This window comes from Leucopleurus acutus, assembly GCF_964270905.1.
Source record: "Leucopleurus acutus genome assembly, chromosome: 8".
Taxonomy (NCBI): domain Eukaryota; kingdom Metazoa; phylum Chordata; class Mammalia; order Artiodactyla; family Delphinidae; genus Leucopleurus; species Leucopleurus acutus.
The window spans coordinates 14,692,078-14,764,166 of NC_139151.1; the positions used below are offsets into that span (position 1 = coordinate 14,692,078).

Sequence of the window (72,089 nt, forward strand, 5' to 3'; positions counted from 1 at the left end):
TTCTTTGTGGCCTATTTTTGATTAGTTTTGCTCCTAAATCTTTCTATGTGGCCTACTTTTGATGAGTTTTGTTTCCTTTCTGGGACCTGTTCTTCTCTTTATCCCTGATTTTCTGATGTGCCTTGATGATGTAATGTGCCTTGTTGTGGGTCTGTTTTCATTCACTGTGCTGGCACTAGGTGGGACATTTCAATGTGGTAAGTCCTTCAATTCTGGGGAATGTTTTCTTTTCATAAATTTTATTTATTTATTTTTGGCTGCGTTGGGTCTTTGTTGCTGCGCGCAGGCTTTCTCTAGTTGCGGCGAGCGGGGGCTACTCTTGGTTGTGGTGCATGGGCTTCTCATTGATGTGGCTTCTGTTGTTGCAGAGCACGGGCTCTAGGCACACAGGCTTCAGCAGTTGTGGTGTGCAGGCTCAGTAGTTGTGGCTCGTGGGCTCTAGAGCGCAGGCTCAGTAGTTGTGGTGCACAGGCTTAGTTGCTGCTCAGCATGTGGGATCTTCCTGGGCCAGGGCTTGAACCCATGTCCCCTGCATTAGCAGGCGAATTCTTAACCACTGTGCCACCAGGGAAGCCCCTGGGGAATGTTCTTTAATTGTTCATTTGATAACTTTCTCCTCTCTGATTTCTCTGTTCTCTTTCTTGAGTACCTGTTTAGATGCTGGATCTCCTGGTCTAATCCAATTATTTTGGGGCTTATTTTGTTTTTGATTTTTACCCCTTTATAATCTATCTTTGTCTTTTTTTTTTTTTTCTGTAAGATTTCCCCAACTTTGTCTTGTAAACTTTCTGTTGCGTTTTTTTTTTTTTTAATTTCTGCTATCAGACAAAGACAAATACTGTATGGTTTCACTTATATGTAAAATCTAAAAAACAAACCAAATGAATAAAACATAACAAAATAGAAACAGAGTCACGGATAGAACACGCAGGTGGTTGCCAGAGGTGAAGGGGGTGGGGGGGGGAAGAAATAGCTGAGGGAGATTAAAACGTACAAACTTCCAGTTGTAAAATAAATGAGTCACGGGTGTGAAATGTGCAGTGTGGGGAATGTAGTCAATAACTACGTAATATCTTAGTATGGTGACAGATCGTAAGTAGACAAAAAAATTCTGCTGTCATATTTTTAATTTACAGCAGTTATTTCTTGTTTATGAGTTTCTTTTTATAGCATACTGTTCATTAATTTGATCCCCTTATTTCTCTGAGGATATTAGTGATAGATTTTTAATTTAATTTCTGTTTTTATCATGAAAGAAGTTTAAATTTTCAAAAAACTGTGAGAATAGTTTAAAGAAATTTTTTCTTGGATCATTTGCGAGTAAATTGCCAACATGATACCCATCATCACCAATACTAGTATGTGTGTATTTCCTCAAACAAGGCCATGCTTCTACCTAAGAAAATCATTAGAATCAGCAAATTAATACTGATACATGATTGCCATCTAATCCACAGACCACCCCAGTTAAATTTCTCCAGTTGTCCCAATGCCGCCTTTTATAACAAAGGAGCCAATCTAAGACCATTACATCGCACTTATTGTCCTGTCTCTTTAGTTTCTTTTAGTCTAGAACAATTATTCCACTGTTTCTTTGGCTTTCATGACCTTGACAGTTCTTTTACAGGCCAGTTATTTTGTAGAATGTCCCTCACCTTGAGTTTCCTCATGATTGAATTCAGGTTATGCTTTTGGGGGACAAGAATAGCATAAAAGTGATGTGGTGTTCTTTTTATTACCTCCTGTCAGATAATAACTGGTTTCAATTTGTCCCATTATTGAGACTATTTTTGATCACTTGATTAAGTGGTGTCTGCTAGGTTTCTCCATTGTGAAGTTACTCTTTTGCTCCGTGTAATTAGTAAGAATTTTGTGAGGAGGTACTTTGAGACTGTGTATATATTCTGCTCCTCATCAAACTTTTACTCACTAGTTTTTTTGACTGAATGAATTTTTACTATGATGGTTGCCAAACGGCGATTTTCCAATTTATTATTCCTTAATTTTTTAATTACAGTAAGGAAAAATTTTCTCTTCTGCCCATTCACTTATTTATTCATTTTTTATATCAGTACGGACATATATCTTCCTATTTTATTCAATGGATTATATGACCTTTGACTATCATTTTATATATTTTTTTTTTTAATTTTTTTTTTTTTTGTGGTACGCGGGCCTCTCACTGTTGTGGCCTCCAGTTGCGGAGCACAGGCTCTGGACGCGCAGGCTCAGTGGCCATGGCTCACGGGCCCAGCCGCTCCGCGGCATGTGGGATCTTCCCGGACCGGGGCACGAACCCGTGTCCCCTGCATCGGCAGGCGGACTTTCAACCACTGCGCCACCGATGCTCAAATTTTGTTAATGAAAGTCCCCATCAAGCTCCTTCTATGTTCTTTTGATATGTCTCCGTCACTCTTTAAGCACCTCTTTATTTCTGACACAGAAACGTGGTCCAGGTTTATCTTGTACTTTCCCTATCTCAACCCTGGAATCAATCATTTCTCCAAGGGTCCCTGGTTTCTTTTAGTAGAGGATGGTATTTAGAGACTAAGATTTGGGCAGTAGAGGTGTTCATTGCCATTGGAGTAATGCTGTTTCCAAGCTCTCTCTCAGTGGATGAAGCTAGAGAATATGTGTATCAAAAACCCCACTTGCAAACACTCACCTCCCCTGGACCCCAGTTGTTCTCCTTATTCTGCTTAGGTACCCATAACCTGTTTTGGGCCACTGTCACATACAGCCTCCCACCCCACACAGATGCTATCTTCCCTCCACTTGGGCTCCAACATATCACACGGGTTGTGGACATGACTCCTTACTCTGCTCAGATTCTGACCTCCCAAGCTGTATAGCTGCCTCTGCTTCCCCTGGTCAGACACCCTCCTTGCCCTGCCCAGGCGCTGACACCAAGCTTGGGGCTATTGCCACCCACCCGTCAATGCCTGATGGCCTCTTTGACTCATCTGGGCTCTAATACACTGGTAGGTTACTGCTGCTGCCACTCCCACTCCCTCTGCAAATATTTTCTTTATCCCACTTGGGCTCAATACCTGTGTGGATTCCTTGTCACTCTACTTAGACTCCAACTCCCCATACTTGGCTGCCAATGCCACCACCCCTGACCCCCACCCCACAGAAGTCCTGCTCACCTGCTCTAATACTCTCCCAGCCCCTCATAGATAACCTACTTGCTCATGCCGGTCTAATGGCTTTGGGACTAAATTAGTCAAGAGGAATGGAAGACAGGAAGACAGGAAGTAGGTTTCTACCTAGTCTATTTTCTTTAAGTAGCTTTTTTCTGTTTGTTTTGGTCTCTCTTTCATATAAGAGGACATTCTCAGATACCTAGTGATTCTTGGTCGTCTTGGGGGGGAGGTGGAGGGGGTGTTTGCTTATCATTTGGACACTTTACTGATCTTGCAGGGCTATTTCACTGAGGAATGTCCAAAGGCTACATCTTTAGATCTTGTCTCTTTTATCTGCTCCAGAAACTAAACCTCCAGCTTTCTGTTGGAATGAGGGAAGAGGGAGGAGCTGTTGCCCAGCAGCTTGGAGTCAGCGAGGGGGTCTGGATGTCTAACAGCATTTTAACCGGACTTTCAACCAACCTCCTGTTTATAGTCCCTTCTCACCGCAACTTCCAGAGGTACCCGTGTCAGCAGCTCCTGAGCCTTTGAAAGTTCTGGGTGAAAATATAGTTGCTTCTTGGACTTCTCTGTCAGTTAGGACACCAGTTTCCTGGCTCTGCTAACCCGGTTACCATTCATCTCCTCTCCTGTCCTTTTTGTTCTTAAGAAGTGTTTTTTAAAAGTCTCTTTTCTGTCATTTGAGTAGAGTTTTGAAAGGAAGTGGAATTAAGTGTGTGTTTAATCTGGCACCTCTTACTGGAACTCCAATTTGAACTTTCAGGCTTTTAATTTGCCTTCATGACTCAGTATCGAGGGTCAAAAGCCCAAATACAATTCTTTTGGATTGCGTGTTCTTTTAATCCTTCATCCTTTTACTTCTTTGTGTTTCTTTCCGTTTGGTTCTTCTTACCATTGACCTCTTTGCCATCTCTTTCACTGTGTCCTATACAATCCTCATTGCAATAACAGCAATAACAGTAATAAAGAAATCTTGACTTCTCCCTGTTGACAAAAAATTAATCAGTCAATCTAAGAAATGGAAAATTTTTTTCGAGCCAAATTGAGGATTACAACTTGGGAACAGCCTCTCTGAAAGCTCTGAGAATGGTTCAGCCTGTTAAAGGTCAAAGTACAGTTATATAAGTTTTTGAGACAGAGGGCTCTACATTAAATGAGGTATTATTGACAGTACACAATCCAGATTGTGGGTCATCGTGGCCCCTTACAAGATTTAAGAAGCAAGGCTATCTCCCAAGTTGCAACCCTTGATGAGATCAAGAAAGAATGTTATCTCCTAAGGATGTCTGGTTAATGCAGATGTACGATACATACTAAAGGGGAAGGAGGAGGCTCAAATGGATAAAGAAAAGTTTTATGTTTAAATTTTCCTTGTCATGCCATAAAATATGAATTTTATTTCATCATCCCTTAGCCACACATCAAATTTATCCCCAAGGCTAAATTCTTGATTCTTCCTCCTAAATATCTCTAGAGCCTGCTACTTCTCTCCCTCAACACTTGATTCTCACTCAAACCTTCATTTCTCACCTGTACCTTCTGATCTTCCTGCCTCTAGTCCAGCTCCATTTTATGCATCTAATTTCTTTTTCTAAAATACAGATGTGATCGTGGCACTTTCCCAGGGTCATGGTCATGGTTTTAAAATTCAAATTCGAATGCTTTCAGGTGAGTGTGTACTCTGGAAGTCTTTGCAGGCCCCATCACTTCCTCTAGGACATTTTTTTAGGCCACCTGCCTTCCCCTAAAGGCATTTGAGCTTCTGATCCCCTGCTTTAACCATTTTCCATTGCCATAGGGTAAACTACAAACTCTTTATCTGACCTACAAGACCTTCATGATCTGGCCCTGCTCACCTCTCTCCAGCCTCATCTTTCCCCATAACTCTGTTCTCCAACCTGAACTACTGAATACTTTTACTTGAAATTTGCCAAACTGCATCTTGCCTCAGGGCTTTTTGTGTGCTATTCTCATTCTCCCCTTCCCATTCATCTGGCTGATTCTGACTCACACCTCAGTTTCAATTTAGACATAATTTCCTTTGGGGAGCCCTACCAGTTATTTGCCCTTCCTGCTGGCTCTCACAGGGAACTCTGTCTACTTCTTCTATAATAGCACTTATCACACAATATTCTAATTACCTGTTTATTGTTCTATCTCCAAAATGTATCTCAGTATTTGACACATAGGAGACCCTCAATAAATATTTCTGAATTAATAAATACATTTATTTAGTAGCTAATGATAGGTCAGGCCCTGGGATAAGCTATATATAAATATATAGATATTTATATACCCCCCCCCCCCACACACACACAATCTCCTTTTGTCCTCACAATAACTCTGGATGTGGATATTATTATCATGATAATACACATTTTCTAGGTGAGGAAATTAAGTCTCAGAAAAATAAAGAAACGTGGCCTAAATCATATAGCTATTAAGCAACAGATCCAGGATTCAAATACAAGTCTGCCTGATCCTGAAACCTTGCTCCCAACCATTTAGGTTGCTACATCTTTAGTCTAGTTCAGGAAACAGCCATCCATGCCTTCCTGGACCAAGTCCTAGCCTGCCCCAGGCACTTGCTCTCTCCCAGTCCCCTTGTAAGCAGTCCACTCACTCTTTCATGATCTGTTGTGCACACAGCCAGGAGACAGAGCGGCATTCTCATGGCATCCCATAGCTTCTCCCAGGTAGGGTTGTCAGATTTAGCAAATAAAAATTCAGGAAGCCAAGTTAAATTTGAATTTCAGGTAAATAAGAAATTATTTTCTTGTCTATGTCCCAATGCAATATTTGAGACATATTTATATTAAAAACTTATTCTCTGCTTATCTGAGATTCTAATTTTTAACTGTGTGTCTTATATTTTATCTGGCATCTCTGCACCATTGTCCTTCCACCTTCTCTGAAAGCCCCTCTACTTTCAAACCATCCTGCTCACTGTCATCATTTGTTCAACACATACTGAAAAATCAGATACTGACTTGCTGTGATACCACACATCCCCTACAGGGAATATAGAGAAGTCACTACCTTATCAGTATTTAGCGCTCTATTTTTTTTTTAATACATATCACTGAGCACATAAACATGCCTTCACAATAATTGTCAGCCCTATTTTCCCTTCTCAGAATCACCCTATTTTTCTCCTCTACTCAGCTCAGATTCTTAAAAGACTGGTCTCCACTTCCTCACCTTCCATTCATTTGAAAGATAGGGTAAAGAAGAGTGATTAAGAATATGGATTTTACTGTCAGAATACTTGGGTTAATATCCAAACTGACTCTTGCTATTAGTAACCCAAAGAGCTTGATCTCTCTAAGCATCAATTTCCTTGCCCATAAAAAGAGATAATAGTGCCTGCCTCACTTCAGAGGGTTTCTGTGAGCATTAAATTAGATCATTCATATAAAACACTTAGCACATGCCTGCAGATAATAAACATTCAATAAACATTAGTATTATCCAACTGAAATCTATATTCTGCCTAGTACTCTACTGAAAATGCTCTGGCCTACGTTATCAATGACCTTGTAATTGTCAGATCCAAGGGTAGTTTTTGGTCCTCATCTTGCTGAACTCTTGTGACACTTGGCACTACTTCTTTCTTTTCTTTTTTTCTTTTTTAATATTTATTTATTTATTTGGTTGCGCCGGGTCTTAATTGCAGCAGGCAGTTCCTTATTTGCAGCTCACAGGCTCCTTAGTTGCAGCAGGCGGGCTCCTTAGTTGTGGCATGCGAACTCTTAGTTGTGGCATGCATATGGGATCTAGTTCCCTGACCAGGGATTGAACCCAGGCCCGCTGCGTTGGGAGCTCGGAGTCTTAACCACTGTACCACCAGGGAAGTCCCACTACTTCTTTCTTGAAGTTCCCTCTCCCTTTCTTCCCACTTTCTCCTTGTTTTCCTTGGCCTGTCTCTTCTTCTCAGACTTCTTTGCCACATCCTCTTCTTCTGCCTGACTCCCCTGATGTGCTCTTCCTTGAGTTTATCCTTCGTCCTTCTGCCTCAGTCCCACCTACCTTTCCTGGGACATCATTCCCACTCCTGTTGTTTTAACTCTCCCTCTACGAAGAAGACATGTTTCCTTTTTCCAGTTCTGACCTCTCCTCTGACTTTCAGTTCCATATCTCCAGATAGATGCCTACAATAGACTGAATGGTTGCTTCCCTCCAAAATTCATATATTGAAATTCTACTCTCAATGTGGTGGTATTTGGAGGTAGGACCTTTGGGAGGTAATTAAGTTATGAAGGTGGAGTCCTCATGAATGGGATTAGTGCCCTTATAAGAAGATGCCAGGGAGCTAGCTAGCTCTTTTTTCTACCATGTGAGGATACAATGAGAAGTCAACTGTCTGCAACCTGGAAGAGGGTCTCACCAGAACCTGACCATGTTGACACTGATCTCAGACTTCTAGTCTCCAGACAGTGAGAAATAAATTTCTGTTGTTTATGAGCCACTCAGACTATGGTATTTTGTTATAGCAGCCTGAACTGATTAAGACAATGCCCAAGAGGCATGTCAAACTCAGTACTCAACTTAGCCATCTCTGAACGTATCACTTACCATCCCCACCATGAACCTAATCTTCCTCTTAGGTTCTCTCTGACAGTGGCTGTTGCTTCCAACCTCCCAAGTCTGCAGGCCTAGAAATGTAGACATCATTCTTTCCACCTCCTTTACCTTTCTTTCTTTTTCTTTTAAATTTATTTTTATTAACTATCTATCTATTTATTTATTTATTATTTTTGGCTGTGTTGGTTCTTCGTTGCTGCACGTGGGCTTTCTCTAGTTGCAGTGAGCGGGGGCTACTCTTCGTTGTGGTGTGTGGGCTTCTCATTGCGGTGGCTTCTCTTGCTGTGGAGCACGGGCTCTAGGCATGCGGGCTTCAGTAGTTGTGGCACACAGGCTCAGTAGTTGTGGCTTGTGGGCTCTAGAGCGTAGACTCAGTAGTTGTTGCGCACAGGCTTTGTTGTTCTGCAGCATGTGGGACCTTCCTGGTCCAGGGCTCAAACCCGTGTCCCCTGCATTGGCAGGCGAATTCTTAACCACTGGACCACGAGGGAAGTCCTCCTTTACCTTTCTTCCCCACATCCAATCTATTCCCATGTTCTGTCATTTAACTTACTATTGATCTCCCAAATCTGTCTCTCTTTGTCAACCCTCATGCTGGGTAGAGAATGGATTATAAGGACCAAGGAGATCAGTTAGGAGGTGTTTTCAGTAGTCTAAATGAGAGATGATGAGGAACCTCTTAACTGATCTCCTTGGCCCCTCAAAAATCCGTCTCTATTCAGCTGTCAGAGTAATAGTCCTTTTATTTTATTTTGCCACACCACACGGCTTATGGGATCTTAGTTCCCCAATCAGGGATTGAACCTGGGCCCTTGGCAGTGAGAACATGGTGTCCTAACCACTGGATTGCCAGGGAATTTCCAGAGAGTAATGTTCCTATAGTCCCATAAAGTCACCCTCATCTTCAAACTCTGTAGGTTAATGTATAACCTTCAATGCTTGACACAGGCTGTTTATAGAGTGACTCCTGACAGGCTCTCCAGCCTCAGCTATAGTCACTTATTTTCCCAACACACACCTACACACCTAAGCTACTTGTGGGACCCCACTCCCCATTCTAGTCAACCTGCTGTTGACTCTGTCAGTAATGCTCTTTAATCCATAGTCCACCTGATCAATTCCTACTCAACTTTCAGCATCTTGCTCAGAATTTCATCTTGAAAGCTTCCCTGAAGCACTGCATCCCTACCCCCTTGCAGAATTAATTACTCCCCGTACTCTTCTTAGGCTTGGTACATATTTTCTTATTTTAAAGCTTGGTACATGTTTTTATTATAGAATGCATTATTATATTATTTTGTTAATGTGTTTATCTTTGCTACTATTAGAGTGTAAATTCCTTTTCATTCATATTTGCTCCCCCAGAGTCAAATGTCAGGCCTGGCACATAGTGGATGTACAGTTAATGTTTTTTAAGCTCAGCTGAGGCCTCAGATGAGGCCTTGAGGAGGAAGGAAAAGGGAATATTAAGATAGAGGGGAGGTGGGAGCTAAGTTTGGAGAGGTTGGGAGAAGGCACCTTGTTTGCCAATCTACGACGCTTGGATTTTACCCTATGGAAATTTGGAACCAGCAGAACCTTCAAGCTGGGGAGTGATGTAGAAAAAAATTGTTTCAAGAAGCCAGTTCTAAAAGCAGACTTGAAGACTGTTGCAATAATGTAGGCAATGGATAATAAATGTGTACATCAAGGTAATGGCAGTGGGTGTAGACAAAGGAGCTAAGCTGTAAACAGTATTTCTGAAATAAATTTGATCAATTTAATTCAGAGGGTAAGGAATGAAGGTTAAGACTTCTAGGTTTCTGGCTTAGATGGCTGGTGATACCATTAACCAAGATACACAATACAAGAAGGGCAGGGATGTTGGGGGGTTGGGACACAGTCAGAATGAAAGGCTAGTGAGGCAGCCAGAATAGATGTACCTAGTCACTAGATGGGGACACAAGCCTGGGGGTTATGCATTTGGTGGTTATTAACACACTAAATGCCTGGTGACCTCATGATGGGTGAGATCACCTTCAAAGGAAGAAAGAGAACCAGGAAAAGTGGAATGCTAGGAGCCAAGGAAGGAAGATATGGAGAAATAGTGCGTACTCAACAATATCTAACACTGGAGAGTAACGTGTTCCCATGTGTGTGTTTTATGAACTCCCCTGGGATGTTTGACAGTATTCTACTACTGGGAACGTGAGAGAACAAAGAGAGCAACTGGTGATCGAGTTTGGAAAATCCTGTGCTAAACAAATTTGAACAATTTTTTTCTGTTGCAGGATTTTACATTTACATATTCACACTGTGAATTTCCCAGAGGGAAATGTATTCATTCATTCATTCATTCTTTCAGTTCGACAAATATTAAACATCTTTTACGTGCTGGAATTATGGGGCTATTCAGTAACAAAACAGATAAGGGTTCCTGCCCTGAAGAACGTGCATTTCTCAGAAAAGTCAGATATTAACTAATTAAACAAATTAACTGCAATTGAGCTGCATGCTACAGAGTTGACGCACAAGGTACTACAGCAGCGTCTAATAGGAGGAACATGAACTCACTTTTTTACCAGAGCAACTCTAGGGACTAGTGTTCTGCAGAACCAAATTGAGGAAGTGTGGCTGTGGAAAGGTCAAGTAGACTGAGAACTGGAGCATATGTCTGTGGATTTCAAAACAAAGAGGTCATTCATGGTACTAGTGAGGGCTGTTTCACAGAGTGGGAGTGGATGAGGTCTAGACAGACAATCTACTCTTTGGTAAAGTAAGGGAAGAAGAAACAGGGCTGCAGCTGCAAGGGGAAGAGAAAGTCTAGGGTAAGTCTTTAGTCTTTAGTCTGTCTTTTGTCTGGGGAGTCATACCCATTTGCAAGTTAAAAGGAAGGAATCAGAAGAGCTAGACAGTTTGCGCTCAAAAATAGTGAGGGCACTCAGTCGTGTACAGTATTCACTTGTAAATGTTTGTTTGGTATATTCTTTGCTCTAGGGATTGTACTAGGCACTTGGGATACAAGGGGGAAGACAATATACATTGTCCCTGCTCTCCTATATTCTAACAGGGAAGACAAACAATAAACAAATCATCATGAAGAAATAAAATAATTAGAGCTATGATAAGAAGTATGAAGAAAATAAGCAAGATCCTGTGATAAGGGACACGGTGTATGTGTGTGCGGGAGGGTCTTTGAGGAATGATATTTACTTGAAGAATAACAAGAAGCCAGCTGTGTAAGGAGAGGAGAGGAGTGCTTCAGTTAGAGGAAACAGTAGGTCTTGAGGTGGGAAAGAGTTTAGCTGATCTAAGAACTTCCAAGGGCCACTGTGGCTCAAGTAGAATGAGCAACTAGGAGAGTGGCAGGAACTGAAGTAGGAGGGGTAGGGTAGGTAGTACTCGGATCATGTAGGTCCTTGCAGACCAGGGCAGGGAATTGGGAGCATATTCTCAGCATATTGGGAAGCTATTAACAATGCAGGGTACTGATGCTCTCATTTACATGAAAAAATATCACTAAGGCTGTGTGGAAAATAGATTGGGGTGAGACAAGGAGTAAGTAGGGAGTCCAAGTTAGGACACAACAGCAGTAAACAGGCCAGTGAAAGACAATTCTATCTGGTTGAGATTGGAGGCAATGGGGTAAAGGAGTGGACAGATTCAGGAAATATTTTAGAGGTTGGTGATGGATTGGATATAAGAGATGAGGGAAAGATCTAGGCTGAGGAAGTAGAAATTGAGATACTGTGTAATTCTTTTGGAAGGATTTTTTTTTTTTTTCAGTAAAACTTTCTGTGATCATCGAAATGTTTTACATTTGCCCTGTCCATTATGAGCCATACTGTGTGACTATTTATTTATTTATTTATTTATTTATTTTTGGCTGCGTTGGGTCTTTGTTGCTGCGCGCAGGCTTTCTCTAGTTGCGGCAAGCAGGGGCTACTCTTCGTTGTGGTGCGTGGGCTTCTCATTGCAGTGGCTTCTCTTGTTGTGGAGCGCAGACTTCAGTAGTTGTGGCACACATGGGCTCAGTAGTTGTGGCTCACAGGCTCTAGAGCACAGGCTCAGTAGTTGTGGTGCATGGGCTTAGCTGCTCTGCAGCATGTGGGATCTTTCCAGGCCAGGGCTCGAACCTGTGTCGCCTGCATTGGCAGGCAGATTCTTTTCTTTTTTTGTATTTTTTTGTGGTACGGGCCTCTCACTGTTGTGGCCTCTCCCGTTGCGGAGCACAGGCTCCGGACGCGCAGGCTCAGCGGCCATGGCTCACGGGCCCAGCCGCTCTGCAGCATGCGGGATCCTCCTGGACCGGGGCACGAACCCGTGTCCCCTGCATCGGCAGGCGGACTCTCAACCACTGCGCCACCAGGGAAGTCCAAGAGCCCTTTCAATAAACACTTACCGAGCACCTACCAAATGCTAGGCCTTATGTTAGGTGTTGGACATACAAAGAATAAGGCATAGATAGATCCAGTCATTGTGAAAGGCAAACCTACAACCAAATTAACTCTGATAGCAAGGGATCTGCACAGTCATAGAAATTTGCACTATGGTGGCACTGAGGTGGGAGTGCTTCACTCTGCCTGGGGTACTGACATTAACTAAGGGATGTCAGGGAAGGAGGTAAGGACAGGTTCTCTGGAAGATGAGTCTAGAGGTGGAGAAGGGAAACTGAAAAAGACTGAGCTCTGTGACCTTGATTTTTTCCACAAAGCAGGAGGCAGTCATCTGCTGTGAGTCAGTAATAGGTTAGAAGACTTGAAGGAATATTATATATTCTTGGTTGTGTTCTCTGTAGGTGAAGTACCTGGACTTGCACCTTCAGCAACCAGCATAATGTCCTGACCTTAGTCACAGGGCATTTTATACTCATCCAGAGATATCACTGAGAGCATATCTCCAAAAATGTCTGCATCCCCACACATTACTTATTACTCTATTATTCATTCAACACTTTTAATTGTACGCTTTATTTTTCCTTCCAGTTTTATTCGTACCTGACACACAGCACTGTATAAGTTTAAGGTATATAGAATAATGATTTGATTTCCATACATCACGAAATGATTATCACAATAAGTTTAGTGAACATCCATCATCTCATATAGATACAAAACTAAAGAAATAGAAAAAAGTTTTCCTTGTGATGAGAACTCTTAGGATTTACTCTCTTAACAGCTTTCATATCTACCATACAGCTGTGTTCATTATATTGATCATGTTGTACACAACATCCCTAGTACTTATTTATCTTATGAGTGGGAGTTTGTACCTTTTGACTGTCTTCATCCAATTCCTCCTCCCTCAACCTGCCCCTCTGGTAACCACAAATCTGATCTCTTTTTCTATGGGTTTGGTTGGTTGGTTGTTTTTGAAGTATAATTGATCTACAACACTATGTTAGTTCCTGTTACACAACATAGTTCTTTGGTATTTCTATACATTTCAAAAAGATCACAGTTAAGTCTAGTTACAATATGTCACCATACAAAGAACATCGTTATCGACTATATTCCCCACATTGTACATTTCACACCTATGGCTCATTTATTTTGCAACTGGAAGTTCGTACCTCTTAATCTCTCCGCCTATTTCTTTCTTCCCCTCACCCTTATTCAACAGCATTTAATAAGCATTTATTGTATATCTGGTATAGAATAAATGAATGAATGGTGAATAAATGAACAAAAGAATAAATGGTTGAATGAATGAACAAGTAAAGAATTACAGCTTGTCATTCACACTAGAAACAAGATTTAACTAAAAATTTGATAGCAGTTATATTTTTAGCTACCCAACCTTTAGCATCGAAACCTTTAGCTGCCTAGATCACTCACTATAAAAATAGCTATTGTTTATTGAGGCTTGCAATGAGTTAGGCCCTATGCTAAGCATTTTACATGTATTTCTCATAAACTCTTCTCATAATCACCCCAGAGGCAGAGGTATCATCCTGATTTTACAGATAAGAAAACAGGTTTAGGGAGGTTAAATAGCTTAGGAATTCAAGGTCTTTTTATTCCAAAGTTAGATCTCAACACTATGCCTAGTTTTCACTCTTCCCCTACTTCCAAAACACACTATGCTTTTGCATAACCATTATTTGATCTTTTGAACCTGTACCCTGAAAACCTTACTGAAATTGTTAGGATGGAGATATCCGAAGCTCCTCCTTTTGCTGGCTGGAAGAACACAGAGGCATGCATCTACAAATAGGGAAGGTGATCTTTGACCCTGGTGCCACTGACTGTGGACACCTAACCTGATATTTCCTACCATTGTCATCACTTCACTCTTTCCTACAAATTACCAGCCAATAAGTATTGAGCATCTCAGTTATCAACCAATTTATAAATATGAACTAGTTTTGTTATGTGGAATGGAGAATTATAAGACATGATACTTACCTTCAAAGAGCTTCCAGTCTAGTAGAAGAAATAAGATCACAAAAAGCTCAATAAAAGCAAACTAGCTAGTATGTACCAGGGTACTAAATGGTGTGGCACAGTCTATAATCAAAGAGCTTGGGAGACATGACATTTGGAGTCAACTGGGGGCAAAGGAAAGTAACATTTATTGGACTTTTCTTTAGCCTAACACACTTACAGTGTGTTAGACATTGTGCTAGACTCTTCACATACATGATCTCATTCTAATACATCATCCAGTCTTATTCAACAAACACTTCCTGGGCTTTTACTATATTTATACAAAATACTAGGTGTTATTGATGAAAGAAATAGGAACATTACTTTGTTCCTCTCCTCACTGAGCTTAGAAATAAGACACGTGTACAAATGGCTATGATACAGGGCTTTAAACAACAGTGACTGTATAATTTATTGTCCACATTGGGATGCTTTTGAGAATAAACAGGAGCACTATTAATAATTACCGGGGAACAACCCAGGCATTAAACCCAGACTGCTCTGGACAATCCAGGCTGTTATCACCTCCGCAAGGAGAGAGCTCGAAGTGGTGGCCAAGCACAAAGGAGCCAGGGGGCTGAATCAGCGAAACCCAGTGCTAGAAATGGATAATTTGGGCTTGCTGCTTGGGAGGGCACAGGCAATAAGCATGTAACCAACATAATTTCAGGTAGCTTAAGGGGGTAAAGAGACGGGGGAAGGGGACTACTTTAAAAGGCATGGCCAGGGGAATTCCCCGGTGGTCAAGTGGTTAGGACTCCACGCTTTCACTGCTGAGGGCCAGGTTCAGTCCCTGCTTGGGGAACTAAGATTCCACAAGCCGCATGGCACGGCCAAAAAAGAAAAAAAAAAAGAAGCATGTTTAGTGGGAAGACATTTCAGAGGCAGTAACATTTAAGCTGAAACTTGAACGATGAGAAGAATCAAGAAATTGAAAGACAAAAAGAAAAAAAAAATCACCAAAATGGTCTTATCTCAGCAGTGATCTGAAGGTCAGCAGGCCCAACCTCCCACTCATGGGGTTTGGGGTGAGGAGGTTTAGGGACCTCCTACTTAGTGTGAAGAGAGATGAGGGGATTTCAGTTTTATTGTGTAGGTAATAGAGAATCATTAAAGAGTCTTGAACAGAACAGTGATATGACTGCAAAAATTACTCTGGCGCTAGTGTATAGGGTGGGTTAGAGAGGGGAAGAGGTTGAAGCAGGAAATCCAGGCAGCTACTGAAATAGTCCAAGCAAGAGAAAAAACTCCTGGATTGGGACCGTGGTAGTAATATTGGAGAAATAGAGATGGAAGTGATACTCCAGAGCAAGAATGTGTAGGATTTATGCTAGGATGTCACCTAGCATAGTGCCAATCCCTAGGAGGCCCTCAGTAAATGCTAGCTCCTCCCCACCTCTCACTCAGCAGGTAATGGGAGTGAGGGAAGATTGTTTCTGTTTGTTGTTTAGAATCGAGAAAACCCTGGGCAGGAATCCAGTTTCAGGTTAAGGGGAAGAACCAGTAGAGAGGGAGATATCAAAAATGTAAGGGAAAGGGGGTTACCGATAGAATGTTTTATTGAAAAAGGGATAGATGTAAAGGTGAATATAGTCTTAGACAGGAGGTGTGATACTTCATCCTCCAAGACAGGATCAACAGAAGTCTGTCGAGGGAGGTGGAAAGTCAGTGAAGCTTCTGTGGAACATCTTTGATTTGAAGGTGGGCTTATGGATAGAAGAAAATATTTGGAACGCTTCCGTGGGAAACAATTTGTCCAACAGCTGTTCTCACCCTTGGTTGAATATTAGGCTCTTCCTGGGAGCCTTAAAACAAAAAAATGATGCTGGAGCCCCAGCCCCAAAGATTCTGATTTAACTGCTCTGGGATGGGGCCCAGGCACTGGTGTTTTCAAAAGTGCCTGTGTTGCTGTTAATGAACAGCCCTGATTGAGAACCACCAGAAAGAGGTTCGAGGGCCTCAGAAAGGGCTCAGCTGAGGTATGGGAGCAGGAATTTGTTGTTGAGCCAATCAGCCTGGTTACAGGGCTCTCTCCAGCACCAACTTTTCTGGAGCAGAAGCTGTGAAATTAGAGCATGGCTCTTGTTTACTGAGGTTGGTAAAGCGCTAGGCTGAAGAAGTAAGAGGAGATAGAGGTTGGGGGAAAAGAATTGGCCAACCACAGATTGTCTAATCTGACAGGAAAAGCAGAGGTTCAGATGAAAGTCGATAAAATAATAATAGCAACACCACATAATTTTTTTTGAGTGCTATCTACCAACTGCAAAAATAAAGTGATTCGGCTTCCCTGGTGGCGCAGTGGTTGAGAGTCCACCTGCCGATGCAGGGGACATGGGTTCGTGCCCCGGTCCGGGAAGATCCCACATGCCGCGGAGCGGCTGGGCCCGTGAGCCATGGCCGCTGAGCCTGCGTGTCCGGAGCCTGTGCTCCGCAACGGGAGAGGCCACAACAGTGGGAGGCCCGCGTACCACAAAAAAAAAAAAAAAAAAAAGTGATTTATACAAATTCTCATTTACTCTCACAGAGCTCTAGGTCCTCATTTATTATCCTCATTTTATAAATGGGGAAACCGAAGCTCAGAAGTTAAGAAAGGTTCCCAAGTTTATGGAGTTAACAAGTGGCAGAACTGGGATTTGAACCCAGATCTGACTGACTCTAGAACCTGAGCTCTGGTTGGGCAGGAACAAGGGAGTGGGAAGGAGGGAAGATAAGAGCCTGTAGGAATCTGCTGGGTTTGAATGGGCTTGAGATGGGCCTCGAGGAAAGGAGATGAGAGGGTTTCTGAGGGAAATGATGGAAGGTGAGGGAATAGGTCCTGGGCATTGGAGGGAGAGTGGGAAATCAGATTGGATAGGCACACTGACAGGCCCAATCTGTCAATGGAATGTAGACTCCATGTGGTAAAAAGGAACTGGGAGATACTAAGGGGTTATTTAGGAGGTGGTTGATGTGATAAAGAGTAACCTTAAAATTTATCAAGCAGATAAAGATCTAGGAAGGTCACTGAGGAGACCTCTGCACTGAAATACTTTTTTCTTCCTTTGTTCCCTGTCTTGTCCTGGTAGCCACAGATGTGACTTAACCCACCCATGGCACTCAGGACTGCAGACTGCCCACTCCTCAGCTCTAAGCTGTCTTTCCAGGGATCGTACCTAAGATCACAGTTCTATGTTCAAGGATCAATAGAAGGCTCTGCAGATTGACTACTGGCTGGAAAGCGGGGCCGGGCACTTTGTCATGATTGTTGCTACCCCTGCAGATAAGGTTATTCAGAAATATAACGTTATTACAAGGTGTTGGGTACAAAGGAGGCACCGTACACATACCAACACCACGACAATTCCACAGGATTGTCAGGGACCCCCATCAACATCACTCATTAGCAACTGTCCCTGACCTAACTCAGAAAGTACTCAAGAGCACCAAGCCATCTTCAATGGGGACGGTGTCCGTTCTTTCCTGATTTGAGTAGACCAAATTAAATTTATACCTAAAGAACTAGTTTCCAGATTTCAGTGTCTTCCCAGCCCACGTTGTTTTCAAATTAATGAAAATTAAAATTGCTGGTGCACAGTAAGGAAAACTGAAGAGGCAAAATGAATAGCTAGAATTCTCTGAATGATGACCAGAGCACAAATAATGCTGGGACCTGATGAGGCCAAAAGACACCTAGTGAGCTCAGCTAGCTGGTTGTGGTACCCTGGGAAGGGGGAGATGTTATCTGTCAAAGGGAAGATAAATTCTGCGAACCAAACCTGGTAGTTTGGGGAAAATGTGTATAACCCACTGACTTCCCTCCTTATTTGTAATATTGCTTTCCTACTTTTCAACTTGAGTTTACTCTGGAAGTGGAACATTTATTCCAACAAAATGTGGCCGGTGTGGTCTCTCAGCGATTAAAGACACGGGCTTAGTCGGCATTAACTTCAGTGTAGTACCTGCACCTCTCTGAGGATGTCTTACTAAGCCCTCAGTAGGCTGGCGCTGCTTCATGTTCTTCAGGTATATAAACTGAAGAGGCAAATTTTACCTGCTCTGAAATCCAAAGAAAATGGTACTTGGCTCCTTGGGCTCATTAGCCTTTAGTCTTGGTTAGTAATTACCAGATGTTGCTCAGGCATATTTGGAAAAGAACTTTATCTGTTGAACTTTCTTTTGGAAAATCAGAACATTATGCGCCAATTGTGAAGGAGGGGAAATGCTGTACTAGAAAGCTTAGCCAGGTGTGACATAATCATTTTCTTGAGGATGTGATGTGGCGAACTTTTTTTCTTCTAGGTAATGAACACATTTGCTTGTAGTTTGAGTTTAAAAAAAAAAAAAAGCTATTATGTTTCCTTTAAAAAAACGTGTAGAACGTCAAAAGTGTGAAATCCATTTTAGGCTGTTGAAAATATTTGGGTTTTTAAGATAGCATCACAGATGTATATATTCCAGGTTCAAATTACTCAGAATTCTAGATTTTAAATATTATAAACTGAAGTTGAAATCAAATGTAAATTAACCTGTGATTTTTTTTTTCCTTCTAGTTATTTTTAGCTAAATAACCGGGGATAGGATGTGAGGCTGGCAAACAACATTCGCTGGGAGGACCCTTATTGTGATCGAATTCCAAGTAGTATTTTTTAGTCACATCTCATTCTTACACACACACACGAATCCTGTTGTGTTTTAAACAGATACTGAAAACCTCAACTCTATTTGTGAATCTTTTTCTTTTTTAAGATATCTTTCCTACAGACAGAATCTCTAGGAGCCAGCCAACAATCTAGGCCTAACACTTTAGCTAACAGCTTCATAGTTCAAAAAAAGTAGGGTGGGGGAAGTGAGAGTGAGTAAAAACAAAATGAAAATGACCAAGATGTTTTGGGAAACACTTTACTACGGTTATTAGGTGACCTCACTGGGGATAGCATGCTCTCCAAAAACCATATTTACCACGAATCACCCAAACTATTATATTCAGTAAGGTCAAAGGGCTGGATTTATGTAATATTTTTAAATTTACATTTTATAAATATAAGGATACTGTGTGTATTATCAAATAATTCATCTGTATTTCTAAAGTGTCATATTTTCTATCGTTCTTGTTAATCTGTTTGAACTAGGGAGAAAAAAAGGTATTGACATAGTTGAATACTGGATCCATCAATCACTAAAATTGAACCAAGATCCAAGTTTTCATAGTTTAATTCTATACCATCCATACTTCTCACCAGAAAACTGATAAGGGCTGACATAAATAACTCAGTTGGAAGGATATCTGACTATCTTATAAAAACATTATGCAGAATCTTTAAAGGTGTTAGCCCTGGCAGGATTCCTAGGTGAGAATAGGCAGCTATACCATATTCTACTTTTGGTGGCCTCCTCACTTTTGGATTTTGTCATGACTTCAACCAGGCCCCCTTTGAAGGTTTATTTCTGAACACAAACCTTTCTCCTTCGGCTGGTCTCATTTTTTTAGTGGTCTAGGGAAAGAGACCGAGGCAGGCTGTGGCCTATTTTAAATCCTTAGGTTCCTCTCCCTCCCACTCCTTGCCCTTCTCCCCTCCACATTCCTGCTACATGGAAAGGCAGTGGGGCCTCATACCTCAACATTTTATTAAAGAACCACTTAGCCATTCTCTCACCAGGATGGGCACAAGATGCCGGTTATTCCCTTAGATGAGTGGGTTTTTAAAAAGCTGGGTGGGAGACCCCATGCTACAAATTTAATTAAAAAACTGTTAAAGGAACCTTTTTTTAAATCTCAAGAACAGCCTTTTCACACTTCTCTACCACCTTTCCATTGGCTGTGTGTAAATAAACAAAGACCGCCAAGTGAGAACAGGCTATTTATTCAAAGCTTGCTACAGCAAGGGAGGCAGCCACCTTCACTCAGCTTGGGACTTACAGGCCGGCAGCGGAAAGAAAAAAAAGAAAAAGAAAAAAAAAAGGGGGTGGGTGGAGTAGGCTTCAGGGTATGCTCTGATTGGAGGTTAACTCGGGGAAGCTGGAGGCGGGCTAACTAGAAGCCGGGCGTCTTACGTGATTGGTTGGGGTGGGGGGAAACATATTTGGCTTTCTCTGATTGGTCCCGAGTTGGTAACAGGGGCAAAAATTTGGGAAGCTGTTAGTCAATGACCGACTCCTGCCAGTTCTAAGCTGATCACTGCAGAGGCTGTGGTTTGGCTTCCCGTGTTGGTTGCAGCAGAGGTTGTGGGTCGGAGTTCTGTTGTCAACATATGGTCCCGTCATTGCCCTGTATATTGTCTGTCAACTGGGTGAGACCCAGGTTTTTATTTTCCCTTGACCTGGATAACTTTCAAGCTTCCGATTTTTGTTTTACCTGGAACAAGATTGCATTCCTGTTATTTCTGTTAAGGATAAACGGAGACATTAGGATATGGAAAGTATTTATGGGAACAAATACATAAGTGTCTTTCTGATGAGGGTCAAGCTGGAGAAAGAATCACCCTCGGTCCTCTGATTGCCCATTTCCGTACACAACTCCTATTACCATTATAACTGACTCCTTAGCAGCGTTTCCTTCCCTCGGGGTGGGTGGAGGCTCGGCCTCCTCGGTTCCCTCTCTTTGAGGACTGCCCTTTGGGGCCGAGAGAGGAGGATCGCTGCCCTAGTCTCCCACTTCCCTTCCCGAAGCTCGCTTTCCGGGTTCCGGCCCGGGTCGCACCCCCGCTACCCAGCACCCCACCCCCGCGCAATCCTCCTACAGCGTCCTCCACCCCCGCCCCTGCCCGCCCGCGCACAGCGCCCCCTGTCCGCCCCGCGTCCTCCCCGGTTCTCCTCGCCGCACCGGTCCCGGCCGGCCCCCCTTCCGGTTCCCACACCCGGGCGCGTGCCGGCGCCTCCGGACCAGTGGTTCCGCGCGTTCCTGCACGGAGGCGCGGGGCTCGAACGGACGCGACCCCCTTGGTCCTGCAGCAGCTTCCCTGGCCCGCGGGAGATGTCAGGTCAGCTCTCCCGTCCCCGAGTCGCTACCCGGTCCTTGGTCAGGAATAAGCAGATCTTCCTCGGGTCCCAAGCCCCCGACATCCATTCTGGGGGTACTCTTCCCAGCCACCATTCCCCGATCATTTCTCCTCAGCTGTGGAAAAAGCAGCCCTCCTTTCTCTTCAGAAAGGGACCCGTATTTTCCCTTCAACTTCCCTCAACTTGGGCCCCCGCGGGCCCCCAGTCGGTGGGAAAGCACTACCCTCCATTTTCGCCCCAGGGAGGTTCCTCGGCCCGGACTTCTCCTGCCACGAAGCAGGAGAGGCAGAGGCGCCGCGGCGGGCTCAGCGGCTGCAGCTGGGCCCTCGCCATCTTGCGCGGAGGAGGAGTCGCGGCGGCAGCCATGCGGAGAGCTAAGGGGCGGGGGTGCTGCGGCCGAGGGAGGGGGCGGGGAGCCGAGTTAGCTCGGCCCGGGCGGCGGCTTCGGCGGCGCCTTGAGAGCGGGCAGCGGCGGAGGTAGGGCTGCGCGGCTCGGGGAGCGGGGGAGCGCCGGCAGGCTGGCCCCCAGGCCCCCGGAGTGGAGCGGGGCGGGGGGCGGGGCGGGGCGGGGCGGGGGGCGGCCGAAGTGAGGGGCCGGGTGGGGGCGGGCGGAGGTTTCCGAGGAGGAAGGAGCCGCCGCCATTTTGGGAGCTTCGAGTCAACAATAAAGGACCGAGGGTACTGAGCGGGAGTGGTCTCAGTGGTAGGACTCGGGCCCGAGCCGCGAGGAGTGGGGTGAGGTGAGGGGTTGGAGGTCGGCGGTGCAGCGGGGGCTGCGGGGAGTTACCCCCTCCCCCGGCCGGCGTGGGGGGCGCTCTGAGGCGGAGGCCTGAGGCCTGGTCGGGCCCGGGGGAGGAAGGCGGGCGGCAGCTGTGGGGCGGGGGCGCCCGGGAGGAGTGGGATAGAGCACTGTTGTGCCCGGCGGGGTCCGGAGGAGGAGCGGGAGAATTCCTCGGAGGAGCTTTGTGGGAGACGAGGGAAGGTGGGATCGTAGGGGGCGGCAAGGACTTAGGGAGATCGTGGAGGTTATAGGGTACGAGGCGGCCCTATAGGGGGCGGCAGGGATATGCAGTAGCGGAAGGCTGGGTTTCGAAGAGGACCGGCTGCTTGAGGGAGTAAGGCCTTGCAGGTCGATAACAAGGGGGTGATTATGGAGCCCCAGAGTCATGGAGAAAGGAGGGGCCGTCTGACTTAAGGGTTTCTCTTTGGGGCCTTTTGCGGGAGCCCCTATTGTTTCCTACCCGCGGAGCTGCTTCCCTGCTCTTGTTGCGCAGATACGATTTCAGGGCCCCAACCCATTTGTGTTTATGGGCCCAGGGAGCTGACTCGAAGTGTGTGGGTTTGGTGGGGGGGTGTTGAAGGGTAGGGAAACCAGAAATTATTTGCCTACGGTTATAGGGCTCAAATCACTGGCTTGATTCTTTCCCTTATCGCTCACTCCCCTTTCTCTTCAACAGTCCCCTCGCCCCTTCAAAATAGAAGGGTCACTCCAACTTGCAGACCGAGCTTAGAGAAACTGCGCTGCATTCGCACACAAAAGGTCTTTTTGGAGATGACGATACTGTTTTGGGTGTGAAATTGTCTATTGCTAACTACAATCTGGGAAGTGCTGTAATTAACTCCGCTAGGGGTTCCTCCCAACTCGTCTTTGTTTCGTTCGTATTTTTGAAAATGTAGAAATATAACTTGCAAATCTAAATTGGGAAGGGGTAGGAGGAATATTTCTTTTCCTGAGACGTAGAGCTGCAGTGCTGGTTTTAGCTTAATTGAGAGGGGAGCAGTTATCACAGAGTCACATTTTGGATGCAGGGAGGTATGAGGTCTTACGTGCATGATGGACAGTAATGATACCATTTAATTTTTAGAAGTTGCCACCTTCATCTTCTTAGTGTTTGCAAATAAGTAAGTTTTCTGGTATGAAGTAGGTGATACCGCTGATCATAATATAAACCTGTCAATACAGGAAACCAATTACTACCTTGCACTGAAATTGGATGGCTCTTAACCACCCTCTGCTTAAGAGGTCACTCAGCTTCTGGGAGACTTGGAAATATACAGCTTTGTGTACGTGATAATCAGGATTTGCTTGTGAGCAACTTTATTTTCAATTAAAAAAAAGACATCAAAGAGGTTTTTAAAAAAAATTTTATTGTTTGAGAAACCTTGGTGTATGGCAGAAACGCTAATTAATAAGCTAGTGTATGTTTGGTAAGAAATGTAAAGGAGTTAAAGAACAAAGCAAACAGAGCAGCCCTTTATTTTCTGGCCTTTTTCCCCCTGGCTTTTCAATTACATTTTCATGTACTTCCTTTAAAAATAATTTTATTTGGGGAATAATTTAAAAAATTTTTTAATTAACTTAATTAGTACTCTGGGTTTCCTGGAAAGTTTGATTAAAGTTACTAGTATCTTTACCCTTTAACAGATTTTTTTAACACAGCTCATTTCCTTTTTGTGTTTTTGTAATTTAAAAAAATGCTACTTCAAGTTGGGATATACTTTTTGAAAAGTGTTATGTTTAAAAACGTAGCAGTTTTTTTAGTATTCAGATTTAATTAAGGTAGCTAAAGGTTTTCTTGGCTGTTTTTCAAGCAGAAGATTTTGACATGTAGACATATTTATATCCCTTGACATGCTTCAGTTACTGTTTTAAAGGGCAAAAACTTAAGGGAAAAAAGAAAATGTATTTTTCTTTATAAAGTTTAACTTCTGTCGTTGAAATTCACAAGGGCATAAATGTGTTCTTCTTAAAGCATAAGGTGAAGCCAAAAGCTTAACTCTTCAAGGATTCTCAGTTGTCAGAAATAGAAAAAAAATTAATGAATTGTCTTGCCTTGTTCATTTGTAGATTTACATTAAGTTGTGTGATACTTCACTGAGTTGTAATGCAATTGAATGTAATGACTCATTGACTTTAAGAGGTGGCAGGGACTTCAGAGAATTCATCAGGGTGGAAACAAGGGAAGAGATTGTCATTTGACAACTAATGCTAACTTAATCACAGTATCTTTCTACTTTGTATTCTCTGGGTTGATTTGAACTGACAGTTTAAAATGTTTGAGATGGGTCTCGGTGCAGGTTTGGTTTTTGAGGCAGTTCATCTTTTTGTGTTTTTCCTAGCTTGGCTAGTGATTTGGTCTCAGTGCAGCTGTATTCTTAATTCTTTAATTTAAAAGAAGAGAGTTCTTCTAAGGGAGTTCTTTAAAAGGGAAACAAAAAAGTTTTTTTCTAATTTTACTCTGTTTGCTAATTTAACTTTTTTCTTTGTTTCAGACTGAAGTGAGCGAATTCAGATATATAACTCAACCTTGTTAGAGGGCTTTATTAAAAAATAAAGAGTTGATTCCGTGCATGAGAGCAAGTTACTGCTGCTTACCGTTCAGAGACTTACAGGTGCTTGCCTGCATTGCAATAAAGGACTCATATATTGAGCAAGACTTATATTTATCTCTTCGTTTTGGAGAGCCTAATAAACTGTTATTACAGTTTCTCTACTGACTTTCAAAAGTTTTGAAGTTTGAAAGAGACATCTTTACAATTAATACAGCATGAGCACGGCCAGAACAGAGAACCCTGTTATAATGGGTCTGTCCAGTCAAAATGGTCAGCTGAGGGGCCCTGTGAAGCCCAGTGGTGGCCCCGGAGGAGGGGGCACACAGACACAGCAACAGATGAACCAGCTGAAAAACACCAACACAATCAATAATGGCACTCAGCAGCAAGCACAGAGTATGACCACCACTATTAAGTAAGTGTTAGAATAAATAATAAACACACTTGGGGGACCAAGGAGATTTATTTTGTTAGTTGTTGACTACTTTGTGTATACCTTAGTTTAACCATTTTGATTGCAAATAGAGGACAGATGACTTCGTTTTATGGCCAGCAGGTATTTGCAATAGAAGAATGTATTTCTTTCATAACTAATTCAGGTTTATTAAGTAACAGATTGGCACAGATTAATATATATTAATTTTGTATAGACTATTTTTTGAAACATTTCTGGCTTTCATAATGAGCTCAGATTCATCTTGTTTTTGCCAGTATGGCTTTTTCCCTAGTGTTAGAACTTGACCTTATCCTAGTTTGAATGGCTGTTATAGCCAATTTCACATTTTAAATTTAACGACTTGCCCAGCCTTCTGAACTTCAAACATACGCATAGAAAATTTATCCATAACTTTTTTTTAGTTTATGACACTTTGCTTTTCTGCCCTATTTATTTACTTTTCAAATATACTTTCTCCTCCTTTTACACACACGCACACAAAATAACAAGCAGTTTATGTCATAGGGAACTCAGGATTTTGAGCTCTTATAAACACATCTCTGAAGAGTCCCATACCCCTTTGACGACTTTTAAAAACGTAAGAGCCTCATCTTACTACAGAATATTTTTTCTTTTAAATTTAAAAGTGTGTAGGCTATCATCTTTAAGTGTACACTTTAAAGTATTTGAGTGGTAACTATGACTCCAAAGAATCAGTTAATAGAAAATTAACATTCAGGAATCTTGACCCATTTGAGATTTGTCTTTGTTAAAAATCTAGCCATGTAAGTTGATTTAACCTCTAGAAATCTTCATAAGATGATAAAACTCTTTCAAGGAACCAAAGCTTGTGTTTTATTATAACCTAGATCTTTTCCATGCTTAAAAAGTACTTACTAAAGAAAAATAGCCCTAACTTCCAACAGAATTGGTTTGGTCACTGGGAGATTTGGCATTAATACATATTCTATTATTATTTTATTATTATTATTTTTTAAGTGTTTTTTTTAATTTTTATGTTTTTGCGGTACGCGGGCCTCTCACCGCTGCGGCCCCTCCCGCTGCGGAGCACAGGCCCCGGACGCGCAGGCCCAGCGGCCATGGCTCACGGGCCCAGCCCCTCCGCGGCATGTGGGATCCTCCCGGACCAGGGCACGATCCCGTGTCCCCCGCATCGGCAGGCGGACTCCCAACCCCTGCGCCACCAGGGAAGCCCTCTATTATTTTTGAGATGAATATTTTAATTAGTTTAGAAATCAAGAATATTTTCTAAATTGCAGCTTTTCTTGAAAAAATATGAATAGGCTAGCAGTATTTAGGCTATTTTAATTCTTAATGATAGAAACATAAAGCTACATTATTTCTTTTTTTTTTTTTTTTTTTTTGGTACACGGGCCTCTCACTGTTGTGGCCTCTCCCGTTGCGGAGCACAGGCTCTGGACGCGCAGGCTCAGCAGCCATGGCTCACGGGCCCAGCCGCTCCGCGGCATGTGGGATCTTCCCGGACCGGGGCACGAACCCGTGTCCCCTGCATCGGCAGGTGGACTCTCAACCACTGTGCCACCAGGGAAGCCCTCATTTCATTTTGAGAGTATTTTCTACTTGAACTCAGATTTGAGACAACAGTGGATTTTACCTTATTTTTGCTTTTCCTAGGATTAATGGTTTTTTTTCAATTCTGTGGATCTTTAAATCTCAGTTTAAATGTCATCTCTTTTATGAAGACTTCTAGATCCCATGGCTCAGAGCTCTTCTAATACCTATTTCTATCACTTGTTTTCTCATTAAAAATTTTTTTTAACCTCCTAAGATTATAAATTTTTTTTGTAGGCAGATTTTGCCTTGTATCTTCCTGCATTTTTATCCACGATTTAGTGAATTTGGCAATGTGGCAAGCTGGCTTACTAGGATGTTCAGTTGACATTTTTGTTTATACCAAACTTTGCTATGGTATAGACTGGGGTGAAAGGCTTTAGTACCCTTGGATTGGTAGCAAATAGTTGCCTGTGTTACAGTATCTTGGATTATGTGGGACCTAGCTTTAAGTAAAATAATGTGCTTATCTTTCTAAATCAAGACTCTTGAGATGTTTGAGGTGCTCTAATTATATGAGTTGTTACAGTTAAATCAGTGAAAGCTTATTTATTTTAAAGACACAGTTGAAAGCATTGTCTGCTTTATTGACAGTCTTTTTTCTCTTAGCTGCTTTGGATATTATATTATTTGAAGTTTTTACCTGACCAAAAAGAATTTTTTATTACATTTTCTTTGTTATTTTCTTTCGTGGTTTCAGGCATCCCCAGTAAAAAAGATTAAGAGAGATGTTTACTAACAGCTAATATCGAGTTCTTCTTTTGCCAGGCACTGTGCTGAGTGCTTTATAGAAATTATTTTATGTAATTTTTATCCCATTTTATATATGAGAGAATGGAGGTTTAGAAAAGTAACTGTTGCAAGGTCATAGAACTAATATGTAGAAGAGTCAGGGCTTGAACTCAAGTCTGAAACTATAGATTCCTTGGCTTTAACTAGTCACCAAGAGTTACAAACTCAGATGCCTATAGGGGACTGCCAGATTAGAGGGTACTTGCCCTATTAAAAGGCATCAACCACTTGATTTTAAACTCCATTTACTAAGTTCTATCAAACTGTTGCCATGCAGAAATTTGGAACCAGTGTTACTAAAGCTTCCAGATTTTTTCAAGAAAATCCAGAATCTGGACTTTTACACAAAAATCTCCTAATTTTTTAATGTTGGCCACTAATTTAAAACACACACTATGGGCTTCCCTGGTGGCGCAGTGGTTGAGAGTCCGCCTGCCGATGCAGGGGACGTGGGTTCGTGCCCTGGTCTGGGAAGATCCCACATGCTGTGGAGCAGCTGGGCCCGTGAGCCATGGCCGCTGAGCCTGCGCGTCCGGAGCCTGTGCTCCGCAGCGGGAGAGGCCACAAAAAACACACACACACTATATAGGTCAAACAAAACATATGGGTTACTAGTTTTGAAAATGGTTGGACTGTATACAACTCTGCTTTTCTTAAGAGGATGGATACCTTACTCCCTTCTATTCTTGATTTTTTAAAATTCTCCCTAGATTGTTGTGCTTTGTAAGAAAACAGTTTTTCTAAAGTTGTTTATCTCTTTTGTTACCTGTATTCTTAAGTAAACGGCAATATGTTCAACTTAGTGTGCTTTTTAGAATTATAATCGAGATGAATTATCTTTGTATTTTACAATACTAATGCTGTGAATTCTGATACTTCAATTTTACTGTATTCTCTCTAGACCTGGTGATGACTGGAAAAAGACTTTAAAACTCCCTCCAAAGGATCTAAGAATCAAAACTTCGGTAAGTTGGTTGTAACATTGAAGTGGAAAAATGATCCTGAAACTCTAAAAGTGAAGTAGTTATTTAATGATAACAGGCACTGTGTTTACTGTTAAGTAAGTTGAAGTGGTTGAAATTGTATAACTCATGTATGATGAGTTGCCCAAAATTTCCACTATTTGGAGGAATTAGTCATAATGTGTATGTATACACATTATTGCAATATATAATGTAATATTTAATATACAGTATACAATACAATAATTATTATTATATATACAGTATTTCATATATAATTTATATATTAAATACCGTGTTTATACGTATATATATTTTATCTCTTTTGTGGAATGCTTTTATGGTTTTCAAGGCGTTTTCTCAAAATTCTCTTGTTTCCAGCAGCACAGTAAGTTTCAGGGTAGGTATTGTCCACATTTTGTGGATGAGAAAACTGAAGTTGAGAGGTTAGTTCGCTTAGCCCAGTGTTCTCAACCAAGGGCAATTTTTGTCCCCTAGGAAGCATTTAGCAATAGCTGGAGCAATAGCTGGTTATCACAGCTGAAGGGATGCTACAGAACAGCCCCTTACAGCAAAGAATTTTCTGGCCCAAATGTCAATAGTGCTGGACTTGAGAAACCCTGGTTTAGACTAGGATATTTGTAGTCAGTGAATGGTAGAGCTAGGGTTTGATTTCATATCTTGTGGTTTGATACTTATATAGAAATAACAGTATTCCATCAGTCCTTAGAGAAAAATGACCACAGGGTGGCTGATCTTTCCCCAAAACATAGTTTTTAAATGGCTTGTGTGTGTTAAAGAGAGTGGTTATTTTTCAGTTGAACTATAGATCAAGACAGAACTAATCTGCGCATATTTATATTTTAAATGGGGTAAAGAATTAGTCTCTCCAACACTTTATTAAGCATGCTAATTACCAAAGGAACCCAATTGTACTTCATTCTTCTGATGTTGTTTGTTTTTGTTTGACCAGGATGTGACCTCCACAAAAGGAAATGAGTTTGAAGATTACTGTTTGAAACGGGAGTTGCTGATGGGAATTTTTGAAATGGGCTGGGAAAAGCCATCTCCTATTCAGGTATGTTTCCCCTTTTTTATCATATGTATAATGTTATGAGTTAAGCGTTACACACTTTCTGATCTGCGGGAATGATACAGTGAAACAACAGTTCTCTCTAGTTTGTATACACACACATATATATATGTACACACAGGCATACACACTTTCTGAACCTTTAAATGGTAAGTTACAAAATCATGGCGCTTTATTTCTAAATATTTCAGTGTGTATTTCCTAAGAATAGGGATAGTCTCTTGAATAAGCATAGTACAGTTATGTTCAGTCAATTTAACTTTAATGCAGTATTTCTATCTCATCTGTCATTTGTAGTCTTATTTTTAACTGGCCCCCAGATTTTGTCTTAAAGCATTTTTTTTCTCTTCCATACAAGATTCATCCTAGGATCAGGTATTGCATATAATGGTTACATCTCTTTTATTAGTGAGCATTTCCCTGTTCTTTTTTTGTCTTTTATGACATTGACATGTTAAAAATATGGCCCCCTTCCTTCTTCTTTTTTCTCCAGTAGAGCATTCCTCATTTGGGGTTTGTCTCATATTTCCATGTGATCAGATTCAAGTTATGCATTCTTAGCCAGAATACTGCAGAAGTCACATTTGGAGGTATAGCGTTCATCTGTTCCTCAAGGGGGATTTTAATTTTGGTCACCCTTTCACAGCGGTGTCTTGATTTTTCTCCTGTATGATTATTGCTCCCCCCACCACCTTAAAACTAATAAACAGTCTTTGGGGAGCATTTTAAGGCAATGCAGATATACTACTCTTCATAAAAATTTCCCCCTAACTCCTCCTTATGTATCTGTATATTATCAGTGTGGACTCATGAATTTTTTTTAATGGTATTTTTTATATATATAAATGTATTTTTTATTTTTGGCTGTGTTGGGTCTTAGTTGCCGTGCACGGGCTTTCTCTAGTTGTGGTGAGGGGAGGCTACTCTTCGTTGCGGTGTGCAGGCTTCTCATTGTGGTGGCCTCTCGTTGCGGAGCACAGGCTCTAGGCGCACAGGCTTCAGTAGTTGTGGCACATGGGCTCTAGAGCGCAGGCTCAGTAGTTGTGGCTCATGGGCTTAGTTGCTCTGCGGCATTGGCAGGCAGACTCTTAACCACTGTGCCACCAGAGAAGTCCCTTTAGTGGTATTTTTGTGCTCGAATTGTCCTGTATTTGGCCAGCGTGAGCTCCTTCAGGCCGGTTCCTTTGTGTTTGTAATGTGCCTCATTTGTTTTTTCCCTCTGATAGACTATTTTATAAAGCAGTTTTACGTTCATAGCAATTGAGCAAAAGAGATATTTCGTAAATCCCTGCCCACACTCATGCATAGCCTCCCCCATTATCAGCATTCCCCACAAGAGCAATATTTGTTACAACTGATGAACCTGTGTTGACACATTATCACCCAAAGTCCATAGTTTGCATTAGGGTTCATTCTTGGTATTGTAAATTCTATGGGTTTGAACATATGTATAATGACATGTATCCACCATTATAGTATCATACAGAGTAGTTTCACTGACCTCCGTGCTCCACCTATTCACCCTTCCCTTCCCCCTTCGTTTTTCTTGAGCACTTCCTTTTTGGTATATCACGATGTCAAGCTTATCTGTAGAGCCGCCCTTCCCCAGCCTCAGAATCAGCTATTTTCTCCAAGGAACTCTGATTCCAATTAGTGGGGAGTAGTATTAGGGACCAAGATCTAAGTACTAGGTGCACTCTTTCAGTGAAAAGAGCAAGGAAATATATGTATGTATACACATACATGCCTGTAGACCTAAACATGTGTTATACATGTACAGATTTGATAAATGTGATTGTTGTCTTCACATATTTAAATTGAAGCTGTTGAATCCAAGCTGTACTCAGGACAAACTCTGTGACATCATTGAGTACTTTTTCACTGAACAAACATGTATCAAGTGACCTAGAAAGTGTTAGACCCTGAGGGTGTTATGATGAACAAGATAAATAGGGTTCCTGCACTCAGAGTCTGGTGGAAAGGACAGCTTATTGTACAGGTAATTTCAGTGTAATGTAATGGGCACATATATGTAGTTGAAATTGCACATATATGTGGCTACTAGGGAAGATGGAACAACCTGGAAGAAGTGATCCATGTTCCAAGTGGGGAACACTGGAATGGTGATTGCCTGGGGATGAGAGTGTGCCTTTGTGGACAAACTGAAAGGAGTTTGTTGTGGTTAGAGAAAGTATCAAGATAAAGTCATACCTCATCAGGCAATTTGAGTGCAGATATCAAAAATATTTAGGAATCTACTTTTCCATAATATAGTTCACGTTAATCTATTTTATCTATAGGAGTGAAACATTTTATGGGCACTTTTCTACTGTATCATTCAACTTTGTATCTCTAGTACTTAGCAAGGTGCATGGCAGGAAATAGGCCCTCAGTTGTATTGCTTTGTTGGAATTATGGTTAGTGGATATCTGTAAGTGAACTTCGTCTAGAGAAGTGTTTTAGAGCACTGTCTTTGCGGTGAGACTGCGCAGGTTGAATCCCAACTCCACTCCTCTCTAAGGAGATGATTTAAATGTCTCGAAGCCTCTGCTTTCTGACCTATAAAATTGATATAATAGTGTATACCGTGGGGTTGTTGTAAAGATTAAGTGAGGTAATTCATGTTAGTATCCTTACTGCAGTGGCTAATAGGTGACAAATACCCAATAAATGTTACGGGGTTTTATTTTATGTAGTAGTTTTATCAAAAAAGGAGATTGGTTCATTTGGCAGAGTTAATTCTTAATGGACCCTTGCTGACTCCTGTTTCACACTTTTGTATTAAATTTTAAAATTCACTTTGTTATTTGCATTCTCAGTTTGGTATAGATAATTAACTCTTCAGCCACTTAGCCAGTCTGCCATCTAGGTTTTTCTGTAAAGTAGAAATGATCTCCCTCACAGGGTTTTTATTGTGAGGATCGAAGGTTGTGTACAGGCATACCTCGTTTTACTGTGCTTTGCTTTACTGTATTTTGCAGATACTGCGTTTGGGTTTTTACTGGTTTTGTTTTTTTTTTTTTAAACAAATCGAAGGTTTGTGGCAACCCTGTGTTGTCAGATGATGGTTATTATTTTTAAATTTAGGTGTGTATATTGTTTTTTTACACAATACTGCTGCACACTTAATAGACTATAGTGTAAACATAACTTTTATATGCACTGGGAAACAAAAAAATTTGTGTGACTCACTTGATTGCACTGATCTAGAACCGAATCCACAATGCTCCAAGGTGTATTTTGAAATAGCAAGCAGAGTATGAATATAAAGTATTATTCTGTATACCTGAGACTATCATTCACATTGCTTTTTCCTGCACTGTTGTTTTGCCTGAGGATCCATGGAAAACACAAGATAACATGCTTCTTAGAATCATTCAGTGTAACAAACCATAAATACTAGGCCTTTAGAACCAAAAGAAATCTAGAAGTCCTCTAGTAAAATCCAACCTCGTGACTGGCATTCTTCTATTCTCTTCTTGTCTACCTTCTTTCCTCACTTTTTTTTTTGTTATTTTTTTTTCTTTTACTAAAACGTGTCTATTGTCTTTATAGTACTTAGTTTTACAGTTTGATCCAGGCATTTTTTTTTTCTCTGCAGATATAAAATCCTCTTGACCAGATGGGTGTCATATACATTTGAATCTTTTTTAAGAGATCTGACTTAGTTGCACTTTGGCTATAGGATTATTAGAAAATGAGGCACTTAAAATCTTTTGAGACGATATAATTTTACACTGACAGGCTGGAACCAGATATACTACAGATTGCTTCCACACATTTTTCTTTGGTACAGCCATCTGTGATTCTAGTTCTTGGTCTGAATGCTGTGCCCAGTAGCATAACCATGCCATTCTGAGGCCTAGCTTTACAGGAATAGAGACTTCTTTGGAGGACCTAAGAGTCTGTCTTATTCTGCTTAACATTGAGAAACCTTATATTAACTTGGGGATGATTGGTGACAGCTCTTGCTGCTTCCAGACCTTAGGCACAACTTTTGAAGACTTTTTAGGTAAGAAGATGATGGAATGGCAAGTAGTTCATTATTGAGGGAAACATGGAAGTTCCTTCTTTTGGCAACCAAATTTCATATCAAGTCAGGAATCTCAAATTATTTTGAGAAATTATTTTGTTAACCAAGTCTAATTGGTCGTTTATTAAATTTATAGTTAAGAATTAGAGCATTCTTAATTCTTTTATAATTCATTCCTCCTGCTAACATGGATTTATTGCTAAAAGAATTATTTTCCTAAATTCTCAAAGTCTTTAAATGCATGTCTTCATTGGTTACTATGGTAAAATTGGGGTGTGTTCCTTAAGCTGGAGATGTTCTTTTTGAAATTACTATCTTCCGTCTCCTTTTTTTCTGGGTAGCAGTAGATGTTGTCACCATTGCTTATCTCCTCCACAGTACCCATATTTTTTTCCCCTGAAATTAAGGTTCTTAAATTCAACTAGTCCTAGGAAGTAAAAAGAAGCAGCTACTCTAAAAGCAGCTAGCTGGGCAATTTGGAGCCTTTTCAGGTACTATACTTTGGTAAAATGCCTCTCAGTACTAGGAAATTGGAAGGTATCCCATTCTTTGGTTGTAGGCAACAGAGACCAACTTGGGTTACTTAAGCAAAAGGAAATTTATTGAATATCAGGAATTCACAAGATTAGGGAGAAGTCTGGAGAAACACACTTGGCATTGGCCAAGAACCAGGGCAGCCCTAAAGGGCTCAGGAAGCTGTAAATTGTTATAGGATGCACTATAGCAATTTCAATTCTTAGAAGGCAGCATTCAGCCCGGCCTGGCTTCAGTCATTGTCCTCCATACAGCTGAGGAAGTTGGCTAGACTATCCATTGGGGTGGGGAGGATGTAATTCCTCAGAGTTACGGTGCTACTAAGAAAGGGGAATGGATGGATAGTAGGGTTATAAAAACACAATAAATACATACTGGCTCAGTCCCTAGACCTTACAGTGGAACATGGACTTTGGAGAGCTAAAGTGGCAGAATCAGACCTTAAGGTCGTTTAAGGTTAAGGTTTCTGTTTTTTGTGTTGTTTTTTTGGGTTTTGGTGGGTTTTGTTTTTGTTTTTGGTTGTTTTGTTTTTGGTGGCCTTAGGGTATAATTCACACATTTTAAGTATACAATTCATTGTTTTTTAGTATATTCACAGTTGTGCAGTCACACAACTAAAACAGTCAATTTTAGAGTATTTTCATCACCCCAAAAAGAAACTTTAGTAATCACCCTTCATCTTCCCCTAGCTCTAAGCAACCACTAATCTACTTTCTGTCTGTATGGATTGGCTTATTCTGGACAATTTCATGTAAATGGAACCATACAATATATGCTCTTTTGTGACTGGCTTTTTTGACTTAGCATGTGTTTAGGGCTCATCCATATTGTAGCATGTATCAGTACTCCATTCCTTTTTATTGTTGAATAATAGTCCACTGTATAGCTATACCACATTGGTTTATCCATTCTTCAGTTGTAGGGTTGTTTCCACTGTTAGCTGTTATGAATAATGCTCCTTTGAACACTGGTGTACGAATTTTTGTGTGGAGATATTTTCATTTCTCTTGGGTATATACCTAGGAGTAGAATTGCTGGTTCAAATGGTAACTCTTTAACTTTTTGAGGAACTGCCAGACTGTTTTCCAAAATGGCTGTACATTGTACTTAGTGGTATATGAGGTACCAATTTCTCTGTTTGCAAACCGAAGTTCAAATCCTGGTTCTAGCATTTCTTGCTTTGTGACCTTCAGTAAAACAGTCTGAGGATCCATCTGTCAGTTGTAAAACAAAACGTACCTAGCTTGAAAGGATATAATTAACGTTAAGTATCTAAGCATAGTGTCCATCTCAGTAAGTTTTTAAAAATTATTTAGCCTCCTTCCTCCTTCCTCTTCTCCCTGGCTGCTCCCCATGACTTCCTCTTGGGTTTCAAAGCTGTGTGAGTCGGACTTGAATTCTCTTGCTTCATATTACTTAATCTTCCCAGGAAACAGTAGTAAGAGACGGTGTGGATATACTGGATCTCCTGACTGCTAATCATAATGATCACCATATGAGATGAAATACAGTGCATCTTAACTTACAGACTAGCTTACTTTGTTAAAGTCCTGTCCTTAAACAGTTTCTGTAGAGCATAAGTCCTGTCAGAGTAGAGGAATAGGAGTCAGTGAATGGCCTTTAAGTCAAAAGATAAACCCCAAATAGGAATTAGGATACCCCCAATCTAATTCTGCCCTGTCTTACTTCATTCAGAAGTCTTATCTTTTTTTTTATTATTAATTTTTATTGGAGTATGGTTGCTTTACAATGTTTTGTTAGCCTCCACTGCACAACAAAATGAATCAGCCATACGCATACAGGTATCCCCTCCCTTTTGGACTTCCCTCCCATTTCGGTTACCACAGTGCATTAGGTAGAGTTCCCTGTGCTATACAGTACGTTCCCATCAGTTGTCTATTTTGTACATAGTTTCAATAATGTATATGTGTCAATTCCAGTCCCTCCCTCCCTCCCCCTTTCCCCCTTTGTATCCATACATTTGTTCTCTACGTCCAAATCTCTTTCTGCTTTGCAAATAAGATCGTGTATACCATTTTCTAGATTCCATATGTACACGTTATTATATGACATTTGCTTTTCTCTTTCTGACTTCACTCTGTAGGACTCTCAGTTCATCCGTGTCTCTACAAATGACCCAATTTCGTTCCTTTTTATGGCTGAGTAATATTCCATTGTATATATGTACCACATCTTCCTTTTCCTTTTTTTTTTTTTTTTTTGGCGGTACGCGGGCCTCTCACTGTTGTGGCCTCTCCCGTTGCGGAGCACGGGCTCCAGACGCGCAGGCTCAGCGGCCATGGCTCACGGGCCCAGCCGCTCTGCAGCATGTGGGATCTTCCCGGACCGGGGCACGAACCCATGTACCCTGCATCGGCAGGCGAACTCTCAACCACTGCCCCGCCAGGGAAGCCCATGTACCACATCTTCTTTATCCATTCCTCTGTTGATGGACATTTAGATTGCTTCCATGACCTGACTGTTGTAAATAGTGCTGCTGTGAACATTGGGGTGCATGTGTTTTTTTTTAATTACGGTTTTCTCTGGGTATATGCCCAGTAGTGGGATTGTTGGGTCATATTGTAGTTCTATTTTTAGTTTTCTAAGGAACCTCCAAACTGTTCTCCATAGTGGCTGTATAAATTTATATTCCCACCAACAGTGTATGAGGGTTCCTTTTTCTCCACACCCTCTCCAGCATTTATTGTTTGTAGATTTTTTGATGATGGCCATTCTGACCGGTGTGAGGTGATACCTCATTGTAGTTTTGGTTTGCATTTCTCTAATAGTGATGTTGAGCAGCCTTTCATGTGTTTGTTGGCCATGTGTATGTCTTCTTTGGCGAAATGTCTATTTAGGTCTTCTGCCCATTTTTGGATTGGGTTGTCTTTTTGATATTGAGCTGTGTGAGCTGCTTGTATATTTTGGAGATTAATCTTTGTCAGTTGCTTCATTTGCAAATATTTTCTCCCATTCTGAGGGCTGTCTTTTCGTCTTGTTTATGGTTTCCAGAAGTCTTATCCTTTTAAAGAACCTGATTCAGGAAGTCACTGGGAGACCACCTAGCCTTTTTTTCTGCTGTAGAACTGAGTAGTATGCAGGTAGCCTGTTTAAAAACCATAGAAGAGAATGAACTCATGGGGATAACGGGCCTTCAGGACAACAAAAGATTAATGGAGTTGACTCAAAGTAGGAGGGAAGAGATCAAGACCAAAGGGTCAAAACCAAGGTTTTCTTCTTTGACCTGCTTTACCATACATAATAAGCAGACTGTTTAATGCTGGCTGTAGGAACAAGGTAATAGAGTATTATGACTGGATCATTTTCGCAGTTGTTCTGGCAGCTGTGTTAGTTATTCTGACCATATGGAACCCATCTGACCCCTGTGATTGGGGTTCTAGAATAAGAGTCATGGTGGGAAATGAAAGTCATGATGCTTATGATTTAGATATTTCTCCAGTAACGGTGTGGGGTTTTTTTTTGGTTTTTATGGCTGTGTTGGGCCTTTGTTGCTGTGCGCAGGCTTTCTCTAGTTGCGGTGAGCGGGGGCTGCTCTTCATTGCGGTGTGCAGGCTTCTCATTGCAGTGGCTTCTCCTGTTGCGGAGCCTGGGCTCTAGGCGCATGGGCTTCAGTAGTTGTGGCACGAGGGCTCAGTAGTTGGGGCTCATGGACTCTAGAGCGCAGGCTCAGTAGTTGGGGCACACACCAAACAGGCTTGGTTGCTCCGAGGCACGTGGGATCTTCCCGGCCCAGGGCTTGAACCCGTGTTCCCTGCATTAGCAGGCGGATTCCTAACCACGGTGCCACCAGGGAAGTCCTTCAGTAACAGTTTTAAAGTGCTAGAGATACTGTTTTTGGTCATTAGCTCAAGCATAGAAAGAGCTAATTATTTTAGTGATTGTAAATCTCGTTTCCTAATTTATTTTCCTAATTTTCTAGTTTTAGAAATTAAAATGTTTAGTTTTAGAAATCGAAATGTTCTGCTTCCTCTCTGTTTATACCTGTTTTACTTTTTAAATTTCTCTCCATATATGTGTATTTAATATTTAGTAATCGTTAGGAATCCTTTGCTATTGTCTAGGAAATTTGTTCTAATAAGAAATACTATCTTCTTCAAAACACATATGACCAACTAAGCCAAATATGAAAATGAGAAGTCAGCCTTGGTAATATGACCATGGATCAAGATAACTGGAATAGAGTTGAGACTCCAGTTGAGCACATCTCAGGACGGAAGTTGGCTGTGAGACAGACATTGGACATTATGTAATATGATTTTTTAAAAAAATCAAATAGGACCCGAGGTTAAACTTTTCCAGCTGATTCCTGTTTTGTGTAGGGATAAATTGTCCAACTTACAGTTTTTCATTGTGGTCAAGTTGGTTCACTAGTCTCAGAATATCTTATTACAGTCTTTCCTTTGAATATTGTTTGTGCTGTCTTTTCCTCCAGTTTTTAATTGTGAAATGTCCTTTGCTTTTTTTCCTCTATGTATTCATGATGTTAGCCCAAGTTACTCGTCTTGGTTGTTGATGCTCAGCTTCCTTAGACAACACATTTGCACATGCAGACTTACACATACAGTTTTTTTTATTACTTGAGTATGTATTTTATAAGCAGCTCTGGTAAATGTCAGTTGATACTGATGGTGACGTGGACTGTTCCTGCTAATTTATTTGGTCTCTACTTATTCTTGTAAAATGCTTCAAAATAATACCAAAGAGCTATGTATACTTTCAGTGTGTTTTAGAGAAGAATTTGCTTATGTACTGTTTTTATTCACAAGTAATTTGCATTGTCTTATCTCTTCTAGGAGGAGAGCATTCCCATTGCTTTATCTGGTAGGGATATTTTAGCTAGAGCAAAAAACGGAACAGGCAAGAGCGGTGCCTACCTCATTCCCTTACTTGAACGGCTAGACCTGAAGAAGGACAATATACAAGGTTAGTTGTTTGTTTAAACTGTAAATGGCGATTTAAATCTTGGAGCGATTACCATCTTTTTTTTAGTCAGAACTTAAATAATCTGGAATTCGTATTTATCCTTTTCACGGTTTTTGGCCTGGTTGTCTTGTAAAAATGATTCCTAACTTTTTTTAAAGAGATTTTCTAGTTTTCAAAGTTCTTTTACATATTACACAGCTATGACAACATTCCAGTGAGATAGGCAAAATAAGATTATCGTCCTATAGATAGATCGGAAAAGCTAAGATCTTGAGAAGTTAAATTATCTGACATAGATACTTACAAACTAGGGAACTGAAATGTTTCTTGTGACAGCTGTGTGTCTGCAGAGTTCCTTGTAGAAACATGAACTTTTTCTCTTTAAAGCCTTGTGGTTTGGGGATTTTAAGAGGTTAGGCAGTAAGGAAGAAACAAATTTCCATAATTGTACCCAGAGTAAGCTAATAGAGTTAAATTTTCATCTCTGAAGCTTTTTCTTAAATTTTCAGCTGTTTTTTCCCCCAGCTTTCTTGATTTATAATTATTATTTCTGCCATCTCTCTGTTACTTACTTTCATATGATATAAATAGAACTGGGTGGCAAGAGTTTCTTATTTGGGTATTTTGACTAGTGAATCTCTTACTAAAATATTAATGAACTTTGGGCTAATAATTGACAACTCAAAGAACCCTTTAAGGGTTTGTAAATAAGAAGAGTACAAGAATTGTATAGCATTGTTACTGAGGAATAGTCTAAATCTGGAACACTATAATAGGTTCTCTTTTTTTTTTTTTTTAGGAAATTTATTCATTTGAGTGTCTTAATTACAAGGGGAAATATTTCTGTAGCTTCTTAAACTCTTAATATATGCTGTTTTTTTTCTGTTTTCTCTGTTATTTGTTATTTTCCAGCAATGGTGATTGTTCCCACTAGAGAACTTGCTCTACAGGTCAGTCAAATTTGCATCCAGGTCAGCAAACACATGGGAGGGGCTAAAGTGATGGCAACCACAGGAGGAACCAATTTACGGGATGACATAATGAGGCTTGATGATACAGGTAGGAAATGATTGATGTAAGGTGGCTGGCTCTCTGTAATTCCACACACAGGTGTTTCCTTTCAGTAACTTATTTAAATTGTTTTTTAAATTAATAAGGAACAAACATTGCAATATAAAAATGAATAAAGGAAATGACCATTTCATTCAAGCAAAAAAACAAATTGTTTTAGTAATAGAAAGAATATTCAGCCTTACTAATTTTTTAAATTGTACATAAAAACAGTAAAGTGATATTGTACCTGTCTGATTGACAAGGTTAATTCAGATTGGCAAGGCTAATTAGTAACCAGTAATGTGAGTTTGTGGAGAAGTTGGCTGTCTTGCAACATGGGCGTATAAGTTGATATAATCTCTGTGGTGGGCAATTTGGCATTATATTTCAAAATTATAAATGTATATTTTTAAGAATCTTTTTTTGAAGAAATAACTGGACAAATGCAAGGTTGTTTACTACAGCATGGTTTGTAGTACTGAAAAACTTGGAGCAACCTGAATGTCAAGGGAGTTTGGCTAAAATACATTGGATATAGTCTGAAGGGAATTCTACACGGCCATTAAAGAGTGAAGCTGACCTGTATTCATTTTTTAATGAAGAGTTCTCCATGGTACATTATTTAGTGAAAAAAGAAAACAGCAAGAATGAAATCCACTTATATAAAATTATACATAGAATTTTAGTCAAAATTTTACATATGATTATCATTTGATTAGTTTAATTATTATATTCTTTGTGCTGTCCTGTTATTTAAAATGATTATTTTATTTGATCCTTATTACAGTCTTCGGAAGACCCTTGATCTAGATTAAAGGCAAGCTACTGTATCAGAAGCTTGGCATACCTTTTGTTTTTCCTTGGGGGTTGCCCCAAGACAAATTTGGAGCAGGTGATTTGGGAAGTTGTAGCCCCACCCCCATGTAGCACTGAAACTAACAGGTATTCTCTAGCCAACCAAAGATGAAATGGAAATCCATATTCTAAAACACATCTGTGCCTCTTTGTATTATTCCTGCCTCTACAGCAGTATTTCTGATAAAATATATGATATAAACCTTTACTATATCCTTTTTGCCCCAACTAAAATTAACGAAAATATGTTTTCTAATCTTGTGTAGTGCATGTTGTGATAGCTACCCCTGGGAGAATCCTGGATCTTATCAAGAAAGGAGTAGCAAAAGTTGATCATGTCCAGATGATAGTATTGGATGAGGTAATGTCTCTTCATTTGGAAATATACTATTCTGTACTACTCTGGCTTTGTTCATAACTGCCAGTGAATGAAGCATAACCTCTTTGTGTTTATGCGCTTTTATTTGTTTTGTTTTGTTTTTTTTTTAATATTTGGCTGCATTGGGTCTTCGTTGCTGCGCGCAGGCTTTCTCTAGTTGTGGCAAGCGGGGGCTACTCTTTGTTGCGGTGGGTTGGCTTCTCTTGTTGCAGAACACAGGCTCTAGGCACACGGGCTTCAGTCGTTGTAGCACGCAGGCGCAGTAGTTGTGGCTTGCAGGCTCAGTAGTTGTGGCACGTGGGCTTAGTTGCTCTGCGGCACGTGGGATCTTCCCGGACTAGGGTTCAAACCCATGTCCCCTGCATTGGCAGGTGAATTCTTAATCACTCTGCCACCAGGGAAGTCCCTATGACCTTTTAATAAATGCATGACTCTTGTCGGTTCAAAGTAATTTGCTTACAAAACATGTTTTACCCTTTAAAAACAATAGATGATAGGAATTTATAGGACTAAATCAGCCTTGTGTCTTTTTCTTAGTAAAGCGAGGTTTTTATTTTTCAGTGAGAGAAGTTGTTGAATAATCTCAAAGCCAAGTTCATTCAAAGTCTCTTTCCATTCTGTGATTCATCTTAAGAAGCATGTAATGTCTCTAACCCCTCATTTAACATACAGCTTTGTATTGTTTGTTTTTTCGTCCCTGTTATAATGTGTTATCTCACCAGGTTATAAGTGCCTTTTAAGAACTTATTCAGCTCTGCATCCTTAGGACCTAGCAGTGTTTTATACATATAAGAAACCAGTGTTGATGTTTTTAAAGTTATTTTCCTGTTTGGTCTGTGTTTTAGATTACTAGAGCAGTTTCGTCATGATCTATTCAGAACAGGTTTTTATCTTTGAGTAATGAGAGCACATTTATTAGTTACTGCATGCTAGCACTAAGTGCTTTACGTGTTTTTTCATTTAATTTTTGCAAGAATCCTATAAGATAGGTATCCTATAAAGTAGTTAGTACAGTAAGAAGACATTTTAATTTTTAAATTGTGGAAACTAAAATAGTGGTTAAGAAACCTCCCAACATAGCTGATAAGGAGACAAGTTTTTTTTTTTTTTAATTTATTTATTTATGGCTGTGTTGGGTCTTCATTTCTGTGCGAGGGCTTTCTCCTGTTGTGGCAAGCAGGGGCCACTCTTCATCGCGGTGCACGGGCGTCTCATTATCGTGGCCTCTCTTGTTGCGGAGCACAGGCTCCAGACGCGCAGGCTCAGTAGTTGTGGCTCACGAGCCTAATTGCTCCGCGGCATGTGGGATCTTCCCAGACCGGGCTCGAACCCGTGTCCCCTGCATTGGCAGGCAGACTCTCAACCATTGCGCCACCAGGGAAGCCCAGGAGACAAGTTTTAAACCCAGGTAGTTTGACTCTGTAGCCTGTACTTTTAACCACTATACTATAATGTCTCTGTAATGGAAGTCACATTAAAATTTTGTTATGGGAACAAGGATTATTTCTGTCTGGGACTTTTTTTCCTTGGAGGATGAGTATTACAGACTTTTCCCCTTCTGAATCACTGGTAACGTGTCTTGGTGCCTTTGGACTACGCAGTGTTGTAGAGGACTTACTGTTTACAACCAGGAGCATTCCATGAACTTGCTGGATGATGCCTTATTAACCAAAGACCTTAGACATTATTTCATTGTGTTTAAGATTGTCTTCTCTTTGTACTACAGGCAGATAAGTTGCTGTCACAGGATTTTGTGCAGATAATGGAGGATATTATTCTCACGCTACCTAAAAACAGACAGATTTTATTATATTCTGCTACTTTCCCTCTTAGTGTACAGAAGTTCATGGTGAGTATAAACCTGTACTTGGAAGCAGTACTATTCTGTTGTCCATGAGTATATCTTTATCCATAATTACATCTTACTACTAGTCTTTATTACACTGATTTCAAGTTTGGGACTTTTTCTTCAGCTGATCAATTAAGGTTTGTTGTGCATAAATTAACTGATTTTTTTAAGATACAAAAGTAATTTGATTCTTATTTGTTCACTTAGCTTTTGGTGTCAGACTGACATAGCCATTGGTTCTAGATAAATTGATTACAGCATAATTCTATATTTAAAGTACAAAATAGTAACTTAGCTGTATATCTGAATGTTATATCTCCCATTTTATGGTAATTTACTTCTTCCATGACAGATAATAACGTTTTAAAGAGGGCTCCATTCTTTAAGAGTTTGTCAGGCAGAAATGTATGAGGATATATTCTGAGTTTAAGAAATAGACTCTGCTTTCATTTAAATATGAGACTCTTCTTTTTTTCAGAATTCCCATTTGCAGAAACCCTATGAGATTAACCTGATGGAGGAACTAACTTTGAAGGGAGTAACCCAGTACTACGCATATGTAACTGAGCGCCAAAAAGTACACTGCCTCAACACACTTTTCTCCAGGGTAAGTCTGTTAGGCTTCAGCGGCTGAATGTTGTCCGTTACTTACTACTTAACCTCAGTAAAACAAACAGTTGTATCAGTTTTCTCACCATTTTCTTTTTCTTTCTTTCTTTTTTTTTTTTTTTAAATACTTATTTATTTGGCTGCGCCGGGTCTTAGTTGTGGCATGCAGGATCTTTTAAGTTGCAGCATGTGGGCTCTTAGTTGCAGCATGCGGGATCTAGTTCCCTGACTAGATCAGGGATCTAGGGATCTAGATCAAACCCGGGCACCCTGCACTGGGAGCACGGAGTCTTAACCACTGGACCACCAGGGAAGTCCCTCTCAGCATTTTCAGTGTAAAAAAAATTCCTTAGTTTTTTCTAAAGGTAGTTTGAGTTGTTGATCTGAAGCTGATACTGTATGATTGTCAAGTCACAGGCACTTCTAATTTGATTCTAAAATAATTTGACCTTAATTACAGATAATCCTCATTATTCTCAGTAATTATAATTGTTCTGTTGTAGGCAGATTCTGTTTTTGCAAATTTGCCAAAATTTCCTTGTCACCCCAAAGTCAGTACTCAGGTGCTCTTGACGTCATTTGCAGACATACGTGAAAAATTTGAGACCTCGTGCGGTTTCCCCCTGCTTTCTTGTTTCAGCTCATACTATAAATGAGCACCCTTTTCACAGTCTATTTAGTGCCACATTTCCCACATTTCTGTGCTTTTCTGTTGATTTCACTCTTTTAAATGGCCTCTAGGCATAGTGCAGAAGTGTTGTCCAGCGCTCCTAAGTACAAGAAGACTGATGTGCCTTGCAGAGATAATGTATTAGATAAACTTCATAAAGGCATGAGTTACAGAACTGTGGGCCATGAGTAAATAAGGTGTCTTTAAACAGTAACACTGTTTAAACCAAATTCCTTGGTGGTCCAGTGGTTAGGACTCCGCGCCTCCACTGCAGAGGGCATGGGTTCAATCCCTGGTCAGGGAACTAGGATCCTGCAAGCTGTGTGGCAGGGCCAAAAAAAATAAAATCAGTAACACACATAAAACAAGGTTATCTGTTGGCCCGTTGATGGAAGAAGTTAAGTGTTCCTCACAGGAACCTAACCCTGTATTTCCCCTGGAAGCAGTGGTCCTATATTCAGTAATTCAGTGTTTCCAGTAACTGTATAGAACATAACTACCTCAAGTAATGAGAATTGGCTGTGTTTTACTCCTGTTGGCAATTATGCAGCCCTTATGAAAAATACTCTGCTACAATAAAACTTACTCTACAATAAAAATTATCTTCAACTGCTATGTAAATGAAATAGTACTTAAAATTTTTACAGTTTTGCATCTCTCTTATATTATGAGATTCTAAGTCTTAGATGATATTTTCAAGATTTGGCAAAGTTAATGAAGGTTTTTGTTTTCCTTCCTTACGTCATCTTTTGTTTTGTTTTCCCCCTGTGCTCAGCTTCAGATAAACCAGTCGATCATTTTCTGTAACTCCTCTCAGAGAGTTGAATTGCTAGCCAAGAAGATTTCTCAACTGGGTTATTCTTGCTTCTATATCCATGCTAAAATGAGGCAGGTGAGTATAAAACTTGAACTTGTATAGATTTTTTTAAAAACCTTTTTCTTAGTATTTCTTGGATTTTGTTTTGTTTTAATGCTCTTCCAAATGCCGTGAGTTTAAGAATAAATTATTCCTTAGCAGGCAAAGGACCATTCATTTTAACCTCTCTGAGGTTAGGTTTTCTAACTACAAACAGGGTTAATAGTACATATTCTTACCTCACAGGGTTGTCAGGAAGATTGAGATTATGTATGAATGAGTAGTTTGTAAGTTGCCAAGCATAATAGAAATGTGAGATTTTATTCCCTTCCTTCCCCGTATTCTTAGATTTGGGCTAGTATTTAATACAGTAATCACTAGCTACAGGTGGCAATTTAAAAGAGTTAAAATTTAAATAAATAAGTGAAAATTGAACAATACTTAAAATTTAGATTCAGTACAATCCCTGTCAAACTACCAATGGCATTTTTCACAGAACTAGAACAAAAAATTTCACAATTTGTATGGAAACACAAAAGACCCCGAATAGCCAAAGCAATCTTAAGAAAGAAAAACTGAGCTGGAGGAATCAGGCTCCCTGACTTCAGACTATACTGCAAAGCTACAGTAATCAAGACAGTATGGGACTGGCACAAAAACAGAAATATAGATCAATGGAGCAGTATAGAAAGCCCACAGATAAACCCACTCACATATGGTCACCTTATCTTTGATAAAGGAGGCAAGAATATACAGTGGAGAAAAGACAGCCTCCTCAATGAGTGATGCTGGGAAAACTGGACAGCTACATGTAAAAGAATGAAATTAGAACACTTCCTAACACCGTACACAAAAATAAACTCAAAATGGATTAAAGACCTAAATGTAAGGCCAGACACTATAAAACTCTTAGAGAAAAACATAGGGAGAACACTCTATGACATAAATCACAGCAAGATCCTTTGTGACCCACCTCCTAGAGAAATGGAAATAAAAATAAATAAATGGGATCTAATGAAACTTAAAAGCTTTTGCACAGCAAAGGGAACCATAAAGAAGATGAAAAGACAACCCTCAGAATGGGAGAAAATATTTGCAAACGAAGGAACTGACAAAGGATTAATCTCCAAAATATACAAGCAGCTCATGCAGCTCAATAGCAAAAACCACGAAAACCCAATCCAAAAATGGGCAGAAGACCTAAATAGACATTTCTCCAAAGAAGTAATACAGATGGCCAACAACACATGAAAGGATGCTCAACATCACTAATCATTAGAGAAATGCAAACCAAAACCACAATGAGGTATCACCTCACACCAGTCAGAATGGCCACCATCAAAACATCTCCAAACAATAAATGCTGGAGAGGGTGTGGAGAAAAGGAACCCTCTTGCACTGTTGGTGGGAATTTAAATGGATACAGCCACTATGAAGAACAGTGTAGAGGTTCCTTAAGAAACTAAAAATAGAAGTACCATATGACCCAGCAATCCTACTACTGGGCATATACCGTGAGGAAACCATAATTCAAAAAGAATCATGCACCACAGTGTTCATTGCAGCACTATTTACAATATCCGGGAGATGGAAGCACCCTAAGTGTCCATCCACAGGTGAATGGATAAAGAAGATGTGGCACATATATACAATGGAATATTACTCAGCCATAAAAAGAAACGGAATTGAGTTATTTGTAGTGAGGTGGATGGACTGAGAGTCTGTCATACAGAGTGAAGTAAGTCAGAAAGAGAAAAATACCGTATGCTAACACATATATATGGAATCTAAAAGAAAAAAAAATGATTCTGGAGAACCTAGGGGCAGGACAGGAATAAAGACCTAGACGTAGAGAATGGACTCTAGGACATGGGGAGGGCGAAGGGTAAGCTGAGATGAAATGAGGGAGTAGCACTGACATATACACTACCAAATGTAAAATAGATAGCTAGTGGGAAGCAGCCACCTAGCACAGGGAGATCAGCTTGTGCTTTGTGACCACCTAGAGGGGTGGGATAGGGAGGGTGGGAGGGAGATGCAAGAGGGAGGGGATATGTAAAGCAATTATACTCCAATAAAGATGTTAAAAAAATAAAATTTAGTTCTTCAGTCACACCACGTTTGAAGTGCCGTATTACATGTGACTAGCAGTCACAGTTTTGGAAAGTACAGATACAGAACATTTCCATCATTGCAGAAGGTTCTGATTTTTCTGTGTACCTCCTCAGGTACATCTGTTTTTACTATTTGCCTGTAGAAAAGGATGCAATCTATATTTCAGAACTTAATTCAACAGAAAATAAATTCAAAACTATCACAAGACAACATTTTGTGTTTGTGCTGACGTTGTGAAATTTCATAAGAAAGCAGTTTCTGTAGGCTAACGGGTTAAGAACTTAATCAATTCACATATGGTTTTCAAAGAAGCTTAGTGTCATGGATCAGATACCTTCTTGTAGGCCCCTAATATTAAAATTGCCACAGGAAATGAATGTATTAAATTGAAGAGAATATTTCAGAATGGAAGAACGTTGTGTTGAAAAAATGTTTACCAGATGCTAGATTTATTGCTTTTGCTAGAGTCAGTGTATGTTTTCATTCTTGTTTTTAAATTGGAAAGTAGTTATTTTTAGCTTTTGTATATAATAACTGAAAAGGTAAATAGTAGATGTTCTGGTCAAGCCAAACTTTTGGCATCTTTTGTTGGAAATATTTTAGAAGTATGGTGAAAATTATCACTAAAAATCCACTCCAGCAAAAAAGAAAAATACCTTTTTTTTTGCGGTACGTGGGCCTCTCCGGTTGCGGAGCACAGGCTTAGCGGCCATGGCTCACGGGCCCAGCCGCTCTGCAGCATGTGGGATCCTCCCCGACCGGGGCACGAACCCGCATCCCCTGCATCGGCTGGTGGACTCTCAACCACTGCGCCACCAGGGAAGCCCGAAAAATACCTTTAAGAATTGAGATAATAAGCAGCATATACATATGTATTCATATTTATTCCCATGGGAAACTAGTCTATGGTTAATTATTTTCACCTTTTGTTTTTAACTTATGTGTATTGAATTTGGTTCCTTTCTCATTCATGTAAAAAATAATTTGGGTATAAAGAACTTTGGGTAGGAGAAAAAAATCATGGCAGTTTGGGGGCTTGTGTGAGTTTTAATCAAATCAAATGCGTTACTTTGTTCCTAGGAACATCGGAATCGTGTATTTCATGATTTCCGAAATGGCTTATGCCGCAATCTTGTTTGCACTGGTAAGTATTTTGTTTCGTTTACACATAGTTTTGTATTGTTTTTGTTTTGTTTTGTTTTGTTTTGCGGTACACGGGCCTCTCACTGTTGTGGCCTCTCCCATCGCGGAGCACAGGCTCTGGATGCGCAGGCTCAGCGGCCATGGCTCACGGGCCCAGCCGCTCCGCGGCATGTGGGATCTTCCCGTACCAAGGCACGAACCCTTGTCCCCTGCATCAGCAGGCAGACTCTCAACCACTGCACCACCAGGGAAGCCCCCTACCTGTATTTTTCAAAGTCTAAATTAGCATAATAATTGTGGGACTAGAAAAGAATTAGAAGGGATAGCCTTGCATATTAGCTTACCTCAGGCCTCTTATAAATCATTTAGCAGAAGGGGATGAATGAATTCTAAACAAAGCATAAATAATTACTGCTAGAGGATTATGTCTTTTTAGAAGTATTCTACGTTACACAACAAAATTTTTAAAAATAATTTTCTCTGTTAACCTTGGATTAAATACTCAAAAATAGACTGAAGAAAATTACACTCCTGAGACTCATTTATGAGTATATAGCTTATCAGTCATCCTTGATTTGCACAGTCACCTTAGACCATTTTTTTAAAACTTTGTTACAGGACTGGGAAAAGGTAACTTGTTGAGCAGAAAGCTGCTTATGGTAATGTGCATGACAGATAATGCCAGTAATTTGCAAATGCTTTTGAATTACTGATGAAGTGAATGAAGCTTAGGTTACATTAGAAATACATGTTAAAGAGTATTATGGCACCAAATTGAAGGATATAATGGAGTTTTGTGTTTTTGGTTTTTTTTTTAAGATTTGTTTACCCGAGGTATTGATATACAAGCTGTGAATGTGGTAATAAACTTTGACTTCCCAAAGCTGGCAGAGACCTATCTCCATCGTATTGGAAGATCAGGTGAGGAAAAGGAAGGAGATGTTCTTTGTGGAGGTTGTTTGAGAAGTTTAATCACTAAATTTTGTTCCTTTGTAGAGTGTGGTAGCAGTTAGAACAGTGAATTAAAACTAATTTAGTTGTTTGATATATCAAATTAATTTCCAACTCTTCCAGAACACTTATTTTAAAAAGTTAAAATAACTTTATGCTTAATTTAAGATTCACAAATGAGAAGCTCACTTCTCTAACTGTGCTGTTTAGTATGTATATTCTGGCAATTTTTGACAGAAATGAGCACCCGTTTTTTCATTTGACAAAGGTAAAATAGCAGTGCTACTTGAGGCTGTGAAACCTGACGTTGTAACGTGTGTGTGAGTTCATATACTCAGAAGGGCACTGAACCAAAACATACATCCTGTATGGATTTGCCACTTACAGACTAGTGCTTGCACATTGATTCCCATGTTTAACTGTTTCATTAATTAAAATTGGTTTTTGTTAGGTCGCTTTGGTCATCTTGGCTTAGCCATCAACTTGATCACATATGATGATCGCTTCAACCTGAAAAGTATTGAGGAGCAGCTGGGAACAGAAATCAAACCTATCCCGAGTAACATTGACAAGAGCCTGTATGTGGCAGAATACCACAGCGAGCCTGTAGAAGATGAGAAACCTTAACAAGCATGTGTGTACCCGACAAAATAGCAAAGTGAGCATAATGTTTAAAGAAGGGAAATCAAGGTCCTCTTTCCTGGGGGGAATTTGATGTTCCACGATATATAATTAGCAGTAAAGGATGAAATACCTCTTGGCATAAATGACAGTAAACAGGAAGTATCTTGAAGTTGTAGTTGTGATCTTATTGGCGAATCTATAAATGCGGTTCACTTGAATATAGTCTTCCTAAGTAATGTAGTACGTGAGCAGTACTTAAGACAAATTCAGACTTCTAAAATAATGGAAACAAAAAAGAATCTTGGCGATTTTGAATATGAAAATATTTTTGCTCTTTATCACTTGGTCATCTCTGCTAGTGTTCACTCTTAATTTCTAATGAGAACCTTAATAAATTATGTTAAATTACCTGTAAAATTTTATTGCTAAAGGGGTAATCAGGTTATGATGATAACTGTCTTATTTTAAATGCCCACTCTGGTTTCCTGCAGATGGTTTCTCATCTTTTGGTGACTGTTGGGCTCTGGTAGAAATGCTTAAAACAAGGCTTAACATAGGGAAAAACCCTAAAACAGCCTACATTTCTCTAAGGAAACTCTGATTTAATTTGAGAGCTGTTAGTTTCCAAATCAGCAGTGAACATTCTACCTGTTACTATTTTTAGGTTTTTCAAATTACTCTCTTCACTTTAACCTTTTTATCCTAATTTAAATGTCAAACACAAAACCCTTGGACAAATATAAAACTAGCCCATGTTTGCTAATACATTGGTAGGCTGTTGAGTTCATGTACGGTTTAAAAAAAATTTTTTTTTTTTTAATTGTCATAGAGACTGCTGCCTGTTACCAGAACTTTCAGGGTTTCATTCTGTCTCTGGGATACACAGCAGAAATTCCTTAATCCTGAGTGAATTCTATAGTAGGCAGACAGGCTCAGTAGAAGCTGTTATAGAGAGCAGTGGGATGGGGATTGTGAACACCTATGTATCCTAGTTCGTATTGCTTTCATGGCATTAATTTTAGGCTTCTTTTTTCTTTAGGTTTTGACAAACTACAGAAGGCTCGTTTGGATCTGTGACACATCGATTTTGGGGGGATGCTCTTCTCTTTGTGGGTTTTTCATCTTCTTTTATTTTGGAACTATGAAGACTTAAAAGAGCTCAGACATTTTTTCTTTTTTTTAATTGGTGAAGAGAAAAAAGCTAAAAAGGAATTTACCTTTTTTGTTCCACTTGTTTGCACTGTGTGCTGACTGAACATTAGTTGCACTAACTGCTGGTTTTTTAAAAATGTTTTCTGGGGAAGGGGGACAAGGAAGGAGGAGAAAGAAGAGAAGGGGAGAAACCCTAAAAAGAGAAGAATCTTGATGAACACAAGCTTGTCTGCGATTTCAAAATTCTCCAACAGCTGACTCTTGAGTGCATTTCAACTTCTCCCTGGTTACTCATCCGTTTTTTAAGCCTGAAGAGCTTATTACTTATTTGTGCAAAGTGCCTTATGCTATGAGACCATTCAGAATATCATCTTTTAGACACAGCCCAAGGAATCAACAGTAGTATTGTTTTTTTTCTTTTTTCTTTCTTTTTAAAATTTTTGTCTTTCCGTTTTGGTTTCAAGTTGAAGTCTCTCTCTTCCCTTTCTACCCGATACTCAAGCCCAGGGCTGGAAGATGAAACGTATTAGTAATGTTAAACACCATTTTCTTTTTCTTTATGTGGAGGAGTTGATATGCAACTGCAGTTCATCCGCACTGTAAATACATGTATTTAAAAAAAAAAACAATCCCAAGTAAAAATTTCTTCTGGGCTGAGTAGATGCAACATCATCGCTCCCAAAGGAAAGAGCAGTCTATCATTGCAGGAGCCATATGACAAGCCTTTTGTGCTCTATAGCAGAACACTAAAGACTGGTTTACATACACCTCCATTAGCAGTTATGGCACTTGATGTGTAGACGTGTCAGAGCCTTTGACCCTCTTTCCTCTGTGGCAAAGCGTGTCCCATAGAAAATTGGGTGTGTATACTTGTATAAACTTTGTAAATAGGTTTTTTTCTGGGTTCATATATATATATACATATATATATATATATATATATTTTTTTTTTTTTGGATGAAGGTTGCTGGGATTAAGGGGATTAGATTGATTATGGGAGCAGCTAAAGATGAGAGGGGCTCAGTTTTCCGCAACACTAAATTCTAAAAAAGTACTTTGGCTTCTTACTGTAGAGAACAGACCTCTACAGGGACATCCTCTGTTGGAAAAGGGACCCAGAAGTCTGGGATCACTGCTGCCACACTTTGTCTCATATAGTACCTTTGGAGGAGGCCTGACAGAGAGAGCAAGGAAGCTTCAGAAACCTGTAATTCAAGATGTTATTTTTGAGACACTCTCTCTGATAATGTTTCTTCCCCCCTTTTTAAAAGTTTGAGAAACACTTCAAGCTCAGCAAAAGGGGACAAAGAATAATTTGCCTTGCAGTGTGGCAGTTTGATTGAGTGGCAGTTTCTTTGAGCAGTATATGTATAAAGCATGGATTTGCATTTCAGAATATTAGCCAGTACCAGCTGTGGTGACATTAGCAGTTCTGGGGCTTACTTTCTGTGGATCTTCTCCTGTACTGTGTAAGTGTATTGCCCTCTGCCCACCTTGATACATAAACTTGCAGGAATGGGCAACCCCTGAGAGCTGTTAACTTCGATGCTACAGAAAGCTGCTTGCCATCCTCTTGCTTTGTGACAAGAATTATCTGTCATTTTGCATTGTAAATTGCTGGCAAACGCATTACAGTCAATAGTGTTGCTTTAAATTGTGCCCCTCCCAACATGCTTGATGTTTGGCCTGATCTCCAGGCAAAAGGAGTGAGATGAAGCAAAACCAGTGAACTTTTTTTTTAATGTTTTTAATTCCCTTTTAACCCAGTGTACTAGGTCAATTAGGAGGCATCTAGGATTTTTTTTTAAAAAAAGGAAAAAATAAAATTAAAAAAATTTTATTTCCATATGCCACTGTTTTCCAAAACCCTAAAATATTGCAAGATGTGTCCTGCATAAACTTTCATGCTTAACTCATCTGGAAAAAGAAATCAGTTATTCAGAGTTGCTTTTTGACTCTGCCTAGTTCTAAGCAAAATTGTGACACCCAGAATTCCTTGAGGATCAAAATCCTGCAGATGCCTCCTGATCAGACATAGCCCTAACTCCTTAAAAACTGTAGCAAGAGCTGCACAGTACAAACCCCAAAAAGAATAACTCATTTATCTGGTAGCCAAGCCACATGTGTCTATCCAGCCAATGTTGGTTACTAAATACAAGGCCTACTTAAGGAAGTAACCTTTTTCCAGGGAGGGGTGGGGGGAGGGAATTTAAAAGGCATCAACTTTTGACCAAAAATCTTGCCCTTGTACTGATGCAGCTCTCTTTCTCCCCCACCTCTGGCGAGATAAGAGGAATCATTCATTATAGAAGAAAAGGAATGCTCATAAGTGAAGTTTTGTGTCTCGCTAGAGTGTGTGGGTGACTAAGCAGCGCAGTCTTTTTTGCCATCCTCAGACTGTGCTCTGCCTGGTGCCACATGCCTGTGGGTCCCTCTAAAAGCACAGACTTTAAATTGAAAGTATTACTGAAGTACAGCCTCTGATGAGGAGTGGCACTTAAAACTATCTGGGACACCACTATTGGACACAGTCTTGTAGAGGCAGCTGTCCAGTTTTGGTGCTTGTCTCTTGAATAGGAATTGTTAAATGGAAAGATGCTCAAAGGACTAGGTCAAAGCCTAGTCTTTTTTTTTTTTTTTTTTAATCGCCCTTACAATAAGGAGCATTGTTACTATTGGAAGTTGTTTTTGTGTTCCTTGCAGTATTGGGTGTTTATTTTAAGTAATGATAATATTTTTCCACTGGTTCATTTGGATGAAAACTATTTGCCCAATTTTTAATATTTAAATTACATTCAGCACCTGGTTTAACCAGTGGTTATATAGTTGTGTAATGAGTTGTGGACTGTTACACAGCTTGCTGCCTCTGTCCTTCTCTTTTCCTTACATTCCGATGGAGAAACTTTCTTGCCTTTTCCCTTAGTAATGGAATGGAATAAATTTATTCTAAAATGATCCTCCATGGGAAGAAGGGAGAGAGAAACCTAAATATAATCTCTAAATTATTTTCAAGTTGGTCCCAGCATCATAATATGGGTTGGCCCCAAAGACTGGGGGGGGCGGGGAGGCAACTGGTTATCAATATTTGTTTTCAGAATGAGATGGGAGCATCTTTCCTTTGCCATGAGCTTTGTGTTAGAGACCATCATGCTTGGGTTAGAACCAGACAACCCAGCACAAAGCCTTGAGTGTAAATTGTTGGAATCAAAACATCTCATTCTGATCACTTGATTTTTTTTTTTTTTAATAGGGGTGGGAGGGAGGTTACTTTGCCCCAAAAGGGAGGGTATCTGCACTAAGGATTTAGAAACACTTTGGAAGCTCATAACCTCATCAGTAACTGCCTTTAGTCACACTCCTGACCTTATAGATGAGTAACAAAAGGATGAAATAAGTTCTTGGGAATTAAGCCATGTTATTTTAATTTGCTCCTTTTTCAGCATTCTGTGTCTCTTAAGCTGTTATTGTGGAATCATTTTCTGGCAAAATAACCTTTGTCAAGCAAAATTATTGGCCTTGTGGGAGCTGACGTCAGTCAACTTTGGTGAATTTAAGTGGACTTTGGTGAGCTTATAGTTGTACTTTATATCCTTAAAGGTAGTTTTTTAAAACTTCCAAAGAAAACCCACTCTCCTTTCTGATCTAAAAACTCATCTTTGGGGTAAAGAGTTCAGTGTCCAAAGGTTGTAACAGTTCATGAGGTAAGAGGGCGCTAGCCTGGCACCTGGATTCTGCCCCTCCGTAGCTGACAGATTCCAACAGAAGTGTGTTTAAATTCTCCAGTAGACAATACTGGGCGGGGGGGGGGGGGGGGGGGGGGAGGGGTAGGGTTGGGTCGCTAAGGTACAGGCTGCTGTACTTTACCCAGTGGTTGTGAGGGAGGGTCCCTGGAGAAAACCAAGTCGCTAGTCCCTTTTTTGAAACAAAATTAAAACTTGAAAAAAAATTTTTGTTTAGTACAAAATGGGATAGAATTTAATGTCCCTAGCCACAAGGGACCAGTTCCACTGAGAAGTGAACAGTGGGAACTCAATTTTGAAAACATTTGGGGAAAGGGAAAATTGGCTTTCTGTTAATTGGCAGATGTTCCAGTGGGGCTGTTTTTGTTGGAATGTGTTATGTTGTATGTACACATATATGAACCAGAGCGTCTGCTGAGTTTATAAAGTTAAAAGCTGGTTGATAAAATCTTGATTTTTGTTACTTTATCACAATAAAAGCCCACTGGAACTTCAGATGTGTGTGTGGTGTGTCTTTAGCATCAGGCTGTGCGGTTTAGGAATACTTGCCTTTGAAATCATTTTTACTTACATAACTCACATTCTGGTAAAGCAGTAAGATTCTCAGCACTACTCCTCTGAATAAATTATGAGCACCTTTGTCCAGCCTTATTCATTGTCCCACCGTTTGCATTTCACTCTGTTTTCATAGCCTAAACACAGAACAGATAATCAGTTGGAAAGGAGAGCGATGTTGGTCCACAGTATGCCCGGGGGACTGCTAGTAGTCAGTCACCTCCTAGATTTGTTCAGATGTTTTAGAAAGTTGAACAGAAATAACTTACTTAGGAATTAACGATATGAATGGAATTTGTATTCTGAGACTGAGAAATACTAATGAAAGAAATCAGAAGACCTAAATAATTGGAGAAATCCAGACACAAAGCTGGATACAGCATCCTCGCCCCCCACCCCAAAAGAAATACTTCAGTATAACAAAATAATGTTCCAGACATGTATGCTGAAAACTGCAAAATTGCTGATGAGAGAAATCAGGCCTGAAGACATAGTCTTCCAATCCATGAATATGACACCTCTATTTTTGTCAGTTCCCCAGTTTCATCTGTAGGTTCAGAGTATTTCCTTCCAGTCCCAGCAAGCTTTTTGACAAGATAGCCACAAGATAATTCTAAAATTCATATGGGAAGGCAAGCCGCCATAACAGTTTTGGAAAAGAACAAAATTGGAGGACTCATTACCTGATTTCAAAATACAGGAAGCTATAGCAGTCGAGAAATCTGTAAATTCAGTTCTTTCACTACAATACACTGAAGAAATGTAGGGAGACATGCCATCAACCTTTTCATCTAAGGAGCAAAGAATGGATGTGTACAGTCTGGCCGAAGATCAATTTTTCTTGTAGATGCTGTGTGGGCAGTTTGTTCCTAGTTCATTAGGTGCATTTCCATTATCCTGTTAATCTAATCGCGGAACAGCGTACGGCTATCTCTCTGCCTCTGGATTTGTCCCACCCTCCCTCACTTTACTGTCTCCAGAGATTGACCTGTATGAACCACATAAATATTTCCTCTGCTCTCCGGCTCCCATTTCGGTTTGCTCACCAGGGATTCCCCCTCAGGAAATTAGAAAAAGTGAGGTAGGAGTTTGTATTCCTTTAATTCCCTTCCCGTAAGATGCCTCCAGCTGCTTTGTTTCTCAACTGGAGATCTCTGCAGCTGAGTCTGTCACTCTCTCCCTCCATTTTCTGGTAACCATCCTCTCCCCTTGATAGATTTTCCCTACACCCATGCTTTTGTAAATAGGCCAGATGTAAATAAACTCTCCTCAAATTTTCCTATGCCATCTGTTTCTTGTTGGGACCCAGACAGAGTAATTGGTACCAGAAGTGGCCCCAGGAAACAGACTTAAAATGAGATTCTCGGATTGGGTTAGTTATATTTGATGAGCTCAATGACAACCTCCTTATGGGGGTTGGTGGATGGGATGGAACATGAATAATTCATGGTATACAGTGGCATCACAATTCAAATTTTCACTGGTAGTACCACGGGATTAAGCGCAGGTAAAGGACGAGGCATAGGGAAATCAAGGGGCTGTGACAATCAGCAATAAAACAACCTATGGACTGGGAGAAAATATTTGCAAATGATATGACCGACAAGGGATTAATTTCCAAAATATACAAACAGCTCCTACAACAGAAAAACAACCCTATCAAAAAGTGGGCAGATAGAGAAAGAAAAAAAAAAAAAGTGGGCAGATTGGGGCTTCCCTGGTGGCACAGTGGTTGAGAGTCCGCCTACCGATGCAGGGGACACGGGTTCGTGCCTCGGTCCAGGAGGATCCCACATGCCGCGGAGCGGCTGGGCCCGTGAGCCATGGCCGCTGAGCCTGTGCGTCTGGTGCCTGTGCTCCGCAACGGGAGAGGCCACAGCAGTGAGAGGCCCGCGTACCGCAAAAAGAAAAAAAAAAAAAAGTGGGTAGATGATCTAAATACTTCTCCAAAGAAGACATACAAATCGCCAAAAGGCACATGAAAAAATGCTCAATATCACTGATTATTAGAGAAATGCAAATCAAAATTACAATGAGGTATCACCTCACTCCGGTCAGAATGGCCACCATCAAAAAGTCTACAAATAATAAATGCTGGAGAGGGTGTGGAGAAAGAGGAACCCTCCTACACTGTTGGTGCGAGTGTAAATTGGTGCAGCCACTATGGAGAACAGTATGGAGTTTCCTTAAAAAACAAAAATAGTTACCATATGATCCTGCAACCCCACTCCTGGGCATATATCTGGAGAAAACTATAATTAGAAAAGATACATGCATCCCTATGTTCATAGCAGCACTATTTATGATAGCCAAGACACAGAAGCAACCTAAATGTCCATCAACAGATGAATGGATAAAGAAGATGTGATACATATATACAATGGAATACTACTTAGCCATGAAAAAGAATGAAATAATGCCATTTGCAGCTACATGGAAGGACCTAGAGATTATCATACTAAGTGAAGTAAGCCAAAGACAAATATCATACAATATGCTTATATGTGGAATCTAAAAAAAAGAGATAAAAATGAACTTATTTACAAAACAGAAATAGACCCACAGACAGAGAAAACAAATGTATGGTTACCAAAGGGGAAAAGTGGGGAGGGATAAATTAGGAGGATGGGATTAACATATACTCACTACAGTATATAAAATAGATAACAAACAAGGACCTACTGTATAGCACTGGGAACTATACTCAATATTCTGTAATAACCTATAAGGGAAAAGAGTCTGGAAGAGTATATCTATCTATATATCTATATCTATAGATATATATATATATCACTGAATCACTGCGCTGTATACCTGAAACACAACATCGTAAATCAACTTTACTTCAATTAAAAAAAATAACTTCCTTGTACCTTTTGTCCACCAACCACACACACACATAAAAGTGGTAGGCCTTTTAAAACTTATTCTTTGGCACAGGGTTAAAAAAAAAAAGGCCTCAATTGCATACATAAGATTAAAAATATGAACATGAAATTAACATACAAACAGAACAAGAAGGCCTCCCCGGGAGTTTTGAAGAGGGTCCCTTATCTGTAGCTTTGTCCTTAGCTAACTGGTTACTGTGTCCCTAGGACTGAAATAGATGGCAGCCTTCTAAAGTTTTACTTGATTTGTATACACAGAAAATCTCTGGATCTGATGAACAGAATTCTGACTTGAGCCAGTCTGTTGATCTCTGAAGTTTCCAGGTGCGAGACAGTTAGCTGACACAGAGCCTCTTGAATAAAAACGAAGCCTTCCTCAAAAGGACCTGTGACCATTTGCTAGTGTGACTATATATTGGGGAAGAGGGAATAACCAGACTTTTGAGGACTACTGGGGGCCCAAAATGCTACAGGTCAGAGTAAAGGCTTATGGAGGTCAAGTGATCCATGGAGTTTTGGCTTGGGTCCATCTCACAGTTGACATATTGGGTCCCCAAACCCAGGTCTAGATTGCGTAGTGGGAATTGACATCCTCAGCAACAGGCAAAATCACCAAATTAGTTCCCTGACCCATGGAATAATATTATGGTAGAAAATGCTATATAGAAGCCACTAGAACTGCCTCTAACTACCAAAGTAGTGAACCAAAACCAATACCACATTCCTGAAGAGACTGCAGAGATTAGTTCCACCAATGAAGATTTAAAAGATGCAAGATTGGTGGTTTATAGGCCTTCCCTGGTGGTCCAGTGGGTAAGACTCCACGCTCCCAATGCAGGGGGCCCAGGTTCGATCCTGCATCTAGTTGGAGAACTAGATCCCACACGCATGCCGCAACGAAGTTCGCCTGCTGCAACTAAGACCCGGCGCAGCCAAAATAAATAAATAAATATTAAAAAAAAAATGATTGGTGGTTTCTACTACATCTTCCTTCAACACACATATCTGGTTTGTGCAGGAGACAAATGGATTGTGGGAAATGACAGTGGATTATCATAAACTTAAGTGATGATACCAGTTGCAACTGCTGTTCCAGATGTGTGTGTTTTTTGCTGGAACAAATCAACACATTCCCTGCCACCTGGTATAAAGCTACTGATACAGTGAACACTTTCTTTCTCTAGACCTGATAGTAAAGACTGTATGAAATAGTTGGTTTTTAGCAGGCAGGACCAGCAACACACTTTATTGGTCTGTGTCAGGGCTCTATTACCTCTCTAGCTGGTCTACAGAGACGGATCATCACTGAATTCTACAGGCTATCATCACTCTGGCCCACTACATTACAGCAGGATACGGCATCTACCTTGGATACTTTGGTAAAATTCAAGCATGCCAGAGGATAGGAAATAGATTCCACCAAAAAATCATGGACCTGCCCGCCCCAGTGAAATCCTAGGGGTCCAATAAACTGGGGCATGTTGCAATATCCCTTTCTAGGTAAAGGGCAGATTGCCACATCTGGCTCCTTCTACCACTAAGAAAGAGATACAATGCCTAGTGGGCCTCTTTGCATTTTGAAGGCAATATATACTTTATTTGGGTGTATTACTTCAAGTCGTTTGCTGAGAAATCTGAATTTTTGTCTTTTTTAACAATGGCCCAGAACAAGAGAAGGCCCTGCAGCAGGTCCACGCTGCAGTACAGTTTGCTCTGACACTGGGGCCTTACGATCCAGCAGATCCAATGATCTCAAAGTGTCTGCGGCAGATAGACCTGTACAGAGCTTTGGGCAGCCTCCTGTAGATGAATGACAGCACAGACATTTAGGATTTTGAGAAAAGCTATGCTATCTTCTGCAGAAAACTATTCCCCTTTTGAAAAACAGCTTCTGTGGACTTCCCTGGTGGCACAGTGGTTAAGAAGCCACCTGCCAATGCAGGGGACACAGGTTCAATCCCTGGTCCGGGAAGATCCCACATGCCGCAGAGCAACTAAGCCCATGTGCCACGACTACTGAGCCTGCGCTCTAGAGTCCACATGCCACAGCTACTGAGCCCGCGTGCCTAGATCCTACGCTCTGCAACAAGAGAAGCCACAGCAATGAGAAGCCCGTGCACCGCAACAAAGAGTAGCCCCCGCTCGCCACAACTAGAGAAAAGCCTGCGCTCAGCAACGAAGACCCAATGCAGCCAAAAATAAATAAATAAATTTATAGAAAACAAAACAAAAATACAGCTTCTGGCTTGCTCTTGGGCCTTAGTAGAAACTGAACTCTTGACCACCAGGCATTACCAAGTCACCGTGCAACCTGAGTTACCCTTGGACATTGCCTGACTCATCAAGACATAAGGCAACTTTGGGTTCTGCTGGCCCAGAGGTCTTAATTCCCAAGAGAGAAATGCTTCCTCCAGAGAACTCAGCAGAAGTTCTATTAAACTCGAAAGGTGAGCCTGCCACACCAGGCTTCTGTCCACTTTGGGCTTCTCATGCTAACCAACCATTGGGCAGCTTTGTGACTATTGATCCTAATTTGAAAGGGGAAATTGGGTTGTGATTACACAAAGAGGTAAGTAAGACTTTGTCTGGAGTGCAGTAGATCTCCTGGGGCTGCTCTTAATACTACCATATAAAGTGATAAAAGTTAATGGAAAACTACAACAATTTAGTGCAGGCTGGATTAGTAATAGTCCAGACTCTTCAGGAATGAAGGTTTGGGTCATTCCATCAGGCAAGGAATCAGGACTCTCCAAGGTACTTGCAGAGGGCAAAGGAAATATGGAATGGGTAGTGGAAGAAGGAAGAAGGAATTTATAGATAACATTTATGGTCACATGACTAGTTGTAGAAATGAGGACTATAACAGTTATGAGTATTTCTTCCTTATTTTATTATAAAGCTGTCAGGTATGTATCAACTAGTTCTTCTCTTTTTTTCTCATCTCATTCTCCTACTGTCTAAGATAAGATGTATTATAGATATCAAAGAGGGTTTTGACCCACTAGAAAAGGCTTGAACATCACCTGAAAATAAAGTGACATATAGGAATGTGTATCCTCTTTTGGGAGATGATTAGCATGCTTTTAATTTTTTGATGGACAGGAGTATGTTAATCAGATGCATGATTTTGCAGATTTTTTACTTTGGAAGTTAAATTTGGTGTAAAAGAGGTGTGACTGAATGTCGTATTAACATGGGATGAAATGTTGTGGGTTTTTTAATTGTCCATTTAGCTAATCTGGAGCTACATTTCCTAGAATCGCCTGTCTTGTTAAGTTGACTTTGGTAGATTTGTAGTGTATTAACTTGACTTAAGCTAAAATTAAATTTCCCACAATCCCCTTCCCTGTTTGGCTCAGGATCAGAGTTGGCCAAAAGAAAATTTGCACAAGATTTGGGAGGTGAAACTGAAGCAGCAGGCATTACAATCTGAAGGTCATCATGGTCAGAGGTGAGGAGAGACAGAGAGATGCCAGAAAGTCCCAGTTTTCCCTTGCTCTTTTTTTTGCTGCACATCCTTGTTCTTGCTCTATGTCCAGCTCTTTTTCTTTATTGTTAGCTCTGCTGACCAATAGCAGCCCAGACCTATTGCCAGACCACTTGGCTGTGAATTCACAGAGCGTAGCTATGAAGAGACAACAGCCTTCCATGGTCTTCTATCCCAGTTCCCTGTGTGATCCCGTTCAAGCAGCTGATGTGTCTCACTTCCAGACTTCCCTGAAAGCACTAACTAGTTCACCCAAACTAGTGATTAAGAAAGCCCAATTAGTGATTTTTCCCCTGGTTTTTTAACACCCTCATTTGGACCATTACTTCCCCAGTCTCTCCTCCAATTATGTTAAGCAGTGGCTCTCAAACCTCAACAGGCATCTCGATTACCTAGAGGGTTTACTGAAACCAACTTTCTGAGTCTTACCCCCAGAGCGTCTAGGTCTGTGGTGGGGCCTAGATATTTGCATTTCTAACAAATGCCCAGGTAATGCTGACGCTTGACGCTGTTGGTCCAGGGAGCATACACTGGGAACCACTGGAGTAGAGCCTAATTCCTCTAATAATTCCTCATTCTGTAATATCCATTGTAGTTCTGCTTCCTTGATTGAACTCTGGCTAATATAGGGCCATAGACCATATAGGGGAAGAAAAATTAAAAGCTATAAACATGCAATTAGGAACTTGCCAGTGGGGGTGGGAGAAGAGGACTTCTGCCTTTGACTTCCTGCCAAGACAGAGTAATGCTGGCCAAATCTACTCCCTTTCCTAAAGCAGCCAACAATGGACAATATATGAAGCAACAGTTTAAGACACTAGACACCAGGCAATGAAAGACAGTGAAACCTGAAAATGAGAAAGACAAGATGAGCCCTATGATTACGATCACCCAACTTGCTGCCATGAGAGAGTTTTCCAGCCACGATGCAGGGAAGGGAACCCAAGTGGAGCCCAGCAAACTGAGTTGAGGAAACAGAGCTGAGATTCTGAGAAGAGCAAGAGGATGGAGACCACAGGACAGAGTGCCAGAGAGGAGAGAGCTGCACAGAAAGAGAACTCCAGAGATGTGCAGAGGGTCCCCCTCGAGTATTTAGCTGAGTATTGATTTGCCCAAGCATGCGCAGGAACTACTTGAGACCAGGGAAAGAACCACCCAAAAGGATGAGTGGGAACAGTGCCCAGAGCTCACACAGGGTTGGGAATACTGCCTGTGCCCACCAGGCAGACTGGAATACCTCATGATTCATGAGGTGTTGGGTAGAGTACTCAGAAAGGTCTTGCCTCAGTAATGGGTAATAATTAGACTTAGAAATAGTACTGATATGCTCCCACCTAACACACCTTAAAAAACAAGACCCAAAAGGATCAAACTCTTTCCAAATAACTGCTTCCCAGAAAAAAAGTTCAATAATATTTATAAAAAGTCGGGCTCCCCTGGTGGCACAGTGGTTGAGAGTCCGCCTGCCGAAGCAGGGGACGCGGGCTTGTGCCCCGGTCCGGGAAGATCCCACATGCCGTGGAGCGGCTGGGCCCGTGAGCCATGGCCGCTGAGCCTGCGCGTCCGGAGCCTGTGCGCCGCAACGGAGAGGCCACAACAGTGAGAGGGCCGTGTACCACACACACACACACACACACACACACACACACACTATATATATATATATATATATATATATATATATAAAAAATCCAGCACCCAAAGTAAAATTCATGTCTGGCAGCTTATTAATAACAAGAAAGCACGCAGGGGTTTCCCTGGTGGCGCAGCGGTTGAGAGTCTGCCTGCCGATGCAGGGGACACGGGTTTGTGTCCCGGTCTGGGAAGATCCCACATGCCGCGGAGCGGCTGGGCCCGTGAGCCATGGTCACTGAGCCTGTGCGTCCGGAGCCTGTGCTCCGCAACAGGAGAGGCCACAACAGTCAGAAGCACGCGTACCGCAAAAAAAAAAAAAAAAAAAGAAAGCATTCAAAGAAGCAGGAAAAATAGGACCCATAATATACAGAATAATCAATAAGTCAGAACTGACCCAGATATTAGAATTAGCTAGACAAGAACATTTTTTAAAAATCAAAATTTTTAAATTTTTAAATTTTTAAAATTTTTAAATTTTTAAAATTTTTAAATTTTTAAATTTTTAAAAATTTTAAATTTTTTAAATTTTTAAATTTTTAAATTTTTAAATTTTTAAATTTTTAAATTTTTAAAATTTTTAAAAAATCAAAATCAAAAAATTCTAGAGATGAAAACTACAATGACTGAGATGAAAAACATACTGGAGGGGATTGATGGCAGATTTGAAAGACTAATGAACTTGAAGATATAGCAATAGAAACTATCCAAAATGCAAAAATATTTTAATGAACAGAGTTTCAGTGAGCTCTAGGACAATTTCAAGTGACCTAATATCTGTGTAGCAGGTGTCTCCAAACGAGATGAGGAGGGAGGGATGGAAAAATTTTTTGAAGAAATAATGGTCCCCAAATCTTTAATTTGATTAAAACTATAAACCCACAGATTCAAGAAGCTTAATGAACTCTGAGCACAAGAAATATGAAGAAAACTACAGGGTATATCATAATCAAATTGCTCAAAACCGATGATAAATAGAAAATCTTAAAAGCAACCAGAAAAAACGACACATTATGTACAGGGGAACAAAGATAAAAATGATGTAGGTTTCTTAGTAGAAAGAATTGTTAACAGAAGACAATAGGGCAACACCTTTAAAGCACTGAAAGAAAAAAAATGTCAATCTAGAATTCTATACTCATTAAAATACATTTCAAAAATAAAGGCTTAAGAAATTTTCATACATTAAAAAACTGAAAGAATTCACCACCATCAGACCCACATTGTAGGAAATGTTAAAGGGAAAAGCCAAAATGAAATGATATCATGTGGAAATATGGATCTACACAAAGGAAATAAAGAGCACTGAAAAGGGTAATTACATGGGTAAACATATAAGATATTTTAATTTGTATTTTAATACTTTTAAAAGGTAATTGATTGTTAAACAAAGATAATAAAAATGTCGTGTGGGATTGATAACACATGTAAAAGGAAAATATATGCTAATGATAGCAGAAAGTCAGAACAGAAGGAATGGAGGCATACTATTGTAAGATTCTTATTCAATACTTACAGTGGTATAATATCACTTGAAAGTAGACTGTGATCATTTTAATGATGCATGCTGTAAACACTAAAGCAACCACTAAAATAACCAAAGAGTTATAGCTAATAAGCCAAAAAACAAATAAAATGGAATCATAAATAAGACTCAGTTCATTCAAAAGAAGGCTGAAAATTTTTTAAATGTACAAAAGTACAGATGGAACAATAGAAAATATGTAGCAAAATGACAGGTGTAAACCTAACATTTTCATTAATCACATTAAATGTGTTACTACTACACATCTATTAGAATGACTAATATTAATATCTAAAAGACAGTTGGAACTCCCTTACACTGCTTGTGGGAATGTATAGTTGTACAACTATTTAAGAAATTGCCAGTCTGTTTTCAAAAATAGTTAAACATACACCTACCATATGATCCAGCCATTGTACTTTTACATGTTTACACAAGGAAAACAAAAGTGTTTGTCCATATGAAGTCTTGTATATGAATGTTCACAGCAGCTTTATTGGTAATAGCCAAAAAGTGGGAACAACCTAACTATTCGTCGATGGGTAAATAGATAAACAAATTGTGATATACCCAAACAATGGAATACTTTTCAGCAATAAAAATGAATTATTGATACACAAAACAACCTGAACAAATCTCAAAATAGCAGTGATGAGTTAAAGTAGCTAGACAAAAAGAGTACATACTGTATCATCCATATAAAAAATAAAATTCTGAAGATACCACAATAAAGAAAATTACAGGCCAATATCACTGATGAACATAGATTCAAAAATTCTCCACAAAATATTAGCAAATCAAATTCAACAATACATTAAAAGGATCAAACACCATGATCAAGTGGGATTTATCCCAGGATGCAAGCATGGTTCAAAATCTGCAAATCGGGGGGAGGGATAAATTAGGAGTTTGAGATTAACATATACACACTATTATACATAAAATAGATAACCAACAAGGTCCTACTGTATAGCACAGGGAACTATACTCAATATTTTGTAATAACCCATAAGAGAAAAGAATCTGAAAAAGGATAGACATACATATATATGTATAACTGAATCACTTTGCTGAACACCCGAAACTAATGCAACATTGTAAATCAACTATACTTCAGTTAAAAACACCCAAAATCTGCAAATCAATCCATGTGATACACCACATTAAGAAACTGAAGAATAAAAATCATATGATCATTTCAATAGGGCAGAAAAAGCTTTTGACAAAATTCAACATCTATTTATGATAAAAACCTTCAACAAAGTGGGTATAGAAGGAATACATCTCAACATAATAAATGCCATATATGACAAACCCACATCCAACATCATAATTAATGGTCATTTCCTCTAAAATCAGTAACAAGACAAAGATGCCCACTCTCGCCAATTTTATTCAACATGGTATTGGAAGTCATAGCCACAGCAATCACACAAGAAATAAAAGGAATCCAAGTCAGAAAGGAAGAAGTAAAACTGTCACTGTTTGCAGGTGACAAGACATAGAAAATCCTCAAGATGCTATCAAAAAACTATTAGAACAAAAATGAATTCGGTAAAGTTGCAGGATACAAAATTATACAGAAAGCTGTTGTAGTTCTATACCCTACTATCAGAGCTGTTGTAGTTCTGATACCCTACTATCAGAAAGAGAAATTAAGGGACTTCCCCCGTGGTCCAGTGGTTAAGAATTCTCCTTCCAATGCAGGGGTTGCAGGTTCAATCCCTAGTGGGGGAACTAGTTGCCCCACAGCATGTGGGATATTAAGTCCATGCACTGCAATGAGAAGCCCACAGGCCACAACTAGAGAAGCCCATGCACCACAACTAGAGAGCAGCCCTCATACTGCAACTAGAGAGAAGACTGCACGCCACAATGAAGACCCAGTGCGGCCAAAAAAAAAGAAAGAAAGGAAGAGAAATTAAGAAAACAGCCCCATTTATAGTTGCATCATAAAGAATGAAGTACCTAGGAATAAATCTAACTCTGATAACTGTAAGATGTTGATGAAAGAAAGTGAAGAGGATACAAACAGAGGGAAAAATATACTGTGCTCGTGGATTGGAAGATTTAATACTGTTAAAATGATCATACTACACAAGGCAATCTACAGATTCAATGCAATCCCTATCAAATTACCAAAGACATTTTTCACAGAACTAGAATAATTCTAAAATTTGTATGGAAACACAAAAGATCCCTAATATCCAAATTAATCTTGAGAAAGAATAACAAAGCTAGAGGTATTATCTCTCTGATTTCAAACTATACTACAAAGCTACAGTAATCAAAACAGTACGGTACTGGCACAAAAGCAGATCAATGGAACAGAATAGAGAGCCTGGAAATAAACCCACGATTATATGGTCAATCTATGACAAAGGAGGTAAGAATATAGAGTGGGGAAAAAGCCTCTTTAATCAATGGTGTTGGGAAAACTGGACAGCTATATGCAAAAGAATCAAACTGGACTACTTTCTTAAGCCATATACAAAAATAAACTCAAAATGGATTAAAGACTTAAATGTAAGATCTGAAAGCATAAAAATCCTAGAAGGAAACACAGGTAGTATGCTTTTTGATGTAGGTCTTAACATTTTTTGGATCTGTCTCCTCAGGCAAGGGAAACAAAAACAAAAATAAGCAAATGACACTACATCAAACTAGGGTTTTGCATAGCGAAGGAAACTATCAACAAAATGAAAAGGTCGCCTACTGAATGGGAGAAGATATTTGCAAATAATATATCTAATAAGGGGTTAATATCCAAACCATACAAAGAACTCAGACAACATCAAAAAGCAAACAACCTGATTAAAAAATGGGCATGGGGCTTCCCTGGTGGTGCAGTGGTTGAGAGTCCGCCTGCCGATGCAGGGGACACGGGTTCGAGCCCCGGTCCGGGAAGATCCCACATGCCGCAGAGTGGCTGGGCCCGTGAGCCATGGCCACTGAGCCTGCACGTCCGGAGCCTGTGCTCCGCAACGGGAGAGGCCACAACAGTGAGAGGCCCGCATACCGCAAAAAAAAAAAAAAAAAAAAAAGGGCATGGACTTCCCTGGTGGTCCAGTGGTAAAGAATCCACCTTACAATGCAAGGGGTGTGGGTTCAATCCCTGGTCAGGGAACTAAGATCCCACATGCCACAGGGCAGCTAAGCCCACACGCCACAACTACCGATCTTGCGCGCCTCAACTAGAGAGCCTGCATGCCGCAAAGTAGAGCCCTCGCACTTTGGAGCCTGCACACCACAACTAGAGAGAAAACCCGCACGCCACAACTAGAGAGAACCCTGTGTGCCACCATGAAGAGCCCACACGCTGCAACAAAACATCCCTCACACCTCAATGAAGATCCCACGTGCCGCAACTAAGACCCCATACAGCCAAAAATAAAAATTTTTTTTAAATTTTTAAATGAGCAGAGGACCTGAATAGACACTTCTCCAAAGAAGACACAGATGGCCAGAACAGACACCCAAAAAGATGCTCAACATCACTAATCATCAGGGAAATGCAAATCAAAACCACAATAAGACACCACCTCACACCTGCCAGAATGGCTATCATCAAAAAGACAACGAATAACAATTGTTGGCGAGGATGTGGAGAAAAGGGAAATTTTGTGCACTGTTGGTGGGATTTTAAATTGGTGCAGCCTCTGTGGAAAACAGTATGGGGTTTCCCCCCAAATTTTAAAACTAGAACTACCACATGATCCAGCAATTTCACTTCTGGGTAATTTACCCAAAGAAACAAAAACACTAATTCAAAACAATATATGCACACCAATGTTCATTGCCACATTATTTACAATAACCAAGATACAGAAGCACCTTAAGTGTCTGTCAATAGAAGAATGGATAAACGTGGTGAATGGGGTATTACTCAACCAGAAAAACATCTTGCCATTTGTAACAACATGGATGGATCTGGAGGATATTATGCTAACTGAAATAAGTCAGACAGAGAAAGACAAATACTGTATGATCTCACTTATATGTGGAATCTAAAAAACAAAACAAAACAAAATGGAAACAGACTCATAGGTACAGAGAACAAACTGGTGGTTGCCAGAGGGGAAGGTGGTAAGGGTGAAATAGGTGAAGGGAAGTAAGTGATACAAATCTTTACTTATAAAATAAATAAGCCATGGGATGGAATATACAGCATAAGGAATATGGTCAATAATATTGTAATTACATTGTATGGGGACAGATGGTTACTAGACTTACAATGGTGATCATTTCCTAATGTATGCAAATGTCAGATAATCATGTAGTATACATGAGACTAACAATATTGTACATCAACTATATTTTAATTTTTAAAAAATAATAAAATAAACAATAAAATTCTGGAAAATGCACTCTTACAGGGACAAGAAGCAGGTCAGTGGTTGCCTATTGGGGAAGAGGTGGGAAGGAGGGGAAGGTTATAAAGTTACATGAGGAAACTTCTGGGAGTGATCGATGTGTTCATTATCTTGATTGTGATGATGGTTTCACAGGTGTATACATGTTAAAATATTAAATTAAGCACCCTAAATATGTGCAATTTCTTGTAGGTCAGTTATACCTAAGTAAAGCTCTTAAGAAAAAACAGAGCATGCAGAGAGAAGCAGAAGGCCTTAAGGGAAGCTTTTAAGGAGTCATATGTAGTCATAGGGCACAAACAGCTGAAGACCAAGACCTGGGTCTGACGGTAAGGATTATAGAGCCACAGCACCAGTTGGAATGCACAACCTACCAGGTCTCTCACGTTACAGAAAACTGGTAGGGAGGGAGGAGCCCCTGAGATATGGGATGGGGCATTTGGGCATACATAAACCAGGCTAGAAACCTTGAACCTTCTCCACTCTTCTACGTGTGGGCTGTACATAGTGACTTCTTTCCAAAGAGGACATTACGGAAAGGGGAGAGGAAAAGAATCGCTTGATGGCAGGGAAACCCGACAAACATGACTCAGCCGGGTGATCCTGGTCGGGATCAACAGTAAAAAGCCATGATGACATATGTGTCCTTGATACGATGTAATGAGAACAGCACTTTACCTCTGTGGTCTTCCTCCTCCAAATCCACAACTCCAATATAACCATGAGAAGAACATCAGACACCCCAAATTGAGGGACATTCTAAAAATGTCTGGCCAATGCGCCTCAAAACTACCAAGGGCCTCAAAAACAAGAAAAGTCTGAGAAACTGGCACAGCCAAGAGGAGCCTAAGGAGGTGTTACACCTAAATGCAATGTGGGCTCGTGGAACAAAGAAGGGCGTAAGTGAAAAACTGAGTAAATCTTTAGTAACTAAAGGGTGGACTTTAGTTACTAATAATGTATCAATGTTGGTTCATCAATTACAAATGTATTGGGTTGGCCAAAAAGTTCGATTGGGTTTTTCTGCAAGGGAAAAACCCAAATGAACTTTTTGGCCAACACAATAAGCTATTAATTATAGGGGAAACTGGGTGTGGGGTGCATGAAAACTCTTTGTACTACCTTTGCAACTTTTCTGTAAATCTAAAACTATTCTAGGGAATTCCCTGGCAGTCCAGTGGTTAGGACTCCACGCTTCCACTGCAGAGGGCCTGGGTTCGATCCCTGGTCTGGGAACTAAGATCCTGCATGCCGTGCAGCATAGGTAAAGAACTAACTACATCTATTCTAAAGTAAAAAGTTTGTTTTATGGCCCGGCAGGATGGCTCCTGCAAAGAAGGGTGACAAGAAGAAGAAGGGCCGGTCCGCCATCAACAAGGTGGTAATCAGAGAATACACTATCAACGTTCACAAGCACGTCCACGGAGTGGGTTTCAAGAAGGATGCCCCTCCGGCACTCAAAGAAATCTGGAAGGCGATGGGAACTCCACATGTACGCATTGACGTCAGGCTCAAAGCTGTCTGGACCAAAGGAATAAGGAATGTCCCATACCTTACCCGTGTGCGGTTGTCGAGAAAATGTAATGAAGATTCAAACAAGCTCTATACACTGGTACCTATGTACCTGTCACCACTTTCAAAAATCTACAGTTAATGTGGATGAGAACTAATTGCTGATTGTCCAATAAAATTATAGAATGGTAAAAACATTAGTTTCATTTATTGAAACTAATGTCTCTCTTGGAATTAGGTTGGGCTGGGGACATTTGCAGATTCTAATGTTGTAGGGTGAATAAAGTTTCTTTGTGTCTGAAGTAAACCTCTGAGCCTCCAAATTCCCTCAATACATCACCTCCAACTTTCCAAACCCTGCTCAATCCCCCCTACCAAGGAGTAAACTTTTCTCTGTGTAAAGTCTGTAAGATGGCTGTATCCGCAACAGCTGATTGTCTCACAAGCTGTCTCTTCAGGCACCACCTCTCTTCGCCTCCAGGCCCAAGATGAGACCCTAAGGTAACCCACTCAGAGAGGAACAGCCCTGTGGGGGGATACACATGGGAGTGAATTACCAACACGTAGGACTAGAAGGGTTGGAATAGAAGGCTTGATCGAGTCAAACTCCACCACATGGGTGCGGTCACCTAATATTTTGGCTGAAACAAACTCGAGTAGCACTGATCGTTTGTTAAATTGCCTAATTAAAGCCTGGACTTATTGGTGACCTCCAGCAGGGGTTCTTAAGAACTTCCCTGGAAGTTCTTAGAATTGCAGATTCTCAAACCCCAACCCAGACCTCCTGAATCAGAAACTAAGGGGGCAAGGGCCCAGCAATTTGTGTTTTACAAACCCTTCAGTTGATTGTGAGAACCACCTGCCTACAATTAATGAGGTCGAAATGCCAGGTCTTCCCCGGGCATAAGGTCATCAATAAAGGAATCCTAAGGATCCAGGAAATGAATGAATTAGAATGGATCTGTTAGATGCAACCTGCTCAGCCTTCCCTACCTGTACCACCTGCGAAGGCTAAAAGACGCGCCTTTCACTAAGGTATTAAAAAATGAATTGGTGAGATGAGACGAACGTCCTTGAACTCCATCACAGCTGCTGGAGAAGACAGTGGGGGTGTTGGAATTGGGTTTCCTAAATTCAGTGGAAATAATGGAGACTGAGTGGCAAAGGACAGGTGTTTAACCTTCAGAGACAGGTAGGTGCAGTTACCACATGAGCCACAGAGCCTAAAAGTCATCCAGTGTTTTGAACCATGTGGCTCTGTGGCCACAGCTAGATGATCACAGGGTCTC

The 72,089-nt window shown here is 40.5% G+C and overlaps 1 protein-coding gene and 1 pseudogene across 8 annotated transcripts; both read left to right on the top strand.

Moving 5' to 3' along the window:
• Window positions 1–20,985: 20,985 nt before the first annotated feature.
• On the top strand, window positions 20,986–54,888 carry DDX6 (DEAD-box helicase 6). Of its 7 annotated transcripts, none has more exons than XM_082844184.1 (14): window positions 21,530–21,589; window positions 24,386–24,860; window positions 28,168–28,231; window positions 29,202–29,306; window positions 38,703–38,832; window positions 39,745–39,891; window positions 41,007–41,101; window positions 42,846–42,968; window positions 43,447–43,575; window positions 45,023–45,139; window positions 48,299–48,362; window positions 49,181–49,282; window positions 49,764–49,970; window positions 50,976–54,888. In XM_082844184.1, the coding sequence occupies exons 2-13, from the start codon at window positions 24,661–24,663 to the stop codon at window positions 49,937–49,939; spliced, it is 1,452 nt and encodes a 483-aa protein (XP_082700310.1). In that variant the 5' UTR covers window positions 21,530–21,589; window positions 24,386–24,660; the 3' UTR covers window positions 49,940–49,970; window positions 50,976–54,888. The 7 variants fall into 7 exon arrangements, with proteins under 7 accessions (XP_082700307.1, XP_082700310.1, XP_082700311.1 ...); XM_082844185.1 differs by having other exon boundaries at window positions 49,764–49,946; XM_082844181.1 differs by lacking the exons at window positions 21,530–21,589; window positions 49,764–49,970; window positions 50,976–54,888 and adding an exon at window positions 20,986–21,093 and having other exon boundaries at window positions 48,299–49,281.
• Window positions 54,889–70,609: 15,721 nt separating this feature from the next.
• Window positions 70,610–70,965, top strand: LOC309964905 (large ribosomal subunit protein eL31-like; annotated as a pseudogene). The gene has a single exon. The product of its transcript is annotated as a large ribosomal subunit protein eL31-like (transcript).
• Window positions 70,966–72,089: the final 1,124 nt, after the last annotated feature.

Coding starts and splice junctions, on each gene's coding strand:
- DDX6 (XM_082844181.1), top strand. CDS start 24,661: ATGAGCACGGCCAGAACAGAGAACCCTGTTATAATGGGTCTGTCCAGT. Junction 24,861..28,167: donor AGTATGACCACCACTATTAA/GTAAGTGTTAGA, acceptor TATTCTCTCTAG/ACCTGGTGATGACTGGAAAA. Junction 45,140..48,298: donor TCCATGCTAAAATGAGGCAG/GTGAGTATAAAA, acceptor CTTTGTTCCTAG/GAACATCGGAATCGTGTATT.